Source organism: Bufo bufo, chromosome 2 (genome assembly GCF_905171765.1).
Source record: "Bufo bufo chromosome 2, aBufBuf1.1, whole genome shotgun sequence".
Taxonomy (NCBI): Eukaryota; Metazoa; Chordata; class Amphibia; order Anura; family Bufonidae; genus Bufo; species Bufo bufo.
The window spans coordinates 682,374,302-682,446,390 of NC_053390.1; the positions used below are offsets into that span (position 1 = coordinate 682,374,302).

The following is a 72,089-nucleotide window of genomic DNA, read 5'->3' on the forward strand; positions in this document are numbered from 1 at the left end:
AGACCTTGCTTGATCGCTGCCTGCCCTGACCTCGGACTTCCTGACCACATCCTTCCCCACGGTGCTTTAACCGGTATCTCTGACCCCCTGGTCAGCTGCCACTGACTCGGGGACTGCTATGGAGTGGCACCTGGCAACTACCCTAACGGCCCAAGCCTATCCTCACCATTAGAGGCTCTAGTTAAGACCAGGTAGTTGCTTAGTCACCCCACTCCAGAGTATAGCCAGTCAGTAGCGCAATGGGTCCACACCCGCTTGCATAACACAGGGCACCTGCAGGAGCAGTGCCTGGCAGAATAAAAGTTCATATTCACACTACTCCTGACAGTACCTCTGAAACCGCTTGGTTGTTTTAGTCTTACCATTCCCTATCTTGCACTGCCAGCATTTTTTTATGGTGAAAACTGCTGATAGACACCCTATACGGTTCTATTAGTTAGTAGATATAGTCTGAACAATTATATATTTCTATGTCCAATGAATATAATTTCTATGCAGTACAGGTACAACAGACATCTAGGCCAAGATTTCTTCCCTTAGTATAAATCCCCAGCATTGTCAGTTGTTGGGGGTTCTGCACTAAAAAGTCTTCAGTATAAAAAAAGCTGTAAATGCACATCATGTGGGATATGCCAGCTACTTTTGCTAGGAAATTAATTACTTATGTAATTGATCGTTCAAGTGTGATCTGTGAAAAGGTGAATGTTAAATATTCTTTAAACATGTACTTCAAGCGCTGAGTGGTCAAGGATACAGTATGTGTTAATTAAACACTGGGGACAATATAATTGACACAATGATACCATTAATGTCACGAGATCTTAATTACTGTGTTTTCATTCAGAATGTCCACTGAATATTAATATCACACCACCTTGCCTCTAATAAAGGCATTAGCTGTAACTTAAGTTTTTAAATGGATATCTAGGTCATAAAAAAGGGGAAATAAGACTGAATTAAAGCAAATACAACTGAAATGCTGCTGAAGTTATACAACACACAGTACATTGCACAACCAAAGCTACATAAAGCCAGGAAACTGCGCAACACAAAGGACACTTTACAACCAGAATGGCATAATATACTGTATACTGCACAACCAGAACTGCACAATTAACAGGACACTGCACAACACATATTATAATTAGGGTTGAGCGAACCCAAACTGCAAAGTTCGGGTTCGTACCGAACTTTAGGATTTTTGGACCGCAAACCCGAACATTTCAGTAAAAGTTTGGGTTCGGTGATCGCCGATTTCTTAGCGCTTTTTGAAAGGCTGCAGAGCAGCCAATCAACAAGCGTTTAACTGTGTGACATTAGAAGCCATCACAGCCATGCCTACTAATGGCATGGCTGTGATTGGCCAGTGCAGCATGTGACCCAGCCTATATATAAGCTGGAGTCACGTAGCGCTGCATGTCACTCTGCTGTGCTTAGTGTAGGAAGAGGATGCTGCTGCTGCTGTGAGGGAGAGAATAGGACAGAATCTGTTATCAGAACTCCAATTGAACTCAGTGATCTACATAGATTTAATTGTGTGGGTGCAGTGCACAATCTTTTTACCCTGCCCTGAGCCCAGTGACAGAGAAAAATAACTTTTATCCATTTGTTAGTCAGGTGGGCGGCGGCAGTGGCCATTTTATTCAAGCTCAGTGCACCAGCACTGCATATGTGGTTTTGTGACATTCAAATCCAAGGTGAAATACTGCAATAATAATCTGGCTTTGAAAAAACACCCATTTTTCGCAATATCCAACATCTGATGCCTTTGCAGGATAAGTCAGTGTGCAATTTAAGCTAGAAAAACAACTATAATTTTCTGGACTTTTAAAAACACCCTTTTTGGGCAAAATACACTATTTTACAGCCCTTGCTACATCTGCACGTGTGAAATTCAAGCATTATATACAGCTTTCATATTCTGTTAGTAAAAAAAACACCCTTTTTTTGCAAAATACTTAATATTGCAGCCCTTGCTTCATCTGTGATAGTTAAAAACAAGTTTTAAAAACTTAAATAATTTTCTGGCTTTGAAACAACACCCATTTTTGGCAATATCTAACATCTGGTGCCTTTGCAGAATTAGTCAGTGTGCAATTTAAGCAAGAAATACAGCTATCATTTTCTGGGTTTTTAAAAATACCCTTTTTGGGCAAAATACACAATTCTACAGCCCTTGCTGCATCAGCATGTGTGAAATTCAAGGGTTATATACTACTGTCATATTCTGTTATTAAACAAACACCAATTTTGGGCAAAAAACTTAATATTGCAGCCTTTGCTGCATATGTCATTGTGAGATACACACTTTAGATACTGTGGTTCTATTCAGTTATTTGAAAAACAGCCATTTCGGGCAAAAAACTTAAATTGCGTCCTAGTCTGGATCTGTACGTGTGAGATACACACTTTAGATACTGTGGTTATATTCTTCTATTAATAAAACACCCATTTTGGGCAAAAAAAAATGAATTGCGGCCTAGTCTGCATCTGTACGTGTGAGATACAACCTTTATATACTGTCGTTCTATTCTGCTATTAAACACCCATTTTGGGCAAGATCCTAAATTTGATAAATATGATGAGAGCGTCAAATAAGGGATGTGGCCCAGGTCGTGGTTCTGCTGGTGGAGCTCCTGTTGCAGGGGGAGGATGTGGTCGATCTGTGCCAGCTACAAGCACAAGTGAAACCCCTTCCTCAAGTGTGAGTAGGTGACAGAACCTGCAGCGTTATTTGGTGACTGACAAGGAGGGCAGGGGTGAAGTATGGGTGTAGGATGATGTGGAGGACGATGAGGTCCTCGACCCCACATGGAATCAAGGTCATGCGAAAGACCTATGTAGTTCGGAGGAAGAGGCGGTGGTCGCACAGAGCCACCAGCACAGCAGAAGAGGGAGCAGGGTGCAAAAGCGGAGCGTCCGTCCTCTAGACAGTACGCCTGCTACTGCCCACCGCAGCAAGGGACCGTGCACACCAAAGCCTGGCGTGGCAGTTCTTCAGACAATGTGCTGACGACAAAACACGAGTGGTTTGCATGCTGTGCAATCAGAGCCTACAGTGGAGTAGACACCTCTAAAACTAAGAAAGGTATATGGCTCCTCCTGCTTCCTCTTCTGCCGCAGTCTCGGCCTCTTCATCCAGCTCTGGAGTGACAGTGCCACCTGCCACCCCGCAAACAGAGGATCTGCCAGCAACACCAACACCTGGGTCACCAAGCATCTCCACAATGTCCCACGGAAGCGTTCAGCTCTCCATCTCCCAAAAGCTAAGGAGGAAGAGGAAGTACGCCCCTACCCACCCGCGATCCCTAGTCCTGAATGCCAGCATTTCTAAATTACTGGCCTTTGAAATGCTGTCATTCCGTCTGGTGGAGGCGGATAGTTTTAAAGGCCTTATGGCGGTGGCTGTCCCACAGTACGTCGTGCCAAGCCGCCACTACTTTTCAAGGCAAGCCATCCCTTCCCTGCACAACCAAGTAGGGGACAAAATCAGGTGTGCACTGCGCAATGCCATATGTGGCAAGGTGCACCTCACTACGGATATGTGGACCAGTAAGCACTGTCAGGGACGTTATATCTCCATAACAGCACACTGGGTAAATGCAGTGGCGGCTGGGCCTGAGGTGGATAGCAGTTTGGCGCATGTCCTTCCACCACCGCGGATTGCAGGGCACTTCAGTTTGCCTCCTGTTGCTTCCTCCTTCTATTCCGCTTCCTCATCCTCTACTGGCTCCTCATCCGGTCAGCGTAACACCTTCACCACCAACTTCAGCACAGCCAGGGGTAAATGACAGCAGGCAGTTTTAAAACTTATCTGTTTTGGGGACAAACCCCACACCGCGCAGGAACTGTGGACGGGCCTTGAACAACAGACCGATGAGTGGTTGGTGCCAGTGAGCCTCAAGCCCGGCCTGGTGGTGTGCGATAATGGGCGAAATCTTGTAGCAGCTCTGGGACTAGCCGGTTTGACGCACATCCCTTGCCTGGCGCATGTGCTGAATTTTGTGGTCCAGAGGAGATTCCTTAAAAAAAATAAACGATAAGTCAGAGCTGCTGCATAAAGGGCGGGCCGTCTGTGAACGATTTCAGCGTTCTCACCCTGCTGCTGCTGGCCTGTCAGCGCTGCAGCGTAACTTCGGCCTTCCCGCTCACCGCCTCATATGCGACGTGCCCACAAGGTGGAACTCCACCTTGCACATGCTGGCCAGACTGTGCGAGTATCAGCAGGCGATAGTGGAGTTTCAGTTGCAGCACGCACGGGTGAGTCGCTCTGCGGAACAGCACCACTTCACCACCAATGACTGGACGTTCCTTGTTGCGCTGTTTCGAGTACTCCACCAACATGGCCAGTGCCGATAACGCCATTCTCAGCATTACTATCCCACTTCTATGCCTCCTTGAAAAAACACTGCTGGCGATGATGGAAAAGGATGTGGCACAGGAGAAGGAGGAGGAAGAGGGATCATTTCGTAGGGTTTCCGGCCAGTCATTGACAAGTGGCTCCGAGGGTGGGTTCCTGCACCCACAAATGCCAGGTACACAATTGTCAAGCCAGGGCACAGTTCTGGAGGATGAGGAGGTGGAGGATGAGGAGGAGGAGATGGAGGAGGAGGAACCATGTTCACAGCAGGGTGGCATCCAGACCAGCTCAAGGCCATCACTGGTGCGTGGCTGGGGGGATACAGAGGACACAGACGATACACCTCCCACAGAGGACAGCTTTTCGTTGCCTCTGGGCAGCCTGGCACACATGAGCGATTACATGCTGCAGTGTCTCCGCAACGACCGCCGAGTTGCCCACATTCTAACTTGTGCTGATTTCTGGGTGGCCACGCTGCTGGATCCTCGTTACAAGGACAACGTGCCGTCCTTAATTCCCTAACTGGAGCGTGATCGTAAGATGCGCGAGTGCAAGTGCACGCTGGTAGACGCGCTGCTGGTGGCATTTCCACCTGACAGCGGGGGCACAGTGGAAGCACAAGGCGAAGGCAGAGGATGAGGAAGAGGTCGCTAACGCAGCTGGGGCACCGCCAGCACCTCAGAAGGCAGGGTTAGCATGGCCGAAATGTGGAAAAGCTTTGTCAGCACTCCACAACAATCAGCACCACTAGCTGATATGGAACGTCTTAGCAGGATCTGCATTTCACCAACATGGTGGAGCAGTATGTGTGCACACGCCTACACGTACTGAATGACGGGTCTGCCCCTTTCAACTTCTGGGTCTCCAAATTGGGCACATGGCCTGAGCTTGCCCTTTATGCCTTGGAGGTGCTGGCCTGCCCTGCAGCCAGTGTATTATCTGAATGCGTGTTTAGTACGGCAGGGGGCATCATCACAGACAAGCGCAGCCGCCTGTCCACAGCCAATGTGGACAAGCTCATGTTCATTAAAATGAACCAGGCATGGAACCCACAGGACTTGTCCGTACCTTGTGCAGAATAGACATGTATACAGGCCTTAACCAGCCATTGTTATACTGCAGCGCAATTGCTCATTCTTGTATTTTGGATATTTCACACTCTTTTGGAGTGTACCCTAATTAAAAATTAAATTAAATTAAAACCAAAAACCAATGTTGTCTACCTCGTCCTCCTCCACAGCAGCTTCCACCTACACGGCTACGTCCACCGCCTCCTCAAACTCCTACTCCATATGGAACTCCACCTTTTAAATCATTTTATTTTTATTTGTGCGTATTTTATTTTATGTCATTTCACTACTTTGTCAGTTACATTTTCTGATGAAATTCACCAATTTTTGGGTGTGATGTACCATTGCTATACCTAGTAGACAGGTTAAAAAAAAAAGTAACTTCTCAGTAAAATTTTCGGGTCAAATTCACCAATTTTTGGGTGTAATATACCCCTCCTCTACCTAGTTGACAGCTTAATAAATTTCAATAATTTTTATTTTACATTTTCAGGTGACAATAAACAATTTTTTCTGTCATAGACCCCTGCTCTACCAAGTAGACAGGTTAATAAATTCTTTGGTTGACATTTTACAATTTTAGTCGTGAATAAACCTCTGCTCTGCATAGGTGACAGGGAATAAAATTTCAGAAATTCTTCTTTAATTGATGTGCGCCACCTCCATTCAATTAATGCTTAAACTTTAACAAGTTGTACCACATTTGTGCTTCAATGATTTGTCCCGCATTTCCACTTGACTCTTTTGGCCCACATTTGCGCTTCAATAATGTGTCCCACATTTCCGCTTTACTCTTTTGGCCCACATTTCCGCTTCAATAAATTGTCCCACATTTCTGCTTGACCCTTTTGGCCCACATTTCCGCTTCAATAATTTGTCCCACATTTCCGCTTGACCCTTTTGGCCCACATTTGCGCTTCTGTAATTTGTCCCACATTTCCGCTTGACACTTTTGGCCCACATTTGTGTTTCTGTAATTTGTGCTTCTGTAATTTGTCCCACATTTGCTACTAAATAACTTTTCCCATATTTCCGCTTGATCCCCAAAATTTTTTATAAATATATCTCCCTTAAATTTAGTCTCTTTTTATCACGCTCCCTCTCCGGCGTGGAACCCTGATTCGCCGATAATCATGATCAACCTGGTAGGCTCAGAAAAGAACATCGAAAGTTGATAGAGAAGATATCCAAATGCATGGTGGATGTCACTGGGGCACCTCTACATAGGTGACAGGAACAGAAATGTAAAAAAATCGTCAATTACATTGTCAGGTGACCTTTTTCAAATTTTGCTCTGCTCTGCATAGTTGACAGGGAATAAAATTTAAGAAATTCTTCATTAATTGATGCGCGACACATCCTTTCATTCAATGCTTAAACTTTAAAAGGTTGTCCCACTTTTACACTTTAATAATTTGTCCCATATTTCCGCTCTATAAATTGAAATTTGAAAAATGTAATCCTCAATTGGATGTGGTCTCTCTTTCTCACGCTCCCTTTCCGGCCTGGAACCCTGATTCCCCGCCACCCGTGATCACCATGGTACGCGCATAAAAGAACATCAAAAGTTAATAGAGAAAATATTAAATTGGATCGTGAACATCACAGGGACGTGCGACATGGTGGGGCAGTAAGTATGCACACGCCTACACGAACTGACTGACAGGGGTCAGCCCCTGCAACTTTTGGGTCTCCAAATTGGGCACATGGCCTGAGCTTGCCCTTTACCCCTTGGAGGTGCTGGCCTGCCCTGCAGCCAGTGTATTGTCTGAACGTGTGTTTAGCATGACTGGAGGGGGTTATCACAGGCTATATTTCCCAATGTTTTGGGGTGTACCCTAATTTAAAAAAATTAAATTCAAACCAAAAAGCAGTGTAGGCTACCTCCTCCTCCTTCACCGCCAGTTCCACCTACACCGCCATGTCCACCGCCTCCTCAACCTCCTACTCCATATGGACCTCGTCCTCCTAGATCCAAGTTTTTTTTTTTTACATATTTTATGTTATTTAACCTTCTCAGGACCGCCGTACGCAGGATTGCGTCTTTGCGGCGGCCCTGCTCTTCTAGGTGGACGCGCCAGCGCGTTCTCTCGCGAGACGCGAGATTTCCTGTGAACGCGCGCACACAGGCGCGCGCGTTCACAGGAACGGAAGGTAAGAGAGTGGATCTCCAGCCTGCCAGCGGCGATCATTCGCTGGCAGGCTGGAGATGTGATTTTTTTAACCCCTAACAGGTATATTAGACGCTGTTTTGATAACAGCGTCTAATATACCTGCTACCTGGTCCTCTGGTGGTCCCCTTTGTTTGGATCAACCACCAGAGGACACAGGTAGCTCAGTAATATGTTGCACCAAGCACCACTACACTACACCCCCCCCCTGTCACTTATTAACCCCTTGATCACCCTTGATCACCCCTGATCACCCCATATAGACTCCCCGATCACCCCCCTGTCATTAAATTACCCCCCTGTCATTGATCACACCCCTGTAAAGCTCCATTCAGATGTCCGCATGATTTTTACGGATCCACTGATAGATGGATCGGATCCGCAAAACGCATACGGACGTCTGAATGGAGCCTTACAGGGGCGTGATCAATGACTGTGGTGATCACCCCACATAGACTCCCTCATCACCCCCCTGTCATTAATTACCCCCCTGTCATTGATCACACCCCTGTAAGGCTCCATTCAGACATTTTTTTGGCCCAAGTTAGCGGAAATTATTATTTTATTTTCTTACAAAGTCTCATATTCCACTAACTTGTGTCAAAAAATAAAATCTCACATGAACTCACCATACCACTCACGGAATCCAAATGCGTAAAATTTTTTAGACATTTATATTCCAGACTTCTTCTCACGCTTCAGGGCCCCTAGAATGCCAGGCCAGTATAAATACCCCACATGTGACCCCATTTCGGAAAGAAGACACCTCAAGGTATTCCGTGAGGGGCATATTGAGTCCATGAAAGATTGAAATTTTTGTCCCAAGTTAGCGGAAAGGGAGACTTTGTGAGAGAAAAAAAAAATATATCAATTTCTGCTAACTTGTGCCAAAAAAAATAAAATTCTATGAACTCGCCATGCCCCTCATTGAATACCTTGGGGTGTCTTCTTTCCAAAATGGGGTCACATGTGGGGTATTTATACTGCCCTGGCATTCTAGGGGTCCTAAAGCGTGAGAAGAAGTCTGGGATTCAAATATCTAAAAATGCCCTCCTAAAATGAATGTGGGCCCCTTTGCGCATCTAGGCTGCAAAAAAGTTTCACACATGTGGTATCGCCGTATTCAGGAGAAGTTGGGCAATGTGTTTTGGGGTGTCATTTTACATATACCCATGCTGGGTGAGATAAATATCTTGGTCAAATGCCAACTTTGTATAAAAAAATGGGAAAAGTTGTCTTTTGCCGAGATATTTCTTTCACCCAGCATGGGTATATGTAAAAAGACACCCCAAAACACATTGCCCAACTTCTCCTGAATACGGCGATACCACATGTGTGACACTTTTTTGCAGCCTAGGTGGGCAAAGGGGCCCACATTCCAAAGAGCACCTTTAGGATTTCACAGGTCATTTACCTACTTACCACACATTAGGGCCCCTGGAAAATGCCAGGGCAGTATACCTACCCCACAAGTGACCCCATTTTGGAAAGAAGACACCCCAAGGTATTCCGTGAGGGGCATGGCGAGTTCCTAGAATTTTATATTTTTTGTCACAAGTTAGCGGAAAATGATGATTTTTTTATTTTTATTTTTTTCCCTTACAAAGTCTCATATTCCACTAACTTGTGACAAAAAATAAAAAATTCCATGAACTCACTATGCCCATCACGAAATACCGAGGGGTGTCTTCTTTCCAAAATGGGGTCACTTGTGGGGTAGTTATACTTCCCTGGCATTCTAGGGGCCCAAATGTGTGGTAAGAAGTTTGAAATCAAAATGTGTAAAAAATGACCAGAGAAATCCGAAAGGTGCTCTTTAGAATTTGGGCCCCTTTGCCCACCTAGGCTGCAAAAAAGTGTCACACATCTGGTATCTCCGTATTCAGGAGAAGTTGGGGAATGTGTTTTGGGGTGTCATTTTACATATACCCATGCTGGGTGAGAGAAATATCTTGGCAAAAGACAACTTTTCCCATTTTTTTATACAAAGTTGGCATTTGACCAAGATATTTATCTCACCCAGCATGGGTATATGTAAAATGACATCCCAAAACACATTCCCCAACTTCTCCTGAATACGGAGATACCACATGTGTGACACTTTTTTGCAGCCTAGGTGGGCAAAGGGGCCCACATTCCAAAGAGCACCTTTCGGATTTCACTGGCCATTTATTACAGAATTTGATTTCAAACTACTTACCACACATTTGGGCCCCTAGAATGCCAGGGCAGTATAACTTCCCCACAAGTGACCCCATTTTGGAAAGAAGACACCCCAAGGTATTCGCTGATGGGCATAGTGAGTTCATGGAAGTTTTTATTTTTTGTCACAAGTTAGTGGAATATGAGACTTTGTAAGAAAAAAATAAATAAAAAAAAATCATCATTTTCCGCTAACTTGTGACAAAAAATAAAAAGTTCTATGAACTCACTATGCCCATCAGCGAATACCTTAGGGTGTCTACTTTCCGAAATGGGGTCATTTGTGGGGTGTTTGTACTGTCTGGCCATTGTAGAACCTCAGGAAACATGACAGGTGCTCAGAAAGTCAGAGCTGCTTCAAAAAGCGGAAATTCACATTTTTGTACCATAGTTTGTAAACGCTATAACTTTTACCCAAACCATTTTTTTTTTTTACCCAAACATTTTTTTTTTATCAAAGACATGTAGAACAATAAATTTAGAGCAAAATTTATATACGGATCTCGTTTTTTTTGCAAAATTTTACAACTGAAAGTGAAAAATGTCATTCTTTTGCAAAAAAATCGTTAGATTTCGATTAATAACAAAAAATGTAAAAATGTCAGCAGCAATGAAATACCACCAAATGAAAGCTCTATCAGTGAGAAGAAAAGGAGGTAAAATTCATTTGGGTGGTAAGTTGCATGACCGAGCAATAAACGGTGAAAGTAGTGTAGGTCAGAAGTGTAAAAAGTGGCCTGGTCTTTCAGGGTGTTTAAGCCATGGGGGCTGAGGTGGTTAAAGTCATTTCCCTATCCACATTTGATGCAGAGCACTTGCCATGCTCTTAACCACATTTTTATGCCATTTGCAGCCCTCTAGCTCTTTCCATGACATTTTTACAGCCATTTTAGTGCTCCAAAATTCGGGTTCCTATTGACTTCAATGGTGTTTGGGTTCGGGGTCAAGTTTGGGTCCCGAACTCAAACTTTTTTGTGAAGTTCGGCCAAACCCATCGAACCCGAACATCCAGGTGTCCACTCAACTCTAATTATTAGGTATTTTGTTTTAATGTTTAAGGTTGTGGTATTCATCTGCAGTACCACAGTGCCATCTGGAGGCAGATGGGCAATATCATATTATTTTGTCATTTGTTCTATACCATGTTAAGGGTTAATATGACATCATTGTGTTATTAGCATGCAAATACACCCAACTTACCTGATTGGAAATCCCTAATCTAAAGGGGATGATTCTTAGATAAGGTGGGGAATAATGACTCGTGTGCAGAGCAGTAAGGGATCCATTAAGCCATTAATCCATCCATCCATTGATTCAATCAAGACCAAAAGAAAAACTCAAAAGAAAACTTTACTAGAAAAAACTTGGATTCTTATTTTGGACTACTAGGAAAGTTCTTGAGAACTGGTCCCATCTGAGCTCTGTCTACCTTTGACCCGGTAACGTATATTGTGTTTACTGCTCGTGATATTAATAAGGTATTTCTCTCGGTATATAGACAAGAGTCCCCATTCTGTGGGAACATATAGCGTTAGGTGCCTCTATAATGCTGATTATTCTCTTAGCAAAGATGCATATTGTTAATGGAAGATCTGACATTGAAAAGAGGACTAAACCCTTGGAAAGTTATTTTCCATAGTCTGATTGCCGTTCTGAATATTTTATCGTATTAATATCATATATTTTTGATTGGTCATAGGTAGAGTTGAGCGAACACCTGGATGTTCGGGTTCGAGAAGTTTGGCCGAACTTCCCGGAAATGTTCGGGTTCGGGATCCGAACCCCATTGAAGTCAATGGGGACCCGAACTTTTCGGCACTAAAAAGGCTGTAAAACAGCCCAGGAAAGGGCTAGAGGGCTGCAAAAGGCAGCAAAATGTAGTTAAATCCCCTGCAAACAAATGTGGATAGGGAAAGGAATTAAAATTAAAATAAAATAAATAAAAATGAACCAATATCAATTGGAGAGAGGTCCCATAGCAGAGAATCAGGCTTCATGTCAGCAGAGAATCAGTCTTCATGTCATAGCAGAGAATCAGGCTTCACGTCACCCACCACTGGAACAGTCCATTGTCATATATTTAGGCCCCGGCACCCAGACAGAGAAGAGAGGTCCCATAGCAGAGAATCTGGCTTCATATCAGCAGAGAATCAGTCTTCATGTCATAGCAGAGAATCAGGCTTCATGTCACCCACCACTGGAACAGTCCATTGTCAGATATTTAGGCCCAGGCACCCAGGCAGAGGAGAGAGGTCCCATAGCAGAGATTCAGGCTTCATGTCAGCAGAGAATCAGTCTTCATGTCATAGCAGAGAATCATGCTTCACGTCACCCAACATTGGAACAGTCCATTGTCATATAATTTAGGCCCCGGCACCCAGACAGAGGAGATATGTCCCATAACAGAGATTCAGGCTTCATGTCAGCGACTCAGCAGAGAATCAGTCTTCATGTCATAGCAGAGAATCAGGCTTCATGTCACCCACCACTGGAACAGGCCACTGTCAGATATTTTTAGGCCCCGGCACCCAGACAGAGGAGAGAGGTCCCATAACATAGAATCTGGCTTCATGCCAGCAGAGAATCAGTCTTCATGTCATAGCAGAGAATCATGCTTCACGTCACCCAACATTGGAACAGTCCATTGTCATATAATTTAGGGCCCGGCACCCAGACAGAGGAGAGAGGTCCCATAACATAGAATCTGGCTTCAAGTCAGCGACTCAGCAGAGAATCAGAGAATTGTCTTTGTACCGTGGATCCAGCAGGGTGGCAACCCAGTACTCCGCACACGTTAAAATGTGGGCAACTCTGCTGTCATTGCGCAGGCACTGCAGCATGTAGTCGCTCATGTGTGCCAGGCTGCCCAGAGGTAAGGACAAGCTGTCCTCTGTGGGAGGCGTATCGTCATCGTCCTGAGTTTCCCCCCAGCCACGCACCAGTGATGGGCCCGAGCTGCGTTGGGTGCCACCCCGCTGTGAACATGCTTCATCCTCATCCTCCTCCACCTCCTCCTCATCCTCGTCCTCCTCGTCCTCATCCTCCAGTAGTGGGCCCTGTCTTGCCACATTTGTACCTGGCCTCTGCTGTTGCAAAAAACCTCCCTCTGAGTCACTCCGAAGAGACTGGCCTGAAAGTGCTAAAAATGACCCCTCTTCCTCCTCCTCCTCCTCCTGGGCCACCTCCTCTTCCATCATCGCCCTAAGTGTTTTCTCAAGGAGACATAGAAGTGGTATTGTAACGCTGATAACGGCGTCATCGCCACTGGCCATGTTGGTGGAGTACTCGAAACAGCGCAACAGGGCACACAGGTCTCGCATGGAGGCCCAGTCATTGGTGGTGAAGTGGTGCTGTTCCACAGTGCGACTGACCCGTGCGTGCTGCAGCTGAAACTCCACTATGGCCTGCTGCTGCTCGCACAGTCTGTCCAGCATGTGCAAGGTGGAGTTCCACCTGGTGGGCACGTCACATATGAGGCGGTGAGCGGGAAGGCCGAAGTTACGCTGTAGCGCAGACAGGCGAGCAGCGGCAGGATGTGAACGCTGGAAGCGCGAACAGACGGCCCGCACTTTATGCAGCAGCTCTGAAATGTCGGGGTAGTTGTGAATTAACTTCTGCACCACCAAATTCAGCACATGCGCCAGGCAAGGGATGTGCGTCAAACCGGCTAGTCCCAGAGCTGCAACGAGATTTCGCCCATTATCGCAAACCACCAGGCCGGGCTTGAGGCTCACCGGCAGCAACCACTCGTCAGTCTGTTGTTCTATACCCCCCCCACAACTCCTGTGCGGTGTGGGGCCTGTCCCCCAAACATATGAGTTTCAGAACGGCCTGCTGACGTTTACCCCGGGCTGTGCTGAAGTTGGTGGTGAAGGTGTGTGGCTGACTGGATGAGCAGGTGGAAGAAGAGGAGGAGGAAGCTGAGTAGGAGGAGGAGGAGACAGGAGGCAAAGAATGTTGCCCTGCGATCCTTGGTGGCAGAAGGACGTGCGCCAAACAGCTCTCCGCCTGGGGCCCAGTCGCCACTACATTTATCCAGTGTGCAGTTAGGGAGATATAGTGTCCCTGGCTGTGCTTACTGGTCCACGTATCTGTGGTTAGGTGGACCTTGCCACAGATGGCGTTGCGCAGTGCACACTTGATTTTATCGGATACTTGGTTGTGCAGGGAAGGCACAGCTCTCTTGGAGAAGTAGTGCCGGCTGGGAACAACATACTGTGGGACAGCAAGCGACATGAGCTGTTTGAAGCTGTCTGTGTCCACCAGCCTAAATGACAGCATTTCATAGGCCAGTAGTTTAGAAATGCTGGCATTCAGGGCCAGGGATCGAGGGTGGCTAGGTGGGAATTTACGCTTTCTCTCAAATGTTTGTGAGATGGAGAGCTGAACGCTGCCGTGTGACATGGTTGAGATGCTTGGTGACGGAGGTGGTGGTGTTGGTGGTACATCCCATGTTTGTTGGGCGGCAGGTGCCAACGTTCCTCCAGAGGCGGAGGAAGAGGCCGAGGCGGCGGCAGCAGCAGAAGAGGCCGAGGCGGCAGCAGCAGAAGAGGTAGCAGGGGGAGCCTGAGGGACTTCCTTGTTTTTAATGTGTTTACTCCACTGCAGTTCATGCTTTGCATGCAGGTGCCTGGTCATGCAGGTTGTGCTAAGGTTCAGAACGTTAATGCCTAGCTTCAGGCTCTGATGGCACAGCGTGCAAACCACTCGGGTCTTGTCGTCGGCACATTGTTTGAAGAAGTGCCATGCCAGGGAACTCCTTGAAGCTGCCTTTGGGGTGCTCGGTCCCAGATGGCGGCGGTCAGTAGCAGGCGGAGTCTCTTGGCGGCGGGTGTTCTGCTTTTGCCCAGTGCTCCCTCTTTGTCTTTTGCTACGCTGTTGGCTCGGTCTCACCACTGCCTCTTCCTCCGAACTGTGAAAGTCAGTGGCACGACCTTCATTCCATGTGGGGTCTAGGACCTCATCGTCCCCTGAATCGTCTTCCACCCAGTCTTGATCCCTGACCTCCTGTTCAGTCTGCACACTGCAGAAAGACGCAGCAGTTGGCACCTGTGTTTCATCATCATCAGAGACGTGCTGAGGTGGTATTCCCATGTCCTCATCATCAGGAAACATAAGTGGTTGTGCGTTAGTGCATTCTATCTTTTCCACCCCTGGGGAAGGGCTAGGTGGATGCCCTTGGGAAACCCTGCCAGCAGAGTCTTCAAACAGCATAAGAGACTGCTGCATAACTTGAGGCTCAGACAGATTCCCTGATATGCATGGGGGTGATGTGACAGACTGATGGGCTTGGTTTTCATGCGCCATCTGTGCGCTTTCTGCAGAAGACTGGGTGGGAGATAATGTGAACGTGCTGGATCCACTGTCGGCCACCCAATTGACTAATGCCTGTACCTGCTCAGGCCTTACCATCCTTAGAACGGCATTGGGCCCCACCAAATATGGCTGTAAATTTTGGCGGCTACTGGGACCTGAGGTAGTTGGTACACTAGGACGTGTGGCTGTGGCAGAACGGCCACGTCCTCTCCCAGCACCAGAGGGTCCACTAACAACACCACGACCATGTCCGCGTCCGCGTCCCTTACTAGATGTTTTTCTCATTGTTACCGTTCACCACAATAAGAAAAATATTATTCGAGCCAATGTATTGAATTCAAATTCAGGCCTTTTTTTATAGACACCTAACACTATCTGGCTATCTATTTAGGTACCGTATTACACTAATACATGCACACTAGTAATGACAGATTTAGCTGAATACAAATTTGAGGCCTATTATTTAGGCGCTGGGTGACAGGTATACGTTTACGGACAGAATTAGACTTGGATCTGCACAGTAGCGTGTGTGTGAAGTTATTGAGAATGACCCTATCAGCACCTTGAATCTAATATACCCTTTTAGGGATAGATTTAAAGTAAGCCTGATACAGCAGAAACCACTAATTTTGAGAATTGCAAAATTGGGAATTGTATTTCAACCCAGAACAAAAACTGTGCTTTGACGGACACTAAATAACTTGACCAGCTAAAGCAGTAATGACAGATTTGGATGAATATAAATGTGAGGCCTATTTTTTAGGTGCTGGGTGACAGGTATACGTTTAATCACAGAATTAGACTTGGATCTGCACAGTAGCGTGTGTGTGAAGTTATTGAGAATGACCCTATCAGCACCTTGAATCTAATATACCCTTTTAGGGATAGATTTAAAGTAAGCCTGATACAGCAGAAACCACTAATTTTGAGAATTGCAAAATTGGGAATTGTATTTCAACCCAGAACAAAAACTGTGCTTTGACGGACACTAAATAACTTGACCAGCTAAAGCAGTAATGACAGATTTGGATGAATATAAATGTGAGGCCTATTTTTTAGGCGCTGGGTGACAGGTATACGTTTACACACAGAATTAGACTTGGATCTGCACAGTAGCGTGTGTGTGAAGTTATTGAGAATTACCCTATCAGCACCTTGAATCTTATATACCCTTTTAGGGATAGATTTAAAGTAGGCCTGATACAGCAAAAACCACTAATTTAGAGAATTGAAAAATTGGGAATTGTATTTCAACCCAGAACAAAAACTGTGCTTTGACGGACACTAAATAACTTGACCAGCTAAAGCAGTAATGACAGATTTGGATGAATATAAATGTGAGGCCTATTTTTTAGGCGCTGGGTGACAGGTATACGTTTACACACAGAATTAGACTTGGATCTGCACAGTAGCGTGTGTGTGAAGTTATTGAGAATTACCCTATCAGCACCTTGAATCTTATATACCCTTTTAGGGATAGATTTAAAGTAGGCCTGATACAGCAGAAACCACTAATTTAGAGAATTGAAAAATTGGGAATTGTATTTCAACCCAGAACAAAAACTGTGCTTTGACGGACACTAAATAACTTGACCAGCTAAAGCAGTAATGACAGATTTGGATGAATATAAATGTGAGGCCTATTTTTTAGGCGCTGGGTGACAGGTATACGTTTACACACAGAATTAGACTTAGATCTGCACAGTAGCGTGTGTGTGAAGTTATTGAGAATTACCCTATCAGCACCTTGAATCTTATATACCCTTTTAGGGATAGATTTAAAGTAGGCCTGATACAGCAGAAACCACTAATTTAGAGAATTGCAAAATTGGGAATTGTATTTCAACCCAGAACAAAAACTGTGCTTTGACGGACACTAAATAACTTGACCAGCTAAAGCAGTAATGACAGATTTGGATGAATATAAATGTGAGGCCTATTTTTTAGGCGCTGGGTGACAGGTATACGTTTAATCACAGAATTAGACTTGGATCTGCACAGTAGCGTGTGTGTGAAGTTATTGAGAATTACCCTATCAGCACCTTGAATCTAATATACCATTTTAGGGATAGATTTAAAATAGGCCTGATACAGCAGAAACCACTAATTTAGAGAATTGCAAAATTGGGAATTGTATTTCAACCCAGAACAAAAACTGTGCTTTGACGGACACTAAATAACTTGACCAGCTAAAGCAGTAATGACAGATTTGGATGAATATAAATGTGAGGCCTATTTTTTAGGCGCTGGGTGACAGGTATATGTTTTCACACAGAATTAGACTTGGAATTGCACAGTAGCGTGTGTGTGAAGTTATTGAGAATAACTTGGTGACAGGCTCAGTTTGACCCTGATGTAGGATATAGCCAAAAAATAACCACACTATTGATGGTTAAATGCACTTTGTGACAGGCTCAGCTTGCCCCTGATGTAGTATATGGCCAAAAAATAACCACACTATTGATGGTTAAATGCACTTGATGACAGCTTGACCCTGATGTAGGATATAGCCAAAAAATAACCACACTATTGATGGTTAAATGCACTTGGTGACAGGCTCAGCTTGCCCCTGATGTAGTATATGGCCAAAAAATAACCACACTATTGATGGTTAAATGCACTTGATGACAGCTTGACCCTGATGTAGGATATAGCAAAAAATAACCACACTATTGATGGTTAAATGCACTTGGTGGCAGCTTGTGCTGGCGCACCACAAGCCACAAAATGGCCACCGATCATCCCAGAAAAAAGTGAATGAAAAACGCTCTGGGCAGCCTAAAAACAGTGAGCAATTGAATAGCAGCAGTTCAATGATCCACAGCTGTAGATCGATCACTGAATGAAGTCTTTTGGAGGAGTTAATCACTGCCTAATCTCGCCCTAACGTCGCAGCTGCAACCTCTCCCTACACTTGTATCAGCAGAGTGACGTGCAGCGCTACGTGACCCAAGCTTATATAGAGGCTGGGTCACATGCTGCACTGGCCAATCACAGCCATGCCAATAGTAGGCATGGCTGTGATGGCCTCTTGGGGCAAGTAGTATGATGCTTGTTGATTGGCTGCTTTGCAGCCTTTCAAAAAGCGCCAAGAAAGCGCCGAACAACGAACCCGGACTTTTACGAAAATGTTCGGGTTCGGGTCCGTGTCACGGACACCCCAAAATTCGGTACGAACCCGAACTATACAGTTCGGGTTCGCTCATCCCTATTCATAGGAAAACAGAGTCAAGGGATAATAGTTATTTTCCTGTATAATCCTTGTTTTATTGTTATAGCCTGTTTGATAAACAGAAGATCCTAAGTTTCTCTTTGTATATGAGTCTGTTTTGTTAAAGTTATGACACTGGTTGTCATAAATCACTAAGTTGTACTGTGCTGGTGAGATAGGGGTGTGTTAGCACCACCGTGTGGCATATTTTGGGTATTATTTTGTAACTTCCTCATTTGTTTTGCAATTGTATTGATTTTATATTCCTTGTTTTATAATAAACAATATATATTTTGCATATACAATGTCCCTTTGTTTCACTGCTTGCACAAATCAATTTAAGATACTCGATAAAAGAACTTAGAGGCGTGTTTATGTCTGCCTGGAGGATCATATAATTTTTTTTGATATATAATTTTTTTTTTTATCCTCTCTTTTATATGAAGATTCTTTTTTATATAGAAGATATATGACAACCCAAAGAAAAGACTCAAACGTGTAACTGAGCTCTTTGTGATTTATACTGTGCTAATCTTGCACTAATTTTGCCTAATTGTTTACAGGTTGAGCAACGTTCAAGTACTTATGCTCATTGTATGGACTCTTTTACAGATGCCGCAATGTGAATTTATGCACTTTTTGTGAAACTGCACTAACTTTTCCTTTAGCCAGAGCAGTAGCACCTTACCTTTGTGTGCCTTGCCTTACAGCAATGTTCTCTTTACATGGACTGCCTCTGCGGACATTAATACTAATGGCCTACTCACAGTCCACGAGTAAGTGGTAAGTCCCAGGCAGGTCCAGCAAGGGTAACCCCGCTGCTTCGGGAATGGCTAGGGGAGTCATATACCCCTCCTTCCTGTTTGTTATATGTGCCAGGTTCCAGGAGTTCCATGGAAACCATACTTAAGGGGAGAATTGTGGAACATCTAAAATCCCATGGATTAAAAGATGAAAAACAGCATGAGTTTACTTCAGGGAGATCATGTCAAACTAATCTTATTGATTTTTGTGATTGGGTGACTAAAATAATAGATAGTGGAGGTGCAGTAGACATCACTTATCTAGACTTTAGTAAAGCTTTTGATACTGTCCCACATAGAAGGCTTATCAATAGGGATGAACAAACCCGAACTGTATAGTTCGGGTTCGTACCGAATTTTGGGGTGTTCGTGACACGGACCCGAACATTTACGTAAAAATACGGGTTCGGGTTCGTTGTTCGGCGATTTCAATGGCGCATTTTGAAAGCCTGCAAAGCAGCCAATCAACAAGCGTCATACTACTTGCCCCAAGAGGGCATCACGGCCATGCCTACTATTGGCATGGGTGTGATTGGCCAGTGCAGCATGTGACCCAGCCTCTATTTAAGCTGGAGTCACGTAGCGCCGCACGTCACTCTGCTCTGATCAGTGTAGGGAGAGGATGCAGCTCCTGTTAGTTCGAGATTAGGCAGGGCTTAACTCAGCAAAAACACTTCATGAAGCGATTGATCTACAGCTGCGAATCATTCAACTTCTGCTAGTTAATTGCTCACTGTTTTTAGGCTGCCCAGAGCGTTTTTCTGTCACTTTTTTCTGGGGTGATCGGCGGCCATTTTATGTCTTGTGGTGCGCCAGCACAAGCTGCCACCAAATCCCTTTAACCATCAATAGTAGTTTTTTTTTTTTTTTTTTTGCTATATCCTACATCAGGGGCTTGGCTGTGCTTATTGTCACTCCTAGAAACTCAGGATAGAATTTTCTATATTTTATTGAGGGGTGAAATTCACTTGCAAAAATAGCAATCCCCTAAATCTGGTGTTCCAGCTGTGGCTAGCCAAGTGTAATACTGTCTGCTGTCTGGCAAAGGATATATTTTTTTCTGGGGTGAAATTCAATTGCCAAAATAGCAATACCCTAAATCTGTGGTTACTGCTGTGGCAGGACAAGTTTTATAGTGTCCGTCAAAGTATAGTTTTTGTTCTGGGTTGAAATTCAATTCCCAAAATAGCAATACCCTAAATCAGTGGTTTCTGCTGTTGCAGGCCAAGTGTAAATCTGTCCGTAAAAGGGTATATTACACTCAGCGTACATCTCCAAGTTTATTTTTTTTCCGTAAAAGGGTATATTACACAAAGTGTTAAATTACAATTGCTGAAAGCATAAGCCTTTAAATTTGCACGCACTATTGTGCATCTCATAGTGTATTTCTGTTCGTAAAAGGGTATATTACACTCAAGGTGTAAATTCAAGTGCTGATAGGGTCATCTTCAATAACTTCACACGCTACCGTGCATCTCCAAGTGTATTTCTTTCCGTTAAAGTGTATATTACAATAAGTGTTAAAAAACAAGTGCTCAAAGCATAATCCTATATATTTTTTCACACGCTACTGTGAATCTCCAAGTGTAATTCTGTCCGTAAAAGGATACCTTTCATCCAGGGCCTAAATACTAGGCCTACAATTGATATTCCCCTAAATCTGTGGTTACTGCTGTGCCTGTATTAGTGTAATACGGTACATAAAAAGATATCCAGATAGTGTTAGGTGCCTGTAAAAAAAGGCCTGAATTTGAATTCAATACATTGGGCCAAATAATTTTTTTCTTATTGTGGTGAACGGTAACAATGAGGAAAACATCTAGTAAGGGACGCGGACGCAGATATGGTCGTGGTGTTGTTAGTGGACCCTCTGGTGCTGGGAGAGGACGTGGCCGTTCTGCCACAGCCGCGCGTCCTAGTGAACCAACTACCTCAGGTCCCAGTACCCGCCAAAATTTACAGCCATATTTGGTGGGGCCCAATGCCGTTCTAAGGATGGTAAGTCCTGAGCAGGTACAGGCATTAGTCAATTGGGTGGCCGACAGTGGATCATGCACGTTCACATTATCTCCCACCCAGTCTTCTGCAGAAAGCACCCAGATGGCGCCTGAAAACCAAGCCCATCTGTCTATCACATCACCCCCATGCATACCAGGGAAACTGTCTGAGCTTCAAGTTATGCAGCAGTCTCTTATGCTGTTTGAAGACTCTGCTGGCAGGGTTTCCCAAGGGCATCCATCTAGCCCTTCCCCAGCGGTGGAAGACATAGAATGCACTGACGCACAACCACTTATGTTTGGTTGATGAGGACATGGGAATACCACCTCAGCACGTCTATGATGATGACGAAACACAGGTGCCAACTGCTGCGTCTTTCTGCAGTGTGCAGACTGAATAGGAGGTCAGGGAGGAAGACTGGGCGGAAGACGATGCAGGGGACGATGAGGTCCTAGACCCCACATGGAATGAAGGTCGTGCCACTGACTTTCAGAGTTCAGAGGAAGAGGCAGTGGTGAGACCGAGCCAACAGCGTAGCAAAAGAGGGAGCAGGGGTCAAAAGCAGAACACCCGCCGCCAAGAGAGTTCGCCTGCTACTGGCCACCTCCACCTGGGACCAAGCACCTCAAAGGCAGCTTCAAGGAGTTCCCTGGCGTGGCAGTTCTTCAAACAATGTGCTGACGACAAGACCCGAGTGGTTTGCACGCTGTGCCATCAGAGCCTGAAGCGAGGCATTAACGTTCTGAACCTTAGCACAACCTGCATGACCAGGCATCTGCATGCAAAGCATGAACTGCAGTGGAGTAAACACCTTAAAAACAAGGAACTCACTTAGGCTCCCCCTGCTACCTCTTCTGCTGCTGCCTCGGCCTCTTCCTCCGCCTCGGGAGGAACGTTGGCACATGCCGCCCAGCAAACAGAGGATGTACCACCAACACCACCACCTCCGTCACCAAGCATCTCAACCATGTCACACGGCAGCGTTCAGCTCTCCATCTCACAAACATTTGAGAGAAAGCGTAAATTCCCACCTAGCCACCCTCGATCCCTGGCCCTGAATGCCAGCATTTCTAAACTACTGGCCTATGAAATGCTGTCATTCAGGCTGGTGGACACAGATAGCTTCAAACAGCTCATGTCACTTGCTGTCCCACAGTATGTTGTTCCCAGCCGCCACTACTTCTCCAAGAGAGCTGTGCCTTCCCTGCACAACCAAGTATCCGATAAAATCAAGTGTGCACTGCGCAACGCCATCTGTGGCAAGGTCCTTCTAACCACAGATACGTGGACCAGTAAGCACGGCCAGGGACGCTATATCTCCCTAACTGCACACTGGGTAAATGTAGTGGCGGCTGGGCCCCAGGCGGAGAGCTCTTTGGCGCGCGTCCTTCCGCCGCCAAGGATCGCAGGGCAACATTCTTTGCCTCCTGTAGACTCCTCCTCCTACTCGGCTTCCTCCTCCTCTTCTTCCACCTCCTCATCCAGTCAGCCACACACCTTCACCACCAACTTCAGCACAGCCCGGGGGTAAACGTCAGCAGGCCATTCTGAAACTCATATGTTTGGGGGACAGGCCCCACACCGCGCAGGAGTTGAGGCGGGGTATTGAACAACAGACCGACGAGTGGTTGCTGCCGGTGAGCCTCAAGCCCGGCCTGGTGGTGTGCGATAATGGGCGAAATCTCGTCGCAGCTCTGGGACTAGCCGGTTTGACACACATCCCTTGCCTGGCGCATGTGTTGAATTTGGTGGTGCAGAAGTTCATTCAAAACTACCCCGACATGTCAGAGCTGCTGCATAAAGTGCGGTCCGTCTGTGCGCGCTTCCGGCGTTCACATCCTGCCGCTGCTCGCCTGTCTGTGCTACAGCGAAACTTCGGACTTCCCGCTCACCGGCTCATATGCGACGTGCGCACCAGGTGGAACTCCACCTTGCACATGCTGGACAGACTGTGCGAGCAGCAGCAGGGCATAGTGGAGTTTCAGCTGCAGCATGCACGGGTCAGTCGCACTGCGGAACAGCACCACTTCACCACCAATGACTGGGCCTCCATGCAAGACCTGTGTGCCCTGTTGCGCTGTTTCGAGTACTCCACCAACATGGCCAGTGGCGATGACACCGTTATCAGCATTACAATACCACTTCTATGTCTCCTTGAGAAAACACTTAGGGCGATGATGGAAGAGGAGGTGGCCCAGGAGGAGGAGGAGGAGGAGGAGGAGGAAGAGGGGTCATTTTAAGCACTTTCAGGCCAGTCTCTTAGAAGTGACTCAGAGGGAGTTTTTTGCAACAGCAGAGGCCAGGTACAAATGTGGCCAGCCAGGGCCCACTACTGGAGGACGAGGATGAGGAAGAGGAGGATGAGGATGAAGCATGTTCACAGCGGGGTGGCACCCAATGCAGCTCGGGCCCATCACTGGTGCGTGGCTGGGGGGAAACGGAGGACGATGATGATACGCCTCCCACAGAGGACAGCTTGTCCTTACTTCTGGGCAGCCTGGCACACATGAGCGACTACATACTGCAGTGCCTGCGCAAAGACAGCAAAGTTGCCCACATTTTAACGTGTGCGGACTACTGGGTTGCCACCCTTCTGGATCCCCGGTACAAAGACAATGTGCCCACCTTACTTCCTGCGCTGGAGCGTGATAGGAAGATGCGCGAGTACAAGCGCACGTTGGTAGACGCGCTACTGAGAGTATTCCCAAATGTCACAGGAGAACAAGTGGAAGCCCAAGGCGAAGGCAGAGGAGGAGCAAGAGGTCGCCAAGCAGCTGTGTCATGGCCAGCTCCTCTGAGGGCAGGGGTTAGCATGGCAGAGATGTGGAAAAGTTTTGTCACCACGCCACAGCTAACTGCACCACCACCTGATACGGAACGTGTTAGCAGGAGGCAACATTTCACTAACATGGTGGAACAGTACGTGTGCACATCCCTCCACGTACTGACTGATGGTTCGGCCCCATTCAACTTCTGGGTCTCCAAATTGTCCACGTGGCCAGAGCTAGCCTTTTATGCCTTGGAGGTGCTGGCCTGCCCGGCGTTCAGCGCTTTGTCTGAACGTGTATTCAGCACGGCAGGGGGCGTCATTACAGACAAAAGCAGCCGCCTGTCCACAGCCAATGTGGACAAGCTGACGTTCATAAAAATGAACCAGGCATGTATCCCACAGGACCTGTCCATCCCTTGTGCAGATTAGACATTTATAACTACCTCCCCTTAACCATATATTCTTGTACTCCAGGGCACTTCTTCATTTAATCCTCTTTTTTTAATTTTACCATTATATTGCGGGGCAACCCAAAGTTGAATGAACCTCTCCTCCGTCTGGGTGCCAGGGGCCTAAATATCGAAAACTGGCCTGTACCAATGGTGTGTGACATGAAGCCTGATTCTCTGCTATGGGACCTCTCTCCTCTGTCTGGGTGCCGGGGCCTAAATATCTCACAGTGGCCTGTTCCAGTGGTGGGTGACATGAAGCCTGATTCTCTGCTATGACATGAAGCCTGATTCTCTGCTTTGGGACCTCTCTCCTCTGTCTGGGTGCCGGGGCCTAAATATCTCACAGTGGCCTGTTCCAGTGGTGGGTGACATGAAGCCTGATTCTCTGCTATGGGACCTCTCTCCTCTGTCTGGGTGCCGGGGCCTAAATATCTCACAGTGGCCTGTTCCAGTGGTGGGTGACATAAAGCCTGATTCTCTGCTATGACATGAAGCCTGATTGTCTGCTATGGGACCTCTCTCCTCTGTCTGGGTGCCGGGGCCTAAATTTCTCACAGTGGCCTGTTCCAGTGGTTGGTGACATGAAGCCTGATTCTCTGCTATGACATGAAGCCTGATTCTCTGCTATGGGACCTCTCTCCTCTGTCTGGGTGCCGGGGCCTAAATATCTCACAGTGGCCTGTTCCAGTGGTGGGTGACATGAAGCCTGATTCTCTGCTATGACATGAAGCCTGATTCTCTGCTATGGGACCTCTCTCCTCTGTCTGGGTGCCGGGGCCTAAATATCTCACAGTGGCCTGTTCCAGTGGTGGGTGACATGAAGCCTGATTCTCTGCTATGGGACCTCTCTCCTCTGTCTGGGTGCTGGGGCCTAAATATCTGAAAGTGGCCTGTTCCAGTGGTGGGTGACATGAAGCCTGATTCTCTGCTATGGGACCTCTCTCCAATAGATATTGGTTAATTTTTTTTTATTTTTTTTATTCATTTCCCTATCCACAGTTGTTTGCAGGGGATTTACCTACATTTTGCTGCCTTTTGCAGCCCTCTAGCCCTTTCCTGGGCTATTTTACAGTCTTTTTAGTTCCGAAAAGTTCGGGTCCCCACTGACTTCAATGGGGTTCGGGTTCGGGGCGAAGTTCGGGTCGAGTTCGGATCCCGAACATTTTCAGGAAGTTTGGCCGAACTTCTCAAACCCGAACATCCAGGTGTTCGCTCAACTCTACTTATCAATAAATTAGAGTCTTTGGGTTTGGACTCCCATATTGTTGAATGGATTAGGCAGTGGCTGAGGGACAGACAACAGAGGGTTGTAGTCAATGGAGTATATTCAGACCATGGTATTGTTACCAGTGGGGTACCTCAGGGATCTGTTCTGGGACCCATATTGTTTAATATCTTTATCAGCGAAATTGCAGAAGGCCTCGATGGTAAGGTGTGTCTTTTTGCTGATGACACAAAGATTTGTAACAGGGTTGATGTTCCTGGAGGGATACACCAAATGGAAAAGGATTTAGGAAAACTAGAGGAATGGTCAAAAATCTGGCAACTAAAATTTAATGTTTATAAGTGCAAGATAATGCACTTGGGGCGTAAAAACCCAAGAACAGAATATAAAATCAGTGATACAGTTCTAACCTCAGTATCTGAGGAAAGGGATTTAGGGGTCATTATTTCAGAAGACTTAAAGGTAGGCAGACAATGTCATAGAGCAACAGGAAATGTTAGTGGAATGCTTGGGTGCATAGGGAGAGGAATTACCAGTAGAAAGAGGGAGGTGCTCATGCCGCTCTACAGAGCACTAGTGAGACCTCATTTGGAGTATTGTGCTCAGTACTGGAGACCATATCTCCAGAAGGATATTGATACTTTGGAGAGAGTTCAGAGAAGAGCTACTAAACTGGTACATGGATTGCAGGATAAAACGTACCAGGAAAGATTAAAGGACCTTAACATGTATAGCTTGGAAGAAAGACGAGACAGAGGGGATATGATAGAAACTTTTAAATACATAAAGGGAATCAACAAGGTAAAAGAGGAGAGAATATTTAAAAGAAGAAAAACTGCTACAAGAGGACATAGTTTTAAATTAGAGGGGCAAAGGTTTAAAAGTAATATCAGGAAGTATTACTTTACTGAGAGAGTAGTGGATGCATGGAATAGCCTTCCTGCAGAAGTGGTAGCTGCAAATACAGTGAAGGAGTTTAAGCATGCATGGGATAGGCATAAGGCCATCCTTCATATAAGATAGGGTCAGGGGCTATTCATAGTATTCAGTATATTGGGCAGACTAGATGGGCCAAATGGTTCTTATCTGTCTACACATTCTATGTTTCTATCTTTAATTCATCATGTGTTAAAATAATAGGCCCAATAATTAATCAAACAAAACTATCACACAAGATAGTCATCTACTGCCAACCAGAGTGATATGGTGGAGAGTATAAGCACCCACAAGGTGTGCTCACTGGCTTACTCAGTGGGTGAGTAGGAAACAAAGGGATACAATAAAAGAGGGAGACAGATGCTGGGTCTCTTCCCCTAAAACATCCCTTAATCCTCACTCATGAACAAAAACACCCCTCTCTGTCTGTCCCTTGGTGTCCCTTGTAGGCAATATGGTGACTGCCCAGCTTCGTCAGAGTTTAAAGACCAATCACACCCTGGGGCAAACAAACAAACATACAACATATATACTGTCCCTAGGCCGTTCAGAGTGGAACAATCCTGTTCTATTCTGCCCCCCTGCTGAAGAGAAGTGGAGGTTTCCGGCTTCCTGCAGCAAGGGAGGAAAAAACAGTTAGAACCAGTTCTAGTTTCCCCTGCATAGGGAAGACAGCAAGGACCAAGTCTCGTTCTGAGAGACTTAATCAAATTCCCAGTCTGAGCCCTGCAGCTCAACTGGATGAAAAGAAAGCAGAAAGTTGCAGACAACCTCCAGTTCCAGGAAGAGAGCATCCTCTGAGAATATATCTGTGAGTCAAGTTCAGAGACCCAGGAGAAGCCATTCCTCCTTAGGTAGTCTGTCCCCTCAAAGCAGAAGCATCTATTCCTGCCAATTATTGCCAAAACCTGCTAGGACCAAAGCTGCTTATAGTTTGGATGCAAGTTATCTTCAGTAAAGAAAAGTTTGAACTTCATCTAAAGGTCTGAACATCATTTCTGCTGCAAACAAAATTCCTCTATTACTCCTACTATCACTACACTCAAATTTATTGCAAGTGAGCCAGGAGCCAGGAGTCCAGCCGTACCCAGGTTGGAGACACCGTTGACACAATTACAACCACCTATAGAGACATTATAAGCTATTACACCACTCTGGCATTCCTAACCTGGGACGTGCGTTATAACACCTTGGAAGGGCCCTGTGATAGTACCCTGCGCATGCTGCAATTGGCCTCACAAACAGAATACAGACTATTATCCACCTGACCCAGCCACTGCATTAAAGTGGCTTCAGTGTACCCGCATCTTAGTCACTGCACCAGTGGCTGCTCATGCGCGATGCATGCAGACTTCAGCGGCCATTTGAGGAGATCACCAAACTGGTCAGTCACAACCAGGGCGCCATCAGTGACATTGTACCTTACGCCTTCTTTCTGGAGTATGCATTGTGTTGTGTCATTGATCAGGCCGTCAGGAGCAGGAGCTGGAAGATGAGGAAGTAGCAATGCTGAATCAATTCACAGGGGGGCTACTCCATCTCAGACAAGTCAGCAGGAGTCTGAAGAGGAGTCCAAGGAGGATGGTGGCTGGGGGGAGGAGGAGGAGGAGCAAGAAGAGCAGGCTTTACACTTTTCGGGGAATCCATGGTGTTGTCTGTGGCTGTAGTATATAAAGACTCCTGTACTCCACTTGAGTTTCAATGCAAAGCTTTTATTTTAGTGCGGTTCCAGTCAAAACGTTTTCGGCTGAGAAGCCTTCTTCAGTGCAACTGGAGAGGCATACAAAGTGTCATAGATAAATATATGGTAATCACAAAGGTATAGGATCAATTAGTGCATATAATATCGCAAATAGGTGCGTCACAGACAAATAACAGGTAGTATATCGAATATATTATACACAAAAAGGGGGACGTGTCGATATGGCACGTGAAGAGAGCGTTTGCTGTCATCTGGGGATCCAGCAGGATCATCATCGGAGTGGTCTGCGATCCAGCAGGATCATCATCGGAGTGGTCTGTGGTCAGTAGGTGGTTTGAGGTGGTGCGCTTTTTCCATGGTGAGACTGTGGTGCTTCACTGGTTACAGAGTTGGTCAATGGGTAGCAGTAGGTGGGGTTAAGGAACAAAATTTGCGGAGCAGGACAGAGATTGTGCTAATGCCGTAATCTAAGGACTGCATTGTAGAAACCAAAATTGAACGTGGTGTACAAAAACAAGCTTACATATCATTTGCTCTAGGTTAAAGAATGCCTCATCACAAGTGGTTCTACAGTCTAATTACATGCAGAGTCTGCTGGGCAAGGATTTCACAACACATTGTTAAGTCAGACTGGGTATAGAATATACAACATATTAAGACAGGCTATTGTCTCGATAAGAATATCATATAGAAAAGTAGTTCAGTTACTGCTTTTTCATTGTCAGTATCTTACCCGGATTACTGCCGCATCGAATCCGAAAAAAAGCTTGGATGAGAATAATTTCCTCTGTGGTTGGCAGGGATGCTGCTTTTTGTGTGGGCTCTGTGTCCCTATCTGGCGTGCGGTCCGGGAGGCTGAGGCCTGTATTCCGGAATGCCATGCTGCCGCTTGTGTCTCCGTTCCCCTTATGTGGGATCCGGCTGCGCAGCGTGGTTGGAGGGGCGGGTCCTAGCTGACGCACTTCCGGGTAAAGTGAAGATGGCGTCCGGAGCTTCTCAAGTGTAGTTGCGCATGCGCTCGCTGCGTCCGTGCGGCCGCTGGGGTAATCAGCTGTTGTCTGTCATTTTGTGCAGACGCGCATGCGCCGGGATGCGATCCTGCTAACAGCTAGCTATTAGGATAGTGGGGGAAGCTCTGGGACTGTGGTTTGGGAGGGTAAAGCTTGTGAATTGTCATAGTTACCTGTGGAGGTCCATTGGGGGAGTATCTATCATATTTACCTCTTAGTTGGTGAAACCATGGATTCGTTTGTCTATAGTTCTCATATTTACCTATGGATGTCCATCTGAGCAGTGTCTGTCATAATTACCTCTAGATGATGACCATTGTAGTAGGCTAAAAGGATATGATCTATTCAGTTCCCAATTAGGAATTATGATGAGGATCAATATCTGCTCTAGAATAGGAATAGAGGTATTGTTAGAGCTGTTTATTTTAGGAAAAATCAATGTCTGTAGCTTATATGTTATCTGGGGTTCATGGGGTAGTTCATGTGATGGATCTGCACCCAAAGAATAAGCTGTGTATATGCTGTGTATTATATAGATGGAGGTTCATTTATGATTGCCCGTGCGCACCGTTAGTGTCGCCGCACTGGTTTAAGTCTTTGAGCTGTAGGGATTATATAAAGCTTCCTATGTCATAGTCCCGATTGAAACCCTTAGGTTCGAGTGTTTGGAGGCGGTGTATCCACATGGCTTCCCTGCTCATGAGGAGGCGTGATAAATCTCCGCCCCTTCTGGGAGCTGTTACTTGCTCCACTACCTGGAACCGTAGTTGGGCGATAGTGTGACGTTTGGCTGTGAAGTGTGCGGGAATGGGCAGGTGGTTGTTTTCACATCGGATATTAGACTTGTGCTGGCATATTCTGTCCCTAATGGTCTGTGTGGTTTCGCCTACGTAGGTCAGGCCGCATGGGCATTTGATGGTGTAGACTACATTGGTTGAGTCACATGTAAAGTAACCCCGTATTGGGATTCCTTGTCCTGTGAGAGGGTGGAAGATTTTGTCATTGTCATGCGTACAATGCAAGCAGGGGAAAGTGCCCTTGCGTTGTGTTTGTGTAGTGTACGGGAGCTGTAATGCCCGTCACTACAGAAGGGTCACTTGTTGTGCTGTCGTTTCCCCTTATTTATGGGGAGGTTGGTATGAGTCATCTTCATGATGTAATGCTATGTACTTCCCTGTTACTGTGAAATTTGCATGTGCAGGCCAGCTAGGGGTGTCATTCCAGCTCTGAGTCAATAGAGGGAGCTAGGGAGCCCTAGGTTATATAAGGCCCAGTCAGGGAAGGGAAAGTTTAGTTTTAGACCGTGTCTGAGAAAAGGCCAGGCCATGGGCCTGTGAGAGCAGAGCAGGCCTGGAGCCTGCAGACTAGGAGAGGGTATTGCAGTCCCTGTAACCGGGTTCCAGATCCAAGGAGAAGGTTCCCCTCCTGAGTCCATATTTGCAGAAGCAGGAACACCACGGTTAACAAGCCTGAGGACACTGAGAGCAGAGTCAAGTCTTGGAAAGCAAGAGGTACTAAAGACAGCAGAGGAGGTACTTGATATTTATAGACCCAAGGATATACGCCAGAGCTAGGGCATTGGGCCTTGGAGAATAGTTTCCATGTTCCAGGATCAGTCAGGAATAGAGTGCAAGCCGCCTGTACTACAAGTCCTGTGTTTAACCCTCTGAAATCACCTTGCTACATATGGCCTGCATTAAATGTACCAAAACTAACTGTCTTCAAAGGAACTGCGTTTCCAACTATGTCCGTGTATGACAACCACTGGAGAACAAGTAAAGCATAAGTTCTGTTTTATTATTACGTGGTTCCTCAGTTATTCCTGCTATCAGCAAACGGTGTGCCACCGTCCAATTGGCACTGGCGTCACGAACTTTAAAGGGACCTTGCCCTAGGCACATAAAACACCTGCAACATCCAGGGCACCTCATCCAACACCAGGCCTGGTCCCTAAACACAGAGTGTGCCCCAGAGGACTCCTGTGCCAGCCTCTCCTTCACTGCTGTATGCCTGCCCAGGGTTTCCATATATAACTGTGAGTGACCCTCGCTTGCCATTGACCGTGACCTCACAATCGCATTACCCTGCAGGTCTGGCGTACCGCATAAATTGGCGTCACGAACAGGATACGGAACATATCCGCGCCATTGTTGGATTACAAAACTGTGTGCTGAAAATCATCTTAAAGTGACCAAGCCCTAATTGTTTTATTGAAAATTGCTGGGCCCAAAGGATTTTCCTAAGTAGCGGTGTGAAAATAGTGTTTTATGGACTGTTTGCTGCTTGTTTAAGCCACCGCTTGCTGTCAGTGAATAGACAGCGTTTCTACTAAAGATGGCCGCTGAGCTTGCTTGAGATTACTGCTGCGTCATCTTCATCCTGAATTGGCGGTAAAAGTTGGCGCCTCTTTGATGAGAAGAGCGGGAAAAAGCTCAATATTGGCGCCACCGCCTATCTGGACATTTGCATGTCGGCCAGAATGGACTCCGCCTTCCCTATACTGGAGTACCTGGGGGGCGGCCTCCCAGTGCAATGGGAGGATCTGGCTGAACTTATTGGCGCCACCCTGTCGCTCTCCAGAGAAGGATCGAGCATGTTGGAGAGTGAAGACTGCTCTGCTGAGATGTCCGCGCCTGATTTACTGAACATGACTGACGTTGGTGTAGAGCCAGAGGAGGCTCCACCGGCCTACTCTCCGGGACCGGAGAGACCCGCCTGCCCGCCACCGGGGAAAGAACCAGAGCACTGCTACGGCTCCTGGAGAGACTTCTTTCAGCCCTCATTCAAGTGGTCAGCACTAATGGCAGAGATCCGGGAGGCCACTATAAAGAGGAATACTAAAACTAAAATATACTATGAAGAACTGACCAAGTCCATTTACGACCGTCATCCTAATACCCAACCCCGCCTGGAAAGGAGAAGGGGGTTGGTGCTGTCCTTTGACAAGACCCGTGGCTACGGGTTCATACAAGACTACATTACTGGCAGAGACTTATATGTCAACCGGAGGTCTGTCAAGAGAGGTTACCTCCCCGAGCATCTCCTTAACCTCCGCGAGAGAGAGGAAGTGGAGTTTACCCCTGCCGAGAGCCTGCGAGGCCCATATGCAACTGCCGTTACCCGTCCCAAGAGAGAACCGGAGGACTGGGAGGCAGATGAGGACTACTCTGGCTGCGAGTGCACACCTGAGCGCTCTCCAGAACCGGCCCATCACGCATTCCAAGAGCGGGGCTCTTTCATTAGACCTAACGTATTTTGGCAGCCAACCGTGTTGGAGAAATGGGTGAGTCCCTATCCGTCCCCTGAGCTGCCTCGCCGGGAGAAAACCATCCAGGATATGGAAAATTTAAAAGGACTCCGCGTTACCCTGGAAAATATCCGGAAGGGTAGGAGACCCGATGCGCCACCGGAGCCTGCAGCGGCCACGTCCGATGCATCTTGCACTGTACCTGCGCCGGCGGCGACAGCAGCGGACAGCGATTCTGAGACCGAAAGCATAGGTGACCAGATCGTCCGTCTGGAAGAAAAGTTGCGGGAGCTGCGCAAGATTGCCACCGCCAGGATCCAGACGCCGCCTAGGAAGGACGAGGTAAGGGTGCCTGTCACCACCCGTAGACCACCTTCTACCACCTCCGCACCGTCGGTGCTCCCTAGACGGCCCTCTAGCTCTATGACTTGCTGCGCAGAGTCAGTCATACCACAGCCCACCGGACCGTTTGCGGCGGCGGTATCAAGTCCACCACAGCCTACAATAATTATGCCTGGACCGGTGCGGTCCTCAAATGTCCTTACCCCTAGGCCTATGGGGCCGATACCTATAAGGGGTCCTTTCATGCTGCAACTGCCCCCTAACACTGTAATGTGGGCACATCCACCTGTAGAGGATTATTACAGGTCTTATTTGCCAGCAGAGCCGGGCAACTATGATACGCCCTTGTGAATTAGCCTGCTAGGCCTTTGATTTATCTTGCCAAGGGATGATTTTTGAAAATTTAACCCTTCCAGGACAGGAGTCCTTTGTTTCTGGTCCTTTGTTGCTGCTGCCAGTTCACCCACGGCTCAGTGGTAGTGGTCATCCGCTGAAATAATAAAGTCAGCAAAGCCATGTTTGTTTCCAGGACCTCCTGCCTGCTTCCGCCATCACTCACCAAGTTGTGCCTGTTCCGTTGTCGCACCTTTTACCCTTTACCCCCTTTTCAGGTTGATTAGGGGTATTACAGCATTCTAAGGAACCGTGCCCAGTGATAGACTCAAAAGTACCTGAGCCTCTGAGATTTTTACTCTTTTAAAAGAAATGTGCCCAGAGATGGACTCCACTGCACGAGAGCCTCTGTGATTTATAAGAAAGGAACCTGGGTACGGAGTCATATTCATTCTTTGAGCCTCCAAGAACTTTTAAATTGTTTTATTGTGTTCTGCTCTTTTCTTAAGGACAATTGCACATATGGACTATCCTGGTAGTAATGTTACGCTGTGCCAGGTCAGCGCCCCTGTTCCCTCATATGATCCTGAGAGAAGAGAACGACGCCCCTTTTCACCGAACTTGTTCCTAAGCCAGTTGGAACTACCTGATATGTGCATATATTATGCTTTTGCAAATGTAGATGTGTTTCCTGCTTTGCTTTTTGGTCTCTTTTTCAGGTGCAGTATCCAGCTGGGCAGGGCCCCTCCATGTTGCGCCGAGGTCGGGCAACGTTAAAGCGTGGGGGTATGTAGTGGCCTCACAGACTAAGCGTGGGCACTACACGAGGGTCAATTGGGGTGTGCGTGACTTCTCTTCACTAGGGACAGAAGTGTTATTTCCAATTGTGTATATTTTATGTAAATTTTAAAGTATTGTTTTTGTATTGTGCAATGTTTCCCTGTTATAGGCATTATCAGGCCTAGTCCCTGTAGTTAGTCATCCCAGACGCTAGAGGGAGCTAGAGTACCCCGAGTATAAGTGTTCAGGCCCTAGACAGGGAAGGGTTGTTGAAGGTCAGGAGTCTGCAAAGACAAGCTGGAAGGCACCAGTCAGGGCCTTCTCCTGACATGCAACTAGACAGTCCAGGCTTCTAGTTGCCACCAGGAGACTAGTAGAGGGATCCTAGTCTACCTCCTGATCCAGAGAGCCATGGTTAGCTCAGAAGATCTACCCCAGGGGAAGAGGTTGCCTCCTGGGAGCAACTCTGTAGTTACCACCGAGTCGAGCAGAGCCAACAGGTCCAGCTGATACAAGTAAGCTGAAGGGCAGAGAGACTAGAGGTATGGAGCAAGAATGAGCACCTAAGGAGGACTATTTACCAAGGATAAAAGCCTACAATAAGGTATCTGGGCCTTGGGATTAAAGCCAGACAGGAGTCCGAAAGGGACAGTGTACACTAATCTCCGAGGAGTCTGTACAGCCTGATTCTGCGCATGTGGATGTTTACCCTCTGTGTATCTTGCCTAACCACCATATACCTGCCATCATTGTGTAACCTGCTTGTGAAGTGTACTTGACATTAGTGTTGAGCGCGAATATTCGAATTTCGAATTTTTTTCTCGAATATCGCAATTTCGAGATTTCGCGAATATTTAGAATATAGTTCCAAATATTCGCGAAATCGAATATTCGTATTTTTATTCGGAAAAAAAATTCGTACGATTATTTTAATCTTATGATTTTTTTTTTTTTCCTATGACTATGGCTAGGCTAATATGTGTATTTTACGAAATTTCTTAATATTGCTCTAACTTCGTCTTTTAGAATATTCGTAATATTCTAAAAGACGGAGTTAGAGCAATATTCCGAATATTCTAAAAGACGAAGTTAGAGCAATATTAATAAATTTCGTAAAATACACATATTAGCCTAGCCATAGAAAAAAAAAAAAAAATCATAAGATTAAAATAATCGTACGATTATTTTAATCTTATGATTTTTTTTTTTTTCCTATGACTATGGCTAGGCTAATATGTGTATTTTACGAAATTTCTTAATATTGCTCTAACTTCGTCTTTTAGAATATTCGTAATATTCTAAAAGACGGAGTTAGAGCAATATTCCGAATATTCTAAAAGACGAAGTTAGAGCAATATTAAGAAATTTCGTAAAATACACATATTAGCCTAGCCATAGAAAAAAAAAAAAAAATCATAAGATTAAAATAATCGTACGATTATTTTAATCTTATGATTTTTTTTTTTTCCTATGACTATGGCTAGGCTAATATGTGTATTTTACGAAATTTCTTAATATTGCTCTAACTTCGTCTTTTAGAATATTCGTAATATTCTAAAAGACGGAGTTAGAGCAATATTCCGAATATTCTAAAAGACGAAGTTAGAGCAATATTAAGAAATTTCGTAAAGTACACATATTAGCCTAGCCATAGGAAAGAAAAAAAAAATCATAAGATTAAAATAATCGTACGATTATTTTAATCGCATATTATTCGCGAAAAATTAAATAATTACGAATATTCGATTTTGACGAAAATAATAAGAATATTTATTCGAATATTCGCGAAATATCGCGAAATCGAATATGGCACCTCCCGCTCATCACTACTTGACATGTGGAACTGAGTTGCCATCTAACTGTACAAAGTGGAATTTACTACAGTGAAGCAAAGTTTGGTTCACCCTGCCATCTGTGTTCCTTGCTTATTAAGACCTTCCACCGGTGTGCCACCGTTACCGGCACTGGCGTCACGAACCTTGAAGGGACCTTGCCCCAGGCACATAAAACACCTGCAACAACCAGGGCACCTCAACCACCACCAGGCCTGGTCCCTAAATACAGAGTGTGCCCCAGAGGACTTTTGTGCCAGCCTCTCCTTCACTGCTGTATGCCTGCCCAAGGGTTTCCATATATAACTGTGAGTGACCCTCGCTTGCCATTGACCGTGACCTCACAATCGCATTACCCTGCAGGTCTGGCGTACCGCATTTGTAGCAATAGTTGTCTTGGGTTCTTGATGTTGGAGCCCACATCTGCCCTCACAAGCATGTCTTTTAGGTTTTTGGGGCGTCTATTGCATGGTAAGAACGGAAGTGAAAATGCCTCGATGTGCGGGTACGCCTGATGTAGGAGGTGCCAATGTTTCCGTAAGATATGTTGTATCTTGTGGGCAAAGGGGTGAAATGTGTGTACAAAGGGTACCCTTTGGGTCTGTTTTTCCCAGATTTTTTGACTGGGTTTTAGGCATTCTTTTATTACAGTATCGGGATAGCCCCTGTTTATGAAGCGTGTGGACATTTCATCCAATCTCTTTTCCTTAATTGCCATGTTATCGACTATGCGGGATATTCTTTGGAATTGCGATCGTGGAAGGGATTTTTTCATACTGGTAGGATGGAAACTGGAGTAATGTAATAGACTATTGCGGTCGGTCGGTTTGGTGTAGAGGTCAGTATGTAAAGTGCCGTCGAGATCCTTGGAGACTGTAGTGTCAAGAAAGTTAACTGATGTACTGCTATGGTGTAGGGTGAACTGAAGTTCAGGCCGGATGGAATTCAAGTAGGTGAGGAAGTTTTGTAGTGATTCTGTAGTGCTGTTCCATATGCAGAAGACATCGTCTATATATCTTTTCCAAATTACGTGTTGTTGGAATTCTATGTTCGTGTAAATATGGTCCTCCTCTAGCGTGGCCATGTAGCAGTTGGCGTATGGTGGTGCCATGTGTGCCCCCATTGCGGTCCCTTGTTTTTGAATGAAGAATGTGTCTTCAAATAGAAAATAATTTTGGGTAAGTACAATTTGGAGGAGGTCCATACACAGTGAGGAGATTTCAGGTCTGGTGCTCGTTGTCTCGAGTAATCTCTTAGTGGCGGCTAGACCCTTGCTGTGTGTAATGGATGTGTAGAGGCTTACAACATCAAGGGTAGCCAAAATGCAGTCTGGTTGAACCTGTTTAATGTCTCTTATGAGGTGCAAGAATGTGGACGTGTCAAGGAGGAATGACCTGGTGGTTTTAACTTTCGATGTGAGGACCTTTTCAAGGAATTCAGAGATGGGAGATAGAATGGAATCAGAGGATGAGACAATAGGGCGTCCTGGGGGTTTGTTTAGATGTTTGTGGACTTTGGGCAGTATGTACATAACAGGTGTAATCGGGTGTTTTTTGGACAGATAAGGTATTGTTTCATTGTCAATGGTGCCCTTGCCTAGGTGGGTTGTCAGTACTTGTTGGATGTTGTCCCTGATGGCTGCGATGGGATTACGTGATAAACGTTCGTAAATGTTAGTGTCATTTAGTTGTTTATGGATTTCCTCAAGGTAGTCCCTTTTGTCCATAACCACCAAAGACCCGCCCTTGTCGGCCGGCTTGATGGTTAAGTCCTTGTCCTTTTGAAGGCATAATAGGGCATTACGTTCATCCTGTGATAAATTGGACTGACATGAGAGTTTTCCCCTCTCAATGTCCCTCCTGAGGTTCCCCATTTCCCTCGTAACCAGTGTAATAAAAGTTTGAACAGGGTGTGAGTTCTTGGGGGGGTTGTAGGTGCTCTTCTGTTTAAGGCCCAGCTCTTTTGAGGAAATCATTGCTCTCCCCTCGTCCACAGTGGTGCGGTGAGGGGGAGACCACTTGTCCTCTTTTCCGAAGTGGACCTTCAGCCGTAGGTTCCTGAAGAACCTATGGAGGTCCAATTCGGTCTGGAAGGTGTCGAATTTGTAGGAGGGACAGAAGGAGAGGCCCTTCTGAAGTACCTGTATTTGTGTAGGTGTCAGTGTTTTGGAAGAAATGTTTATGACTAAAGATTGCAAGGATGTCTCCATTACCTGCGATCTGGTCGTCCTTCCGGTGTATGCTCCAGCTGGATCCTGTCTCCCTCTACGACCACGGTTTCTTCGGGATCCCGGAAAGGTGGGTGGGGCGTTATCTGGTCTGTAACGGCTGTCGCGGCTCGAGATGGAGGAGTCTGGCGAGGATAGTTGTTCTGCCATTTGTATACCCTGTTGGTACGGTAGTCCTCGGCGTCCCTTTGAAATTTCTTCCGCTTCATATTCTCGATGTCGCGTTTATGCGTCTCAGCTGTGTTGGAGAGTTTTTCCTTGAAGGTGTTGTATTCAGCTGTGGGGAGTGTTGCTTGTAGTTGTTGCTCGGCTGTTCTTATCTGTTCTTCCATTTTTTGGATGCTGGTCTGTAGAAATGAAACTGTGAGGGTCATCAGGTCAAAGGAGCAGCGGTTGAGGATTTGCTGGAATTGGTCGCAGTAGGTTGAGTCATCTTTAAATAGAGTTGGTCAGATGGTCATGCGCAGACCCCTTGGAATGCGTTGTTCTTTGATGTATTCTGCCAAAGTGGCATTGTGAAGTTGATGGTTGATCAGACGACGGGATTCTTTCTCAAGATCTCTGCTTTTGATGTCCGATGTTGGGACCTGCAGGAAATCCCTTGATGTTGTAACTTGAGACAGAATGCGCTCTCTTTCCTCCTTGTTGTATGAAAAGGTCGACATTCTGGAGTTGTTTTCCAAAAGGGAAGTATAGATGATAAAAGGTTGGATGGTTCTCCAATTGGATAGCGTGAGTGTTAGGAGATGGTTCCCAAACCGGATAAATGTAGTATATAAAGACTCCTGTACTCCACTTGAGTTTCAATGCAAAGCTTTTATTTTAGTGCGGTTCCAGTCAAAACGTTTTCGGCTGAGAAGCCTTCTTCAGTGCAACTGGAGAGGCATACAAAGTGTCATAGATAAATATATGGTAATCACAAAGGTATAGGATCAATTAGTGCATATAATATCGCAAATAGGTGCGTCACAGACAAATAACAGGTAGTATATCGAATATATTATACACAAAAAGGGGGACGTGTCGATATGGCACGTGAAGAGAGCGTTTGCTGTCATCTGGGGATCCAGCAGGATCATCATCGGAGTGGTCTGCGATCCAGCAGGATCATCATCGGAGTGGTCTGTGGTCAGTAGGTGGTTTGAGGTGGTGCGCTTTTTCCATGGTGAGACTGTGGTGCTTCACTGGTTACAGAGTTGGTCAATGGGTAGCAGTAGGTGGGGTTAAAGAATGCCTCATCACAAGTGGTTCGACAGTCTAATTACATGCAGAGTCTGCTGGGCAAGGATTTCACAACACATTGTTAAGTCAGACTGGGTATAGAATATACAACATATTAGGACAGGCTATTGTCTCGATAAGAATATCATATAGAAAAGTAGTTCAGTTACTGCTTTTTCATTGTCAGTATCTTACCCGGATTACTGCCGCATCGAATCCGAAAAAAAGCTTGGATGAGAATAATTTCCTCTGTGGTTGGCAGGGATGCTGCTTTTTGTGTGGGCTCTGTGTCCCTATCTGGCGTGCGGTCCGGGAGGCTGGGGTCTGTGGCTGCGGTCTGTGGCTGGGGGTCAGAGACAGAGGACGACATTCTCCTGGGCAATGAGCAGGAGCCAGGGCACTCCACCACTTCCAATTTAGTGAAAATGGGGGCCTTTATGCTCCAGTGTTTGAAGAGGGACCCCGTATAAAAAGCATAAAGGTCAAGGACCTGTACTGGGTGACAACGTACTTAGACCCTCAGTACAAACACAAAATGGAGGACATGTTACCAGCATCACAGAGGGCTGTCAGAATGCAGCATTACCAGGCCTTGATGCGATAGATGCTGCATTCTGCTGTAGCGGGCACTGGCAGAGGAATTTCCACCCACAGCGAAACAGGTGCAGGTACCAATCCTACCGTGCCTGCAAGAAGAGGGCGGTTTGAAGATGTGTTGGTCACTTCGGATATGAGATCATTCTTGTGTAACATCCCAGAGTATGTCACTAAAATCTCTGTATCCCTGCTACAATAATGTCAAGTGTTAATGTGTTTCCATCTGATGTAATATAACTGTGCATTGCCATTTCTATGTCTTTATTTTATATATTTGCTGTAATTTTCAATGTACACCAGCAGGTGGCAGCAATATGTAGGCAAACCATGGTTAGAGTTAGACCTAGACTGGAATAGTTCATTCCAGGCTATCTTCCCCCTATCTGAGGAGGAGTGGAATGTTCCCACATCCTACTTCAGGAGGAGGACAGAAAGTTCTAGGCAGTGTACCAGCCACCCCCTGTTGGGGTAGGCTGTGTGAGTAGGAGCTCCCAGAAACAGGGACCCCAACCAGGGATCCAAGCCTCTGCTGAGGCCCAAGATAATCCTTCCCAGCCTGAGTCCCTTACCTCAGCTGGTAGACCAAGGAAGCAGCCAACTTCAGAACTATCAGATCTCCAGGACGCCACCATCATTCCCTGCGAGCAGTCCTGTAAGTACAGATTTCAAATACAAGGAGAAGATAAGTACCTCCACAGCTAGTCAGGCCCATATCAAGCAGACCTCAGACAGAGCAGAAGATAGATACCTGCCAGATTCTTAAAGGCTTATGTACCAGATGCAGAATATATATATAATTCCTGCCACATATTGCCAATACCTGCTGGGATCCTAGACTACTGCTGTAAATTGTATGGATCTAAAGCTGCATATAATAACATCAAGTAAAGACAAGTTGGACCCTATTTTCTGTGTGGAAATTCCATCATTCGTCAGTTACTCCTATTGACAACACTCAATTTTGTTGCATGTGAGCCGGGATACAGGAGTCCAGCCGTACTACAGGTAGGAGACACCGTTGACACAATACAGAGACAAAATCCCCCTCTGGCATTCCTTACCTAGTACGTGTGCTCATAACTTCTTAAAGGGCCCTGCTACAGTACCTGCGCAAGCTGCAACTGGTGTCACGAACTTATACACATAAATACTGACCCACTGCATAGCATGCCCACTGACCCAGTGTCCTGCTCATTGCACTAGCAACCAACCTATCGACAGCCGCCCTCCGGATCCAGCCTCAGGGAACGCCTAGACCGACAGGTGTCCGACTACATCGGGTTAACGGCCGATGTGGACGCTCTGAGAAGTGAGGAACCCCTTGACTACTGGGTGTGTAGGCTTGACCTGTAGCCAGAGCTGGCACAATTTGCCATGGAACTCTTGGCTTGCCCCTCGTCGAGTGTCCTGTCCGAAAGGACGTTCAGCGCAGCAGGAGGGATCGTGACCGATAAGCGCACTCGCCTAACTCACGACATTGTGGACTACCTCACATTTCTAAAAATTAATGAGGCATGGATCTCTGAGGAATTCAACACCTGTGATGACCACGTTTAAATGAATTTCCTCATACCAGGCCACACATATCCGCCACCACCCAGAACAAAGAATGGTCCTAAAAGGCATAAAGGGCCTTTTATGTCAGGTGAATGCCAAATTTGTTGGGCCTATACTGGCCGATTGTTACATATTTATCCTGTAACCGCCTAATGTACCTCCAGCCACAGAATCCAAAGTTCTTTGCTGTCAGGTTAATGCCTATTGGCTATTTTTTTGGGCTTGTTCTGGCCGACAGTTACATATTTATCCTGTGACCGCCTAATGTACCTCCAGCCACAGAATTTAAAGTTCTTTGCGGTCAGGTGAATGCATATTGCCTATTTTTTGGGGCCTGTACTGGCCGACAGTTACTTATTTATCCTGTGAACACCTAATGTACCTCCAGCCACAGAATCCAAAGTTCTTTGCTGTCAGGTGAATGCCTATTGGCTAATTTTTGGGGCCTGTACTGGCCGATAGAGTTGAGCGAACACCTGGATGTTCGGGTTCCAGAAGTTCGGCCGAACTTCCCGGAAATGTTCGGGTTCGGGATCCGAACCCGATCCGAACTTCGTCCCGAACCCGAACCCCATTGAAGTCAATGGGGACCCGAACTTTTGGGCACTAAAAAGGCTGTAAAACAGCCCAGGAAAGAGCTAGAGGGCTGCAAAAGGCAGCAACATGTAGGTAAATCCCCTGCAAACAAATGTGGATAGGGAAATGAATTAAAATTAAAATAAAAAAAATAAAAATGAACCAATATCAATTGGACAGAGGTCCCATAGCAGAGATTCTGGCTTCACGTCAGCAGAGAATCAGTCTCTTCATGCCATAACAAAGAATCTGGCTTCATGTCAGCAGAGAATCAGTCTCTTCATGCCATAGCAGAGAATCTGGCTTCATGTCAGCGCAGAATCAGTCTTCATGTCATAGCAGAGAATCAGGCTTCACGTCACCCACCACTGGAACAGGCCACTATCACACATTTAGGCCCCGGCACCCAGACAGAGGAGAGCGGTCCCGTAACAGAGAATCTGGCCTTATGTCAGCGCAGAATCTGTCTTCATGTCAAAGCAGAGAATCAGGCATCACGTCACCCACCACTGGAACAGGCCACTGTCACACATTTAGGCCCAGGCACCCAGGCAGAGGAGAGAGGTCCCGTAACAGAGAATCTGGCCTTATGTCAGCGCAGAATCTGTATTCATGTCATAGCAGAGAATCAGGCTTCACGTCACCCACCACTGGAACAGGCCACTGTCACACATTTAGGCCCAGGCACCCAGGCAGAGGAGAGAGGTCCCGTAACAGAGAATCTGGCCTTATGTCAGCGCAGAATCTGTCTTCATGTCAAAGCAGAGAATCAGGCATCACGTCACCCACCACTGGAACAGGCCACTGTCACACATTTAGGCCCAGGCACCCAGGCAGAGGAGAGAGGTCCCGTAACAGAGAATCTGGCCTTATGTCAGCGCAGAATCTGTATTCATGTCATAGCAGAGAATCAGGCTTCACGTCACCCACCACTGGAACAGGCCACTGTCACACATTTAGGCCCAGGCACCCAGGCAGAGGAGAGAGGTCCCGTAACAGAGAATCTGGCCTTATGTCAGCGCAGAATCTGTCTTCATGTCATAGCAGAGAATCAGGCATCACGTCACCCACCACTGGAACAGGCCACTGTCACACATTTAGGCCCAGGCACCCAGGCAGAGGAGAGAGGTCCCGTAACAGAGAATCTGGCCTTATGTCAGCGCAGAATCTGTATTCATGTCATAGCAGAGAATCAGGCTTCACGTCACCCACCACTGGAACAGGCCACTGTCACACATTTAGGCCCAGGCACCCAGGCAGAGGAGAGAGGTCCCGTAACAGAGAATCTGGCCTTATGTCAGCGCAGAATCTGTCTTCATGTCATAGCAGAGAATCAGGCATCACGTCACCCACCACTGGAACAGGCCACTGTCACACATTTAGGCCCAGGCACCCAGGCAGAGGAGAGAGGTCCCGTAACAGAGAATCTGGCCTTATGTCAGCGCAGAATCTGTATTCATGTCATAGCAGAGAATCAGGCTTCACGTCACCCACCACTGGAACAGGCCACTGTCACACATTTAGGCCCCGGCACCCAGACAGAGGAGAGCGGTCCCGTAACAGAGAATCTGGCCTTATGTCAGCGCAGAATCTGTATTCATGTCATAGCAGAGAATCAGGCTTCACGTCACCCACCACTGGAACAGGCCACTGTCATACATTTAGGCCCCGGCACCCAGACAGAGGAGAGGTTCATTTAACTTTGGGTTGCCCCGCAATATAATGGTAAAATGAAATTAAAAATATTATTTAATGAGGAAGTGCCCTAGAGTAGAATAATATATTGTTAAGGGGAGGTAGTTAATATCTAATCTGCACAAGGGATGGACAGGTCCTGTGGGATCCATGCCTGGTTCATTTTTATGAACGTCAGCTTGTCAACATTGGCTGTAGACAGGCGACTGCGTTTGTCTGTAATGACGCCCCCTGCCGTGCTGAATACACGTTCAGACAAAACGCTGGCCGCCGGGCAGGCCAGCACCTCCAAGGCATAAAAGGCTAGCTCTGGCCACGTGGACAATTTGGAGACCCAGAAGTTGAATGGGGCCGAACCATCAGTCAGTACGTGGAGGGGTGTGCACAGGTACTGTTCCACCATGTTAGTGAAATAATGCCTCCTGCTAACACGTTCCGTATCAGGTGGTGGTGCACTTAGCTGTGGCGTGTTGACAAAACTTTTCCACATCTCTGCCATGCTAACCCTGCCCTCAGAGGAGCTGGCCGTGACACAGCTGCGTTGGCGACCTCTTGCTCCTCCTCTGCCTTCGCCTTGGGCTTCCACTGGTTCCCCTGTGACATTTGGGAATGCTCTCAGTAGCGCGTCTACCAACGTGCGCTTGTACTCGCGCATCTTCCTATCACGCTCCAGTGTAGGAAGTAAGGTGGGCACATTGTCTTTGTACCGGGGATCCAGCAGGGTGGCAACCCAGTAGTCCGCACACGTTAAAATGTGGGCAACTCTGCTGTCGTTGCGCAGGCACTGCAGCATGTAGTCGCTCATGTGTGCCAGGCTGCCCAGAGGTAAGGACAAGCTGTCCTCTGTGGGAGGCGTATCGTCATCGTCCTGAGTTTCCCCCCAGCCACGCACCAGTGATGGGCCCGAGCTGCGTTGGGTGCCACCCCGCTGTGAACATGCTTCATCCTCATCCTCCTCCACCTCCTCCTCATCCTCGTCCTTCAGTAGTGGGCCCTGTCTGGCCACATTTGTACCTGGCCTCTGGTGTTGCAAAAAACCTCCCTCTGAGTAACATCGAAGAGACTGGCCTGAAAGTGCTAAAAATGACCCCTCTTCCTCCTCTTCCTCCTGGGCCACCTCCTCTTCCATCATCGCCCTAAGTGTTTTCTCAAGGAGACATAGAAGTGGTATTGTAACGCTGATAACGGCGTCATCGCCACTGGCCATGTTGGTGGAGTACTCGAAACAACGCAACAGGGCACACAGGTCTCGCATGGAGGCCCAGTCATTGGTGGTGAAGTGTGTCTGATCCGCAGTGCGACTGACCCGTACGTGCTGCAGCTGAAACTCCACTATGGCCTGCTGCTGCTCGCACAGTCTGTCCAGCATATGCAAGGTGGAGTTCCACCTGGTGGGCACGTCGCATATGAGGCGGTGAGCGGGAAGGCCGAAGTTACGCTGTAGCGCAGACAGGCAAGCAGCGGCAGGGTGTGAACGCCGGAAGCGCGAACAGACGGCCCGCACTTTATGCAGCAGCTCTGACATGTCGGGGTAGTTGCGAATGAACTTCTGCACCACCAAATTCAGCACATGCGCCAGGCAAGGGATGTGCGTCAATCCAGATAGGCCAAGAGCTGCAACGAGATTTCGCCCATTATCGCACACCACCAGGCCGGGCTTGAGGCTCACCGGCAGCAACCACTCGTCGGTCTGTTGTTCTATACCCCGCCACAACTCCTGTGCGGTGTGGGGCCTGTCCCCCAAACATATGAGTTTCAGAATGGCCTGCTGACGTTTACCCCGTGCTGTGCTGAAGTTGGTGGTGAAGGTGTGTGGCTGACTGGATGAGCAGGTGGAAGAAGAGGAGGAGGAAGCTGAGTTGGAGGAGGAGGAGACAGGAGGCAAAGAATGTTGCCCTGCGATCCTTGGCGGCGGAAGGACGTGCGCCAAACAGCTCTCCGCCTGGGGCCCAGCTGCCACTACATTTACCCAGTGTGCAGTTAGGGAGATATAGCGTCCCTGGCCGTGCTTACTGGTCCACGTATCTGTGGTTAGGTGGACCTTGCCACAGATTGCGTTGCGCAGTGCACACTTGATTTTATCGGACACTTGTTTGTGCAGGGAAGGCACGGCTCTCTTGGAGAAGTAGTGGCGGCTGGGAACAACATACTGTGGGACAGCAAGTGACATGAGCTGTTTGAAGCTGTGTGTGTCCACCAGCCTAAATGACAGCATTTCATAGGCCAGTAGTTTAGAAATGCTGGCATTCAGGGCCAGGGATCGAGGGTGGCTAGGTGGGAATTTACGCTTTCTCTCAAATGTTTGTGAGATGGAGAGCTGAACGCTACCGTGTGACATGGTTGAGATGCTTGGTGACGCAGGTGGTGGTGTTGGTGGTACATCCCATGTTTGCTGGGCGACAGGTGCCAACGTTCCTCCAGAGGCAGAGGAAGAGGCCGAGGCGGCGGCAGCAGCAGCAGAAGAGGCCGAGGCGGCGGCAGCAGCAGAAGAGGCCGAGGCGGCAGCAGCGTCCGCGTCCCTTATTAGATGTTTTCCTCATTGTTCCCGTTCACCACAATTTTGAGAATGGCAAATTTGGGAATGCTTTTTCAACCCAGAAAAAAAAGTGTGCTTTTACGGTCACTACAAATAACTTGACCAGCTAAAACAGTGCAGATTTGGTTGAATAGAGATGTGAGACCTGTTTTTTTTTGCACTGTGTGACAGTTATAGGTTTAATCACAGAATGACACTTCTATCAGCACGCTAGCATGTGTCTTAGGTTTTTCTGAATGACACTATCAATAACTTCAATGTAAGATTTTCTTTTTGGGATAGATTTCAAGTAGGCCCGAAATACCACAAACTAGTTATTTTCAGAATGGCAAATTTGGGAATGCTTTTTCAACCCAGAACAAAAAGTCTGCTTTGACGGTCACTACAAATAACTTGACCAGCTAAAACAGTGCAGATTTGGTTGAATAGAGATGTGAGACCTGTTTTTTTTTGCGCTGTGTGACAGTTATAGGTTTAATCACAGAATGACACTTCTATCAGCACGCTAGCGTGTGTCTTAGGTTTTTCTGAATGACACTATCAATAACTTCAATGTAAGATTTTCTTTTTGGGATAGATTTCAAGTAGGCCTGAAATACCACAAACTAGTTATTTTCAGAATGGCAAATTTGGGAATGCTTTTTCAACCCAGAACAAAAAGTCTGCTTTGACGGTCACTACAAATAACTTGACCAGCTAAAACTGTGCAGATTTGGTTGAATAGAGATGTGAGACCTGTTTTTTTTTGCGCTGTGTGACAGTTATAGGTTTAATCACAGAATGACACTTCTATCAGCACGCTAGTGTGTGTCTTAGGTTTTTCTGAATGACACTATCAATAACTTCAATGTAAGAGTTTCTTTTTGGGATAGATTTCAAGTAGGCCTGAAATACCACAAACTAGTTATTTTCAGAATGGCAAATTTGGGAATGCTTTTTCAACCCAGAACAAAAAGTCTGCTTTGACGGTCACTACAAATAACTTGACCAGCTAAAACTGTGCAGATTTGGTTGAATAGAAATGTCAGGTCTATTTTTTAGGCGCTGGGTGACAGGCTCAACTTGCCCCTGATGTAATATATTGCCAAAAAATAACCACACTGTTGATGGTTAAATGCACTTGGGTGACACAGGCTCAGCCTGCAGCTGATGTAGTATATGGCCAAAAAATAATCAGACTGTTGATGGTTAAATGCACTTGGGTGAAACAGGCTCAGCCTGCAGCTGATGTAGTATATGGCCAAAAAATAACCAGACTGTTGATGGTTAAATGCACTTCGGTGACACAGGCTCAGCCTGCAGCTGATGTAGGATATAGCACAAAATAACCACACTATCGATGGTTAAATACACTTGGTGATAGCTCGTGCTGGCGCACCACAAGTCACAAAATGGCCGCCGATCACCCCAGAAAAAAAGTGATCTAAAAACGCTCTGGGCAGCCTCAAAAAAGTGAGCAAGTCAATAATAGCACTTTAATGATCCACAGCTGCAGATCGATCACAGAATGAAGTCTTTTGGAGGAGTTAATCTGCCTAATATCGCCCTAACGTCGCAGCTGCAACCTCTCCCTATGCTTGAATCAGCAGAGTGACGTGCAGCGCTACGTGACCCAAGCTTATATAGAGGCTGGGTCACATGCTGCACTGGCCAATCACAGCCATGCCAATAGTAGGCAAGGCTGTGATGGCCTCTTGGGGCAAGTAGTATGACGCTTGTTGATTGGCTGCTTTGCAGCCTTTCAAAAAGCGCCAAGAAAGCGCCGAACACCGAACCCGAACCCGGACTTTTACGAAAATGTTCGGGTTCGGGTCCGTGTCACGGACACCCCAAAATTCGGTACGAACCCGAACTATACAGTTCGGGTTCGCTCATCCCTACTTGCCGACAGTTAAAAATTTGTATGTCTAGCCACATAATCACACCCCTCTCTCACTCCTCTGCCTCTTTTTTTTATTTTTTTAAATCTTCTCTTTATTGAAATGAGAATTTCCATACAATACATATGTAAGCATTAAGTCATAAATTACATTGTGTGGCAAACAGCATTGTACAGACAAATGTTATTACATGGTTCTCAAATCACATTTTCACAATTCCCCCCCCCAAAACCCGTCCCTTTCCTCCGCCCTCTTCCCAGACCCTCCCTCCCCAATGCAACCCAACATATGAACACTAATCTGAGACTATATTGGTGTCAGTACCTGACTCGTACAAGTGCATATCATACCTTAGGCTTGAACATCACTTACATCAATCTACGCTTCCAACTTCCCCAATCTATTCGCTAATTGCGCTTCCAGGTACCATTTAGTCAGTTTGAAGGGGGCCATAAGTTCCGGAATTTCGCATACAGACAATAGCTTCTCTATGAATTCCCTCCATTTATTTATGAATTTTTCAATCAATCGCTCCTCGTCTTGTTCTTCCTCTAATCTTTCAAGATACAGAACATTCTTCATAGTCCCTTCTATCTGATCCCATGACGGCACCTCGACTTCCAAACAGTGACGTAGAAGAGACTTCTTCACTGACATCAATAAAAGATGTACTCCTCCTTTCGCAACCACAGCCCCCAATTCCTCTTCCTGATTTTTGGGAATATAATGAAAAATACATTGCTGCGGTGTTAGTCCCACTATCTCTCCCCAGATGTCCTCTATTGCCTCCACTGACCGCTGCCATAACGATTGTACCTTTGGGAATTCGCATAAAGCATGAAGTAGTCCAGCTTTCGGGAGGGCACATTTGGGGCACTGTCGTAGGTAATGGGCAGGCGCGTCGCCATACGACAAATTAAAGGCATAAGTCGCCCTATGCATAAGTCTTAGTTGTGTCTCTCTCCATTGTTCACTATAAGTTGCTCGCCTTACTAAATCGAGACCTTCCCTCATATTTTGTGCTATGTTCTGGTCTGACAGTTCCCTTTCCCAGGGTTTGAAGGCTCCTTTTACCAAGCCTATCGTCTGGATGTTATGGAGCTTTTGGTGCAATTCTGAGAGGGACATGTGTGTACTGTGTCAGGCCAGTAAAGCCGTGAACCACGCAAGCTTTTCTGGGTCACCCAAAGAGCCTGCCTGCGCTTTGCAATAACTCTTAATTTGTTGGAAAGGAAGATAATGCGCATCCGGTAGGTCATACTTTCCCTTCACCTGTTCCCATGACAGCCATTGATGGCTATTAGTGTGCAGTAAATCGCTGAGTCTCATAATGTTTTTATTTTTCCATCCTTGGAACAAAATGTTCTCCCTGCCTTGAGGGAATGCAGGCAGCGACCACAATGGCATCCTGGGTGATATATAGTAAGGGAGTCCATAAATCTTCCTAATCGCCTTCCATCGCCGAATAATGGCCAGTACCCCACACCCAATCCCTTACATGTCTGAATAAGGACGCAAGGTTATAATGGCGAATATTTGGCATTTGTAGCCCACCTTCTGCCTTCAGCATTGTCAATTTTGCATAAGCAATGCGGGGTCTTTTAGACTTCCGCAGGAAGCGATTAAACGCTCTCTGCATCCTCGTAGTATCTGTGTTTAAGTAGTAACGGGATTGTTTGAAGTGGATAAAGTAACTTTGGGAAACTTACCATTTTAATTAAGTGTGCTCTAACCACACAAGGACAAGGGCAGCTCTTGCCATTTTTCCAATTCGTTCTCTATTTTCAGGAAGAGAGGGTGATAGTTCAGTGTATAGATTGACATCGGGGTGATTCCTACTTTAATACCCAGGTAAGTTAGATAGTCTTTCCGTACTTCTACCCTAGTTTGCCCTTGACTCTCTTGGTAGGACCTCTGTCCTAAGAGTAGCAGCTGGCTTTTGTCTACGTTAATCTTATAACCTGTCACCTTCCCATAAGTGATTGGTGCCTCCAGTACTCGGTCTAAATAGAGTTCTGGGGCTCCGAGGTATATCAGGATGTCGTCCACGAAACAACTCACTTTCAACTCCTCTTTACGCACTTTGATTCCTTCAAAGGTATCAGATTTTACCAGCCATCTCGCTAGGGGTTCCATTGCCAGGTTAAAGAGCAATGGAGACAAGGGGCACCCTGTCGCGTGCCTTTGCTGAGTATAATGGTTTTAGATAGAAAGCCCGGTACATATACTTTCCCCAGAGGATTTTCCTAGAGCGCCTTTAAGTAATTTCTGAAATGCCCCTTGATATTCACCCTATCCAGCACCATGTCCAACCATTGCCAGCTAATATTATCGAAAGCCTTCTCGGCATCAATTGCTAGTAACGCTGGTTTGTACTCACTTTTTTTTATCCCTGTCTGTGCTTAGAACTGCTAGGACCTTACGTATATTGGTCACCGCCGACCTGCCTTTGATGAATCCCACTTGGTGTGGGCCTATTAACTCAGGCAAACAGTTGGCCAACCTATTAGCTAAGATTTTGGATAGAATCTTAATATCTTGGTTAATTAAGGATAGTGGTCTATATGCACCCGGCTGGGTTAAATCCCTTCCCGGTTTCGGAAGAATCTTAATGTAGACCACCTTGCCCGTGTCTGGCAAGTTCCCCCCATTCATGATGGTATTAAACAGACTAGTCAAGGTCGGGACAATTCCTGGCTCATTGTTTTGTAAAGTTCCGTGGGGAACCCATCGGGCCCCGGCGCTTTACAGTTCGCTAGGGTTTTTATGGTCGCCACTAACTCCTCCTCACTTATATCGCGGTTCAGCATTTCCAACACATCCATTGAAAGTTGTGGTATTTCTACCTGAGCCAGGAGGTCACTTGCTTTCTGGGGATCAAAGGGGTCACTAGAATACAGTGTCTGAAAAAATTCACCCAGTGTTTCTACTATATCCTTCGGTTGGGTACACAATCTTCACAACTTATCTTTTAGGGGATGTAATGTTGACTGTTTGACAAAGGGGCGAGTTAAATTGGCCAACAAGCGGCCTGCTTTATTACCAAGGCGAAAAAACTTTGCCTTTTGATAGTCTCCCAACCATTTTTCCTGTCTCTTCTGGCAGTAATCGAAATTATGTTTAGCAGTCACCCAGAGTATTTTATTGGAGTCTGTGGGATTTGGTAGAAAATTTGTATATGTCTCCCGTACCCGCATAGTAGCCTCCTCATATTTTTCCCTCTCCTCTTTCTTTTTCCCTATCGTATGTAACATTATATGACCTCTTAGTACTGCTTTGGCCGCATCCCAAAATAGAGCCTGATTGGTCACATGTTCCGCGTTATCTTGCGAGTACTCCCACCACCAACCTTTCAACTTGTCTATAAATTCCTTGTCCTTGGACAAATGCTGAGGCATTCTCCATATATAGTCCTGTCCCCTGGGAACAGTATCCATAATCTCCATAACCACTGGGGCATGGTCAGAGATTAACAAGTCAGAAATCTCCACCATTTTAACTCTGGTTAGCAATCTTGATGATGTTAAAAAATAGTCAATCCTAGACCATGACCCCTGGGCATGCGAGAAGTGGGTGAACTCGCGGTCCACTGGGTGGTGGTACCGCCATGCATCAAACAAACCCGTGTTCTGAATGAAAGGGAGTAAAGTCTGGGCCCGACCCTGATGAGTAATGGTCCCAGGGACCTCTCGTTTCCTATCTTCCTGCTCATTATGCACCATATTGAAATCTCCCGCCACCAACACCACTTGTGAATCTTCTTTCAGAATATCCCTCTCTAAGCTCCTGTAAAAGTCTGTCTGGGAAGTGTTGGGGGCATAGACATTGTGTATAACTATCTGACCTGCGGAAGAATCTATACACACCCGCATCTCCCTTGATCGTCCGTTGATGTGGACTTAATATCATATTGTAAACTTTTATGCAACAGGACAATGATTCCCGCTCTTTTACCCACAGAGGATGATCCCATTACCTGTCCCACCCATAATCTCTTCATCCTCCAAAAATCTGCTTCTTCCAGATGGGTCTCCTGCAGAAATGCAACGTCAATCTTGAGTTTTTTAAGATGGCGTAATACCGCCATACGTTTAGCGGGGGATCGGAGGCCTTTAACATTCCATGTGGCCACTCTCATAGTATCTTTCTTTTTCTATAGATCTCTGCAGGAGAAGTCACCCGGAACAAACATTCCCAATATTGCACATAATGTTGCCCAGGCATCATAACCCTAACCAGTCCCAGCTTAGTGTTCAAACCCTCCCTACCCTCCCCCCCTTCCCTCCAAACTGAACCCTTCTATCCAAACCCACAACATTAATATCAATTCTGTTGACTTCACTTTTTTCGCACATCTTATAGTGTAGCTGTCGTAACTACAAACATTTAACTGTCTCATTGACAATCTTCTACTTCGCCAAACCCTCCAGCCCATACTAATAGGTATAACAAGTAACGATACGTTATAATATGAATGAACTAAAAGTCCATTTTAATCTCACGTGTCCCTTCAGGGGTTCCTTGTAAAGTTCTGCCAACCCGCAGTTTTGTCTGCCCTCATCCGCAATATGTCGCCTGTTCCTCCGGTCCCATGGATCTGGACGCCATTCTCCCTAGCTTCTGGCTGGATCCTCTTCCTCTAATCGAAGCTGTGGATCTTTGAGAAAGTGGTGGGACCATATCTGAATATACCGGATCAGACTGCAGTGCCTCCCTCGCCTCTCCTGGAGAATCAAAGGTGTCAATTGTTCCATCCTGGCGAAAAAGTCGCAGTGTTGCTGGGTATAATAAAGCAAATTTGACTTTATTCTTTGCCAATGAGGAGCAAATCTGGGTGAACTCCCTCTTGCGTTTCGCCACATCAGCGGAATAGTCACTGAACAATAAGATTTTGCTGCCCGAACCAGTAAAGGTTGTGTGCTGCGTCTAAATTTCGCTAATATGGCCTCCTTGGCAGCATAGTTCAGGTATTTCACAATCGCGGCTCTAGGCCGTGTGTTATTGGAGCGCCCTCCCGCCGACACTGGCGGTCCCAGGCGGTGCGCCCTCTCTACTGTGCATGTGCCTCTCAGCCCCAGTGCTTGCGGTATCTCTACCTCGCAAATGTCTGCTAACTGGTTCGGAGGGATCGATTCTGGCAGTCCGATTATTCTTAAGTTGCTCCTTCTGGAGCGATTCTCCAAATCATCGATCTTCTCCTTTAAATACTTGTTGTTACGTAGGAGGTCGCTGATGTTACTTTGAGCTTTCTCCAGCTCTTCTTCAACCAGCATCACCCTCTGCTGCACATCGGTGATCTGGGAGGTATGTTGAGTCACCTCAGATTGCAGCTGTTGTAAGGCCGTTGAAACTGTGGCCTCCAGCGAAGCTTTTATATCCGGAGCCAGAAGTTTGGCTACTTCTATGGCCATCGTTTTACACAAAGCAGTCAACTCCTCCTTCGGGTTCGGACCGCAGTCCACCTCCTCGTCTTCCGAGCCTGAGGCTTCAGTGCTCCTCTGCGTGGATTGAGAGGTCGAGCGGATAAGCCTGTGGTGTTTCTCAGCTACCGGCGCCATCTTGCCCCTGACTTTCAGCTCCTCTCCTGTCGGGAGTGTTGATTGGAACTCCTTCTGAGAGCTGCCTCTGACTACGAATTTTTCCATGGGTGACCCCCAACTTTCCAAGAGGGATCCGAGGGTACTTTACGGTCCCGATATACGGCGGTTCCACGATTTTCGGGCCGGTCGAGCGGAGCGCCTTTCAATAGCGGCTATCCATGCTCGCGCCGGAACCGGAAGTCGATCTGCCTCTTATGGTGGCGTATAAACCGCATTCACCATAAGGACCTTCTAATGTCACAGGATCATGTGACTGTGCCCCCCCACCCCGTACTGTGCCACTCACCCCATACTGTGCCCCTTATACCCTGCTTTGTGCCCTCTTACCACACCCTGTGCAGTGCCCCTAGTCATTCCCTGTACTGTGCCCTCTTTTACCCTTTTATCCGGTCACGGTATGGCAGTGTTACTCGGTCATGGTACAGAGGTATTATCCGGTCAATGTATGGTGATGGTATCCAATAACTGGATGGCCATAACTGTATCCCTTTCCCTGCCCATGCCATCCTTTTTTAGACCTGGCATGAGCGGGAAAAATATGCAGATTGCGGTGCTAAGAACCTTTGCACCACAATCTGTGTCCGAAATACTTTAGAAATATTTCTATATAATCACTGACCACCTAATTGTATTATTTAGAGGTGGGACGAATCCAATTTTTTTCGAATTCGAATCCGAAAAGGTTCTTGAATACATCGAATCCTATACATAATTGTGTGAACGTACGTGTAAGAAACAAAGTCAGACCGCGTCAGTTTGTCTGAACCTCCACCTCCCAGTCACGGTCGCACCCTATATGACCGCGATGACCCCTGCTCCTATCACTACAGAACATACAGGGTAATACAGCCACATACCTCTTACATCCAGTGACGTCTCCTGTAGATGTTCTCTTTCCTCATCTTCTCCTTTCAGACCTTCAGACCAGACCACCATTTTTCAGCCATTTTTCGTCTCTGCAGCTTGACAAAAAAAAATGTTTATTTTACTACTTTTCCATCATCCTCCCATCTTCTGGACAAATCATCCTAACACCCCCAATACTGTGCCGCTGTGCTTCCCAATACTATACTGCAGAAACAGATAATACCCCTGATAATACTAGTACCACACAGAGCCCCCCCATATAAAATACCCCTTCTTTGTGGCCTCAGTAGATGCCCCCATAGTGCCCCCCAATAATGTGCCAATAAGAAGTGGCCCCACAGTGCCACCCAATAATGTGCCAGTAAGTGTCCCCATAGATGCCCCCCTAATCATGTGCCAGTATCAAGTGCGGAGTGCCTCTCTCCTCCCCCCATGTGCCCGTATCATAGTGCCACCTCCCCCCATAATGTGCCCGTATCATAGTGCCACCTCCCCCTATAATGTGCCCGTATCATAGTGCCACCTCCCCCCATAATGTGCCCGTATCATAGTGCCATCTCCCCCCATAATGTGCCCGTATCATAGTGCCTCTCCCCAATGTGCCAGTAGTATCATAGTGCCTCTAACCTCTCCCGCTGGCATTCACAGATCCCCCCATCCTATAACAGTGCCATCCACAGACCCCCCTACCCCATAACAGTTCCATCCACAGACCCCCCCACCCCATAACAGTGCCATCCACAGACCCCCCCACCCCATAACAGTGCCATCCACAGAGCCCCCCAACCCATAACAGTGCCATCCACAGAGCACCCCACCCCATAACAGTGCCATCCACAGAGCCCCCCACCCCATAACAGTGCCATCCACAGAGCCCCCCACCCCATAACAGTGCCATCCACAGAGCCCCCACCCCATAACAGTGCCATCCAGAGCCCCCACCCCATAACAGTGCCATCCACAGACCCCCCCACCCCATAACAGTGCCATCCACAGAGCCCCCCACCCCATAACAGTGCCATCCACAGAGCCCCCACCCCATAACAGTGCCATCCACAGACCCAGCCCACCCCATAACAGTGCCATCCACAGACCCACCCCCCACCCCTTAACAGTGTCATCCACAGACCCCCCATTGCCGCACCAGTAGTTATAAAATGTGTAATTCTGATTAATAATCATGCTGCCCCCTCTGTCTGTAGTATAACATTCAATGAATCTTACTTACAGGGCTACTGCTATCGTAATGCAGGCCGGCCGGGCAGGTGACGTCAGTCAGTGACGCTGCCGCTCTTCTGCCCGGCCGGCCTGCATTACGATAGCAGTAGCCCTGTAAGTAAGATTCATTGAATGTTATACTACAGACAGAGGGGGCAGCAGGATTATTAATCAGAATTACACATTTTATAAATACTGGAGCGGAGGGGCAGGAGCACAGTGAACGCACCGGCCCCCAGCTCCGCATCCCAGTCCCTCCCACCGGATTCGTCGGATTCGTTTCAGGCAAATTACGTCAGGATTCGAGTCCACGAATCCCACGAATCCAGCAAGATTCGAGGGATTTGTGGATTCGACGAATCCCCCGTCCCATCTCTAGTATTATTATTCGGGGGTAGGGCTAATATCTTTATATTATATAGATTCTAGTGTATTATACTGTGCCCTGTATTTCCTAGTAGAAAATGATCCTTGGGAAGCAGAGTCCTCATCCCTGACCACCAGGACCAGGTAGTGCTCTGTCAGTATATGGCGGCCTCCCCTCTCCGCCACGCTGCTCCGCTGTGTATTGGTGCTTATTCTGACACTAGGGCTGGGTTCACATCCAATTTTGCCATCCATTTAATGCATACCAAAAATGTATGCGTTAACAGATACTTCAGACTAATGCCTTACAGGGGCGTCCGTTTACCATACAGTTCCATGGTAGAAAATAAATGAAAGTTTTTTAATGGACTCTGCAGGATACAAAAATGTGGAGTGCTGCACATTTGTATACATCAAACCGATAGGAAATAAAATGTTTCTAGGCTCCAGCAGTGCACATTTTTGAGAGTTTCCCTTTAAGACGCATAAAAATGGCCCCTGATTAAAATACATATTTTTTGTGTGAATTGTTGCCTATGATCCCCCTCTGGTATATCACTGTCCATGTTGTGGGACTATTTGTGTACTTCTAGTAAGTGTTTGCTTGCTGAAAATATGACCTGAAGGTTTTTTAGGTTCGCCTGCCATTAAAGTGAATGGGGCCCACCGCGAACATGCGGTTGGCGAACATTAGATCTCAAACGCGCGTTCGCCAATAGTCTCGGCCGATGTTCGTCCATCACTTCTTTGCAGCACTCTGGAGAAGGAAGAGAGAAAAAAATGTAATCACAGTATACTCTCAGCTGCTATGCAATAAACCTGCCAGCAAAAGCAAGTCACAGTGTATAAACTAGACTACACTGCTCTGACTTGGTATAGAGTACAATAAAGTTAGGAACAGTCACTCAGCAATGCACACAAATAATTTAGCTCTCACAGATACTCCCTCAGGTAATCTAAAATCACACACTTAATATGCGAACGCTCACAAATTCACGTTCTTTGTCTGCTTGTACAAGAGCAGCTCTCAAACCAAACAGCTTTTTTTCCCCTGGATTCAAAGGACTGAGCTGCCCTTAAGGCCTCTTTCACACAGATGTTGCGAGTGCATTGCAGGAAAATCGCGCAAGTAGGCACGCAATCGCGATCAGTTTTTATTGCGATTGCGTTCCAATGTTCAGTTTTTTCTGCGCGAGTGCAATGCATTTTGCACGCGAGTGAGAAAAAACTGAATGTGGTACCCAGACCCGAACCCGGACTTCTTCACTGAAGTTAGGGTTTGGGTTAGGTGTTCTTTTCATTTTATTATTTTCTCTTATAACATGGTTATAATGGAAAATAATAGCATTCTTAATACAGAATGCTTACTAAAATGTGCCTTGAGGGGTTAAAAAAATTAATAAATTAACTCACCTCATCCACTTGTTCGCGCAGCCAGCATAGTCTTCTTTCTTCTTTCAGGACCTGCAAAAGGACCTTTGATGATGTAATCGCGCTCACCGTGTGGTGAGCACGGTGACTTCAGCGCAGGTCCTGCTAAATGAAGATAGAAGGATCTTCTATCTTCATTCAGCAGGACCTGCGCTGACGTCACCGTGCTCACCATGTGGTGAGCGCAATTACGTCATCGAAGGTCCTTTTGCAGGTCCTGAAAGATGAAGAAATAAGATGATGCCGGCTGCGCGAACAAGAGGGTGAGGTGAGTTATTATTTATTTTTTTAACCCCTCAAGCAATATTTTAGTAAGCATTTTGTATTAAGAATGCTATTATTTTCCTTTATAACGATGTTATAAGGGAAAATAATACAGCAAATTGACTTACAAATTTGCTAACATCATCTCCTTGCAACCATGCGTGAAAATTGCATTGCATCCGCACTTGCTTGCTGATGCTATGCGATTTTCACGCATCCCTATTCATTTCTATGGGGCCTGTGTTGCGTGAAAAAGCAGAATATAGAACATGTTGCGATTTTCACACAACGCACAAGTGATGCGTAAAAATCACAGCTCATCTGCACAGCCCCATTGAAGTGAATGGGTCCGGATTCAGTGCGGGTGCAATGCGTTCACCTCACGCATTGCACCCGCACGGAATTCTCGCCCCGTGTGAAAGGGGCCTAAGAGTGGCTATTTAATTAGATAGCCACACCCTAATTACTTACCTGCGCAACACCATGGAGAAGGAAGATAAAAAAAAAAAGTAATCACAGTATACTCTCAGCTGCTATGCAATAAACCTGGCAGCAAAATCACACACTTCATACAAACACACACTTAAAATCAAACACGCAAACTCTCACAAACTCGTATTGTTTGTCTGCTTGTATAAGTGCAGCTCTGAAACCAGACTGTTTTTTTTTCCTCTGGACTCAAAAATATAAAATAAATACAAAATATAAAAATATTGTAAATTAGCACAAATCATTGGACCTAAAAGTGAAGTGATGTTTATACGGTAATTGGAGGAACACTTTACTCTGCTCCAAAGCACTGTCTTTCTTAAAAGGGATGCATAGTTCTTTCAGTTAATTTTCCATGGACAAATATGAATGATTTAATAAATGGTAATTTATTCATGAGCAAAGATAACAAGACCTTCTTTCTTTGACAAAAACATTTGCACCTGTCTTATGTATTATTGAAAAATAGAATTTTAGTATTTGTATGTGCATACAATTAATGTGATATAGTGTATTGTAAAAAGAATAGTGCAAGTAAAGAGTAGGACAGTTTTCTTAAACACGTGGCATTCTTACTGTGTCCTTGAGAGAAAATATGAGTGAAAAATGAAAGTCACATTACTTTTATTCAGCAATGTTCCAGATATTGTGCCTGATGCAGCTCTCTGGGGATTCTTTGAAAATGAGAATCCAGGCTAAAGGATGAAATGCAGTGACTTTCTATGAAACTTTATGTTACCTTGGGAAACATGAGAGTTACTTACAGTATAAAATACTAAGAATCTCAAGGAGAAAATAGAAGAAATGACATGTGTATAGTGATCATAATTGAATAGTGACAATTCTGAATCACTGATAAGTATAGCTACTATGCCAAGCAAGTGATGCAGCAGGGCAATTAATCTCAAAAGCCTCAGCTACATGGCAGAAGTGTATTATATAGACAGCATAACCCCAGCACTTACAAAGATCAGCAAACAGGATATAAAAATAAATATAGCCGTCATAAAGAGGCCACGCAAAATACAAGCAGAGTTTATCCAAATATAATTAAGATAAGAATGGATAGACAGATAGATAGATAGATAGATAGATAGATAGATAGATAGATAGATAGATAGATAGATAGATAGTAGAGATGAGCGAATTTCATATTTTGAAATTCGTTCACACTTCGTTTGTTGGTAAACAGTGAATTGCGTTATGTATTCCGTTACCACAGACCATAACGCAATTCTATGACAGTCCTCCCCTGTACTATGCTGTACAGCCTCTCTGGGGGGTGTATTTCCCCTGTAACTGGGGCTACTATGTCAGCCCCAGTTATAGGAGAAATCAATAGTGTATAGTCTTGTATGATCTTATGGGGAACACAAAGTGCAAAATGAAAAAATACAAGAACAGTGATTTATAAAAATAAAGTATCACATGTAAAAAAAAAAAATTCCGCCAATTAAGCCGTTTAAAAAATGCTAAAAATAGAAAAAATAAATAAAACAGGACATATTTGGTATTGCCGCATCTGAAATGACCAGCTCTATAAAAATATCACATCATCTACCCCATCAGGTGAAAAATAAACCTTACATCAAAAAATATTTTTTATTTACCTCACCTTTCAAAAAACATAATGTTAATTGATCAAAAAGTCGTATGTACCTTAAAAATGGTAGCAATAAAAACGTCACCTTATCCCGCAAAAAATGAGCTCTCACACAAGACCATAGACAGAATTTTTTTTTAAATATGGCTCTAAGAGAATTGCAACACAAAAACATGATTTTTTTTTCTACAAATACTTTTATCATGTAAAACGTATTTTTTTTTTTACATATTTGGTATTGCAATGTCACTAACAACTGGCTCTACAAAAATATCACATGATCTACCCCATCAAGTGAACGGTCGTAAAAAACAAAAAAAACAAATAAACATTACTCCAAAACAGCTCACCTCCCAAAAAACATATCAATCAATTAAAAAAAATATGGCTCTAAGAAAATGGCAACACAAAAATATGATTTTTTTTCTAAAAATTTACTTATTGTGTAAAACATAAAAATCAAAAAATAAACTAGACATATTTGGTATTGTTGCATCCATAACGACCAGATATATAAAAATATTACATGATCTACCCCATCAAGTGAATGGTGTAAAAAAAAAAATATAGAAAAATTACACCAAACTGCTTTTTTGTGACTTTACCTCCCCAAAAAAATGAGATAAAAAGTGACCAGAAAGCCAAATGCACCCCCAAAATGGTGCCAATAAAAACATGAGCTTATCCTGCACAAAATAAGCCCTCACGCAGCTCAGTAAACAAAAAAATTTAAAAATCACTCTTAAAAACCACAGAAAATTCCATGTTAGAAAATCCAGATGCCACTCCTTCCCTTCTGAGCCCTGGCGTATCCCCAAATAACAGTTTACGACCACAATTGGGGTGTTACTGTATTCAGGAGAAAAAGGGTAGCAAATTGTGGAGGGATATTCTCTGGTTATCTATTGTGAAAAAGAAAGTTTTGGTCTAAAGCACAATTTTCTTGTAAAAAAAATAAATACATTTTTCATTTTCACAGCCAAGTATTATCAATTCTATGAAACACCTGTTGGGTCAAGTGCTCACTACACCCCTTAAAAATTCCTTGGGTTGTGAATTTTAAAAAATAAGGTCACTTTTTGGGGGTTTTCACTGTGGGGAAACCTCGAGGTCTCTTCAAATGCAACATAGCACCCTAAGACCATTCCAGCAAAATCTGCCCACCAAAAACCATATGGCGCTCCTTGCCTTCTGCCATGTGCCCATACAGCGGTTTACGACCACATATGGGGTGTTTCTGTAAACTGAAGAATCATATGGTGAATGTTAATTAATGAGTATTTTATGAGGTATCACTATCTGTCATAAATGCAGAGAGATTAAAATTTGGAAAACTGTCTTTTTTTTAAAATTTTTATTAACTTTTATATTTTTTTTATAAATAAAGGTAAAACATATTGACTCAGATTTACCATTAAAATGATGTACAATCTCTGAATGACTTGGATAAGTAAAAGCGTTACAAAGTTATTACAACATAAAGTGACACATGTCAGATTTGCAAGATTAGGCCTGGTCAGAAAGGGGGCAAATGGTGCTGTCTGGAAGTAGTTAAGCATGGGGGTGGATCAACCATGGATTGGGGTTGTGTTGCAGCCAATGGCATAGGGAACATTTCACAGGTAGAGGGAAGAATGGATTCAAAGAAATTCTTGCAAATTCTGGAAGCAAAAGTAAGACCAACTGTAGAAAAGCTGAAGATGAAAAGAGGATGGCTTCTACAAATGGATAATGATCCTAAACACACCTCAAAATCTACAATAGACCATCTTAAAAGGCGAACGCTAAAGGTTTTAACTCCCGATCCCCTGATCTGAACATCATTGAAAATATGTGGCTAAACTGCATAAGACCAGTGCATGCAAGACGGCCCAGGACTCTCACAGAACTGAAAGACTTTTGTAAGGAAGATTGGATGAAAATCCCTCAAACATGAATTGAAAGACTCTTGGCTGGCTAAGTGTATACAAGCTGTGATACTTGCCAAAGGGGTGCTACTAGATACTGACCATGCAGGTTGCCCAAAGTTTTGCTTCGGGCTCTTTTGCTTTTTTGTTATTTTGAAAATGTAAAAGATGAAAAAAAAGGAATTCGTCATCTTTAACTTTATGCCTTTTGGAGATCATTTCGGGGGAGATTTATCAAACTGGTGTAAAGCACAACTGGCTTAAATGCCCATAGCAACCACTCAGATTCCACCTTTCATTTTTCATAGCTCCTTTGGAAAATGAAAGGTGGAATCTGATTTGTTGCTATGGGCAACTAAACCATTTCTACTTTACACTAATTTGATAAATCTCCCCCTTCATTTTCATAAATTATAGTTTTTGCTTATTATTAGAGTTGAGCGGACACCTGAATGTTCGGGTTCGACGGGTTCGGCCGAACTTCAGAAAATAGTTTGAGTTCAGGACCCAATCTTGACCCGAACTTGACCCGAACCCCATTGAAGTCAATGGGGACCCAAACTTTTGAGCACTAAAATGGCTGTAAAAATGTCATGGAAAGGGCTAGAGGGCTGCAAATGGAATCAAAATGTGGTTATGAGCATGGCAAGTGCTCTGCAAACAAATGTGGATAGGGAAAGGACTTTAAATAACATAAAATATGTAAAAATAAAACATAATAATTTTGATCTAGGAGGACGAGGTCCATATGGAGTAGGAGGTTGAGGAGGCGGTGGATGTTGCGGTGTAGGTGGAAGCAGCGGTGGAGGAGGAGGTAGCCTACACTGCTTTTTGGTTTGAAATTTATTTTTAATTTTCTTAAATTAGGGTACACTCCAAAACATTGGGAAATATAACCTGTGATAACCCCCTCCAGTCGTGCTAAACACACGTTGAGACAATACACTGGCTGAAGGGCAGGCCAGCACCTACAAGGCGTAAAGGGCAAGCTCAGGCCATGTGCCCAATTTGGAGAACCAGAAGTTGCAGTGGCTGACCCCTGTCAGTCAGTTCGTGTAGGCGCGTGCATACTTACTGCCCGACCATGTCGCACGTCCCCGTGATGTTCACGATCCAATTTGATATCTGCTCTATCAACTTTCGATGTTCTTTTATGCGCCTACCATGGTGATCATGGGTGGTGGGGAATCAGGGTTCCAGGCCAGAGAGGGAGCGTGAGAAAGAGAGACCACATCCAAGGGAGGATTCATTTTTTCAAATTTAAAATTATAGAGCGGAAATATGGGACAAAAGTATTAAAGCGTAAAAGTGGGACAACTTTATAAAGTTTAAGCATTGAATGAAAGGATGTGTCGCGCATCAATTAATGAAGAATTTCTTAAATTTTATTCCCTGTCAACTATGCATAGCAGGGGTTTCTATCCTGCAAAATTTGAAAAATGTCACCTGACAATGTAATTGACGATTATTTTAAAATTTATGTTCCTGTCACCTACTGTATGTAGAGGTGCCCTAGTGACATTCACCATCCATTTGGATATCTTCTCTATCAACTTTCAATGTTCTTTTCTGAGCCTACCAGGTTGGTAATAGAGATGTCCCAAACTATTTGCCGGCGAACATCGCTTGGTCGTGTTCGCCGCGGCGGGCGAACATATGCGATGTTCGGTCCGCCCCCTATTCGTCATCATTGTGTAAACTTTGACCCTGTACCTCACAGTCAGCAGAAACATTCCAGCCAATCAGCATCATACCCTCCCTCCCAGACCCTCCCACCTCCTGGACAGCATCAATTTTAGATTCATTCGGAAGCTGCAGTGTCACAAATTTGACTAAGTTGTAATCGCAATGCGATTATTACAGGTTATATTAATCGCATTGCAAATTCAACTTAGAGCCGGGTTCCTAATGGTTGTTGTATTGCTAGAATATAACGAAGATTGAGAATATAGTGCTATATTCGTTATATTCGTCAATTCTAGCAATACAACCATTAGGAACTCAGATCTAAGTTGTAATCGCAATGTGATTAATACAGGTTATATTAATCGCATTGCAAATTCAACTTAGAGCTGGGTTCCTAATGACCCTGTACCTCACAGTCAGCAGACACATTCCAGCCAATCAGCAGCGTACCCTCCCTCCTAGACCCTCCCACCTCCTGGACAGTATCCATTTTAGATTCATTCGGAAACTGCATTCTTAGTGAGAGGAGGGACAGTGTAGCTGCTGCTGATTTAATAGGGAAATCGATAGCTAGGCTAGTGTATTCAGTGTCCACTCCAGTCCTTAAAGACTCATCTGATCTCTGCTGTAAGGACAGCACCCCAAAAAGCCCTTTTTAGGGCTAGAACATCAGTCTGCTTTTTTTTTTCCTGTGTAATCTAATTGCAGTTGCCTGCCTGCCAGCGTGTGTGTCAGGCTCACAGTGTATACTGTGCCCACTTGCCCAGTGCCACCATTCATATCTGGTGTCACAGTAGCTTGCATTAAAAAAAAAAAAAAACTTTTTTGACTGTAATATAATAGCAGTCAGTTGCCGGGACGCGCGTGTGTTTCATGCCCTGCAAGTGCACAGTGTCACCAGCGCAACTCATATCTGGTGTCACATTCGATTCCATTTAAATAAAAACAACAATTTTGACTGTGAATAAATAGCAGTCAGTTGCATGAAGAGGGCACTGGCTATTTGTTCAGTCCCACTATCTCAACCATCATCCTACCCCCAACCCCACTTCCTAACCCAGGAAATAAACACACCACACCACTGCTTGGATTTAATCGGCCACAGCAGCCGTTTATTGAATACATACAAAATATATATAACATAAGTTAACACATGACGAGGGAGGTCCTAGAAGCCCCAATAACTCCATAAACGCTGGAACACCTGCGTCTCCATCTTGCCCCCAGCCGTTGAACCCAGCTCGGAGGCAGCAACTGATGGAACGCGTAATTAGTTCCTACCAGCTCCTCAATGAAAGTCCAGCCCCTCCCGCGGGGCCCTCCCATCCTCAGGTACCACCATATTCCTCCACTTCAAGGACCTCCCCCGCCTCCACGACTGCCGCGACATATAACACAACAACGCTCACCTCAATCCACCTCCACTAGGGTCGGGTGGGTGGGCGTTTGGATCCCCTGGCCGCACTGACCTCACTTCCGCCTCCTTCCTCTGTCTCCGCTCCGGCCACGCCCCCCGCCGCCCTGGCAACTCCCGCCCTTCCTCTTACACCGCCCCCACAAACCCCTAACCCTTTCCTCACCAGTCCTTCACCGCCCGGCCTCTTCATGCGCGTCCTCCCCAACCGCTGCGCTCCAGTCCGGCCTGACTTGAAGAGGGCACTGGCTATTTGTTCAGTCCCACTATCTCAACCATCATCCTACCCCCAACCCCACTTCCTAACCCAGGAAATAAACACACCACACCACTGCTTGGATTTAATCGGCCACAGCAGCCGTTTATTGAATACATACAAAATATATATAACATAAGTTAACACATGACGAGGGAGGTCCTAGAAGCCCCAATAACTCCATAAACGCTGGAACACCTGCGTCTCCATCTTGCCCCCAGCCGTTGAACCCAGCTCGGAGGCAGCAACTGATGGAACGTGTAATTAGTTCCTACCAGCTCCTCAATGAGAGTCCAGCCCCTCCCGCGGGGCCCTCCCATCCTCAGGTACCACCATATCCCTCCACTTCAAGGACCTCCCCCGCCTCCAAGAACGCGCAGCTTGACCACCTCAACCCTGCGCGTCCCTCCACACACGCAAAGCAATTTCAACGCCGCTCTGGAGCCCCAGAGCCCACAAATCCGTACCCACCGCATTCAGGTGCACTCCATCTGCTCTCCAAAATGCACCCTCACCTTTCTCCAACACCTCATGCCGCACCACAACCCCGCCATTCCTTGCCATAAACCGGCCAACTGCTCTGTTCACCTTAATCCGAGCCTTATTAAGGCTCTCCACTGACCTCGCACCCCTCCACACCTTCCGCGGCACAATGTCTGACCAAACTGTTATGATCCCTGGAAACAATGCCCAAATCCTGAGCAAGTCAAACTTGACATCACGGACCAATTCCCTAAAAGGACGCTTCCCCAAATCATTCCCCCCCACATGTAAAACTAACACATCCGGAGGACGATCCAATCGCACAAAATGATGCACCTCCCGCAAAACTCCACCCCACAACATACCTCTAACCCCTAACCATCTGACCGTAGCACACTCCGGACTAAAGCCCAACTGTCGCCCACTCGGCCTTACATCTGCTCTGATCGCACCCCAGAACACATAGGAGTGCCCCAGAATCCATACCAAAGCCGCCACCGTCCGACCTGTGAACACAAAAAGGAACAAATTAACAACCCCCTATCACCAACCGTACCCCTATAATAATGCAGGCCTCACATATGATTTGAAACGCACCGACTCCCAACGCCCAATCCTCCTAATCACCTCCCCACTGGCGCCCCACCTGGCTGCCTCAGTTGCCGCACCAATTCTGAACGAATGACCAGAATACTCCTTGACCGGCACACCCAAATTCTTCAAACATTTCTTAAAAACCGCCAGGAACTGAAACCTAGACAAAAAGGAGCCGTCCTCATGCCTAAGGAAAGGAACCTCATTACACTGTAGCCCCGCCCCATAAGACCCTGCACACCGCACCGGACACATACTACAACCTGGTACCGGGAACAACGTAAAACGCTGCCCCCTGCCTTCCTGATCAGTTTTTGACCTCCGAATCCGGACATACACCCTATCCCCCGCTAACTCCACATCCTCACTCCTAAGTCCCCCTGCTCTACTCACACTGTCACACACCAACTCCCCCAAGCGAAAAGCACCGAAAAACGCCAAAGCAAATGCAGCCCTGAACAGCACTAACTCCCAACCAGAACTACAAACACAACTCAACTTCTCACCCATCTGCACAAGCAACTCAAAGGACACCGGCCTCCGATAATCCGGCACCCTGCCTACCCCCCTACGCTACCCTTTCAACACCTGCCTAACCAAAAAACCCTTAGTCAAATCCGGCAACCCCCGCAACTTAAAGCCAAACGCTACCCCCGCTATCAAATGATTCACCTTTGACACCGACCACCCTTCGCCCTTCAACTGCCCTAACAACATCAACAACCTCACATCACCATCCCCAACACCAGCCCCCCAGGCTCCGTTCCAAGTTTCCCAGGTCGCCCACACCTTACCATACTCCCTCCAAGTACCCGGGCTCAACGAATCCCTCAACATCCCCATCACTTCTCCTCCAGGATCCCCCACAGCCACGACGGACACTCCAGACCTTCCAGCTCCACTTCTGGCGCAAGAAGCCGGAACCGCTCCCACTGTAAACGAGAAAGAGAATCCGCCACTGAATTAGACACTCCAGCCACATGTTCTGCCACCAACCACATGTTAATCGACAAACATCGCAATACCAAAAACTGTAACAGCCTAACCACCAGCGGGGAAGATGCGGACAAACTGTTGATAGCCTGAACCACTCCCAAATTGTCACAATGAAAGCGCACCTTCCTGTTTTCAAATTTCTCACCCCACAATACTACCGCCATCACAATGGGAAAAAGTTCCAGCAACGCCATGTTCCTGACCCAGCCCCGACTTACCCACGAATCCGGCCATACTCCCGCACACCATTGGCCTTGGCAATAAGCCCCGAAACCCACTCCCCCCGACGCATCAGTGTACAACTCAAACTCCACACTATCACACAACTCCGCCATCACTAAAGACCTGCCATTGTACTGACCCAAAAACTCCGCCCACACCCTTAAATCCCCTTTTAACTCCTTGCGTAACCTGATAAAATGATACGGCGCTAACACCCCCGCCGTAGCAGCAGCCAAACGTCTACAGAAAATTCTACCCATCGGCATAATTTGACAAGCAAAATTCAATTTACCCAACAATGACTGCAACTCCCTCAACCTAATCTTCTCCCTGACCAAGGCCCTATCAATCTCCAAACGCAAATCTACCAACTTGTCCTGCGGAAGCCTGCACTCCATCCGCTCCGTATCTATAACAATCCCCAAAAAACACAACTCCGTCACCGGCCCCAACGTTTTCTCCCGCGCTAATGGTACCCCAAAACGCGCAAAAACCGACTGCACCGTGTGCAGCAACAAAGAACACACCCGCGAATTTGCCGGCCCTAAACATAAAAAGTCGTCCAAATAATGGATAACTGATGAACAACCTGAAACTTCCACCACTACCCATTCCAAAAATGAGCTAAAGGTCTCAAAATATGCACATGACAGCGAGCACCCCATTGGCAAACACCTATCCACAAAATATTCGCCATCCCAAAAACAACCCAACAAACCCATGCTGTCCACATGTACCGGAAGCAATCTAAAGGCCGCCTCCACATCCACCTTAGCCATCAACGTCCCCTGCCCCAACCGCCTCACCCATCTTACAGCCGCATCAAAGGAGGTATATACCACCGAACAAAGTTCAGGATCTATACCATCATTGACCGACGCACCTTTTGGATAAGACAAATGATGAATGAGCCGAAACATATTCGGCTCTTTCTTAGGCACCACACCTAACGGGGACACCCTCAATCCCAGAATCGGCGGCTCCTTGAATGGACCCGCCATCCGCCCCAACTCCACCTCTTTCTTTAATTTTTCCGCCACAACACCCGCGTGAACAAGCGCAGACCTAAGATTCCTAAGAACCGTAGGCCCCGCCGTGACAACTGACGGAATACGAAAGCCAAACCTAAAACCATCCCCCAACAACCCAGCCGCGACCTGATCCGGATATCTATCTAGGAACACCTGCATCTCTTCCACCCGCACCGGCGTCCGTCCCTTTTCCAGCACCGTCACCCCCCCTATTCTTACCCCCTTCGAAGCAACGGTTAGCTCCATGGGCTCCCCCACACCCCGTGCACTCGTGCTTAAATTTGCACTTGGCCCCAAATCTGCAATTTCCTTCATTAAAAAGGAAGCACAACCCTTTCGCCGATGCCGCTGCCAATGCCCCAGGGGATGACCCCCCGGACTCCCCACGAAAGGACTGCCCAGCCCTAGGAGGCGCCGTCACCCTCAACCACAACCCAATATCCTTATGATCCCACCGAATATCAGGCCTCACCGCCTTACGCTGCCGGAACTGCTCGTCATAACGGAGCCAGCCCACACCCCCATACACCCTATAAGCCTCCCCAATAGCGTCTTGGTAACAAAAAAGCGCCGAACAACATTCCGGCGCCCGTTCCCCAATGACACTTGCTAATATGGCAAACGCCTGTAGCCAATTAGCAAAGGTACGTGGAATCAATCGATGCCTACGCTTATCCTCATCCTCCTTTTTTCCCTCGTCCTTCTTACCCCTATCCAAGTTAAACCTTTCCAACGGGAGCAGCGAGAATATCTCCACATACTCTCCCTTCCAGATCTTTTCTCTCACCTCCTGTTTCAAATGAGCCCCCAGCGGCCCTTCAAAGCACACGTACACCTCACCCCGAGCCCTATCATCCAACCTCTGCACCTCCTCCTCCCCCCCCGCCTGCGTCTCCACCGACACCGACCCTGCACCTGACGTAACAACCTGCGTCCCTGACCCTAGACCCGGCACCACCCCCCACCCCGGCAATGGAGACCCAGCACCAGCACCCATACCTGACAACCAACCCGCCAATCCCCCCAAAAACTGCCCCAAACCTTTACCAAATTCCCCCATGTTCCCACCCCCCCACCCGGGAAACCCTGGGCTAAAACAGATCCCCAACCAATCTCACCAGGCACCACGGGCGCTGTGACTCCCGCTGCCGTAGATCCTGACTCCCGCCGTAACGCCACTTCACCATCAAAGCTCCTGGATGTCGACGGCTGCTCCTCCTGGACCACCTGTACGGCCCTCTGCACCACGCTGGCTGGACCCTGGGACGAGGCCGCAGCACCCACCGCCGCAAGGGGATCTTCCTCCACACTGCTGGAATCTTCTCTGGGCCTGCCCTGGTATTCCTCTCCCCTCAGAGCAGCCCGAGGAGCCCGGATCCTTTCTGAAAGCCGAGTGGACCGCCCGCTTAAGGAAGGACTGGGCCGGTCCACCGTTCCTGGTCCCGCATCCGAGTCGCCTGCTGCAGGGAACGGGGGAAGGGGCGTCCCGCTCCTATCAGGGCCCCGCCGAGAATCGGGATTCCTCCCACGGCGAGAGCGGCTCGCAGGTGGCTGAGCGGCCGCTCTCCGCCGCCGAGGGTCCACAGGGGGGCTCCCTATTCGGCGCCGGGCCCGGGGGGTGATTTCAGGGCTTAGGCGTGCCGGCGCTATGCTCCGCCGCAGCCGGGCAGCCCTGGCAATGGGGGTAGCCGCCGGAGCAGGCGATACAATGCAGGCGCCCACCTGTTCCTGCAGCCAGCCAGGCCCCCTCACCTCCGCCTCTCGCCGCAACCTCTCCAGCATCTCATCCACGGACATCCCTGGCGCCGACATCTTGAGGTACGTCCTGCTCGTTTGGATCCCCTGGCCGCACTGACCTCACTTCCGCCTCCTTCCTCTGTCTCTGCTCCGGCCACGCCCCCCGCCGCCCTGGCAACTCCCGCCCTTCCTCTTACACCGCCCCCACAAACCCCTAACCCTTTCCTCACCAGTCCTTCACCGCCCGGCCTCTTCATGCGCGTCCTCCCCAACCGCTGCGCTCCAGTCCGGCCTGACTCACACGTGTTTGTGTGTTTAAGGCCCAGCTGCCAGTACATAGTGTCACTTCAGCGCAACTCATATCTTGTGTCACGTTCGATTCCATTTAAAGAAAAACAAAAATTTTGACTGTGAATAAATAGCAGTCAGTTGCACACACGTGTTTGTGTGTTTAAGGCCCACCTGCAAGTGCATAGTGTCACCAGCGCAACTCATATCTGGTGTCACAGTAGCTTGCACACATAGTACAACTTAACAAATAAATAAAAAATGACAGGCATAGGCAGGCCACCTCGCAGGGGCCGTCGTGGTCGTGGTGCTGGGATTCCCTTTGGCCCTAGAATAATTCCCAGTGTTCAGAGACCACGTACCCTGAACTCGAAAAGTTCTGAGGACCTAGTTAACTGGCTAACACAGGACACCCAATCTTCTACAGCTTCCGCTCAGAACCTTGACGCACCATCCTCCTCCAGCTCAGCTTCGGGCACCTCTCAAGTCACCACTCGCCCGCCTTCTCCCACCACCAACAATAGCACCACAGCCGCTTCACTTGATCTGTCAGAGAAGTTATTTACACATCAGTTGGAAGAAATGAGTGATGCGCAACCAGGGCCGGCCTTTGGGGTGTGCGGGCTGTGCGGCCGCACAGGGCGCCATAGCAACAGGGGCGCTGGGCGGCCGACAGCTCGCAATGTAATATGCGGCAGGCGAGGCTGCACTTGTGTTCTCCCTCGGGGCGGGAATCAAATAGCCGACACCCGATCTCTGTGACAGGGAGCTACAATCAGCTGCAGTTGAGTTAACCCTTCAGGTGCGGTACCTGAGGGGTTAACTGCCGCTGATCGCAGCTCCCTGTCACAGAGGTCGGGTGTTGGCTATTTGATTCCGGCACCCGCCTCCTGTATTTGTATAAGAAACATTGGTGGCACAGTGGGAAGTGCCAATGAGGGTTAAAAAATAATAAAAATAATTAACTTACTTACCTCCTCCAGTTGATCGCGTAGCTGGCGGTCTCCTGTTCTTTCTTCAGGACCTGTGGTGACGTCACTGAGCTCCATCACATGGTCCATTACCATGGTGATGGATCATGTGATGTATCATGTGATGAGCACAGTGATGTCACCACAGGTCCTTTGACAGGTCCTGAAGAAAGAACAGGAGACGATCAATTGGAGGAGGTGAGTTAATAATTTTTTTATTTTTTAACCCTCATTGGCACTGCCCACTGCGCCACCAATGTTTATTATATTGAGGGGGGGAGCACTGCGCCACCAATGTTTATCATACTGGGGTGTTGGATGGGCGCACTGCGCCACCAATGCTTATTATATTGGGGGGGCGCACTGCGCCACCAATGTTTATTATACTGGGGTGTTGGGGGGGCGCACTGCACCACCAATGTTTATTATATTGGGGGTCCCACTGCGCCAATGTTTATTATATTGGGGGGGCGCACTGCGCCAATGTATATTATATTGGGGGGGCGCACTGCGCCAATGTTTATTATATTGGGGGGGCGCACTGCGCCAATGTTTATTATATTGTGGGGGCGCACTGCGCCAATGTTTATTATATTGGGGGGGCGCACTGCGCCACC

At 46.6% G+C, this 72,089-nt stretch overlaps 1 long non-coding RNA gene across 1 annotated transcript; it reads right to left on the reverse strand.

The window, feature by feature from the left end:
* Positions 1-10,147: 10,147 nt before the first annotated feature.
* Positions 10,148-30,677, reverse strand: LOC120991751. The gene is made up of 3 exons (XR_005776796.1): positions 30,529-30,677; positions 26,899-26,902; positions 10,148-10,158 (listed from the first exon to the last, which is right to left on the reverse strand). It is a non-coding gene; the product is annotated as an uncharacterized LOC120991751 (long non-coding RNA).
* Between the last annotated feature and the right edge of the window lie 41,412 nt (positions 30,678-72,089).